Here is a 72089-nt window from a genome sequence, read left to right as displayed (position 1 = left end):
CAGATATTAATTGCCTCCAAACTGAGTTTCACTGTGATTTTCAGGTAAATTCAGTCAGAATTCCACAGGCAGTCAGCTAAAGGGGTGGATGAATCCGGGAACAGCTGGTTTCCTTGTGACTAAATCAAGCCTTATATCATTATGGATTCTTGCATTTTTTTGGCTTTTTTCTCTTTTGTCGTATTTATCATGGTTTGTAATGAATTTTCTGATGTGAGCTTTGGTTTTGAGGCTGGAATATTGAGTTCAGGCACAAGAGGAAGGTTCTTTTTCAATCAGGGCACAGCTGTTGGGTTGCTCCAATTCTGGCTTGCTGTCATTGTTTTGGGTGTCTCAGCTGATTTGTGGTTTCTTGAGTGCCAATTTCCTAAATGTTTTCTGGGTCTGAGTCGGTTTTGCCTACTTATTCCCAACTTTTGTATTCTGATGCAATACAAGCAAGATTTTGGAGAGTAGCCATTATGAAAGAAAAAAAAAAAAAACACAGCGCATTGCCCTTTCAGGATTAGAAATCTTCAGGCAACACGCCCAAGATGCGTTTCTGTGTTTTGGAAAAAGTCATGGAACCCTTCTGCTGAGGGGACAGATTTTAATTCACTCCAAATTGAGTGTGAGTGCGATTTTGAGGTGAATTCAATCAGAATTCCAAAGTCAGTCTGTGGAAGGTTGGGATGAATCTGGAAACAGCCAGTTTCCTTTTATCTGAATCCTGCCAAATATCCAAAAGAACTCTTGCATTTCTTTGGCTTTTTCACATTTCCCTGATTTATCATGGTTTGTAATGAATTTTCTGATGAGAGCTTTGGTTTTGAGGCTGCAATATAGAGTTCAGGGCACCGGAGGAATGGTCTTTTTCAAACAGGGCACAGCTGTTTGCGTGCTCTAATTCTGGCTTCCTGTCAGTGTTTTGGGTGCCTCAGCTGAAATTTGGTTTCTTGAGTTTCACTGGGATTGTCAGGTTAATTCAGTCAGAATTCCACAGGCAGTCAGCTTTAGTGGTGGATGAATCTGGGAACAGCCGGTTTCCTTGCAACTAAATCAAACCCAATATCATTATGGATTCTTGCATTTCTTTGGCTTTTTTCTCTTTTTTCTTATTTATCATGGTTTGTAATGAATTTTCTGATGTGAGCTTTGGTTTTGAGGCTGGCATATTGAGTTCAGGGCACAAGAGGATGGTTCTTTTTCAATCAGGGCACAGCTGTTGGCTAGCTCCACTTCTGGCTTGCTGTCATTGTTTTGAGTGCCTCAGCCGATTTGTGGTTTCTTGTGTGGCAATTTCCCAAATGTTTTCAGGGTCTGAGTTGGCTTTGCCTTCTTCCTTCCCAAATTTTGTATTCTGATGCAATGTAAAGAAGAGTTTGTACAGAATAGCCATTATGAAAGAAAAAATACAACAAATAGGTGTTTGAAGCTTAGAAATCTACAGGTAACATGACCAAGGTGAGTTTTTGTGTTTATGAAAATAAAATGGAACACTTTGGCTGAGGTGACAGATATTAATGGCCTCCAAACTGAGTTTCACTGTGATTTTCAGGTTAATTCAGTCAGAATTCCACAGGCAGTCAGCTGGAGGGGTGGATGAATCCGGGAACAGCTGGTTTCCTAGCAACTAAATCAAGCCTTTTATCATTATGGATTCTTGCATTTTTTTGGCTTTTTTCTCTTTTTTCTTATTTATCATGGTTTGTAATGAATTTTCTGATGTGAGCTTTGGTTTTGAGGCTGGCATATTGAGTTCAGGGCACAAGAGGAAGGTTCTTTTTCAATCAGGGCACAGCTGTTGGCTTGCTCCACTTCTGGCTTGCTGTCATTGTTTTGGGTGCCTCAGCTGATTTGTGGTTTCTTGTGTGGCAATTTCCTAAATGTTTTCGGGGTCTGAGTTGGTTTTGCCTTCTTCCTTCCCAAATTTTCTATTCTGATGCAATACAAGCAAGATTTTGGACAGAGTAGCCATTATGAAAGAAAAAAAAAAAAACACAGCAAATTTACCATTCAGGATTAGAAATCCATAGGCAACACAACCAAGATGAGATTCTGTGTTTTGGAAAATGACATGGAACGCTTCTGCTAAGGGGACAGATTCTAATTCCCTCCAAATGGAGTGTGAGAGCGATCTTGAGGTGAATTCAATCAGAATTCCAAAGTCAGTCTGTGGAAGGGGGGGATGAATCTGGAAACAGCCAGTTTCTTTGTGTCTAAATCCTGCCAAATATCACAAAGGACTCTTGCATTTCTTTGGCTTTTTTCTTTTTTTCTTATTTACCATGGTTTGTAATGAATTTTCTGATGTGAGCTTTGGTTTTGAGGCTGGCATATTGAGTTCAGGGCACAAGAGGAAGGTTCTTTTTCAATCAGGGCACAGCTGTTGGCTTGCTCCACTTCTGGCTTGCTGTCATTGTTTTGGGTGCCTCAGCTGATTTGTGGTTTCTTGTGTGGCAATTTCCTAAATGTTTTCGGGGTCTGAGTTGGTTTTGCCTTCTTCCTTCCCAATTTTTGTATTCTGATGCAATACAAGCAAAATTTTGGACAGAGTAGCCATTATGAAAGAAAAAAAAAACACAGCAAATTTACCATTCAGGATTAGAAATCCATAGGCAACACAACCAAGATGAGATTCTGTGTTTTGGAAAATGACATGGAACGCTTCTGCTGAGGTGACAGATTCTAATTCCCTCCAAATGGAGTGTGAGAGCGATCTTGAGGTGAATTCAATCAGAATTCCAAAGTCAGTCTGTGGAAGGGGGGGATGAATCTGGAAACAGGCAGTTTCTTTGTGTCTAAATCCTGCCAAATATCACAAAGGACTCTTGCATTTCTTTGGCTTTTTCACATTTCCCTTATTTATCATGGTTTGTAATGAATTTTCTGATGTGAGCTTTGGTTTTGAGGCTGGCATATTGAGTTCAGGGCACAAGAGGATGGTTCTTTTTCAATCAGGGCACAGCTGTTGGCTTGCTCCACTTCTGGCTTGCTGTCATTGTTTTGAGTGCCTCAGCCGATTTGTGGTTTCTTGTGTGGCAATTTCCTAAATGTTTTCGGGGTCTGAGTTGGTTTTGCCTTCTTCCTTCCCAAATTTTGTATTCTGATGCAATACAAGCAAGATTTTGGACAGAGTAGCCATTATGAAAGAAAAAAAAAACACAGCAAATTGACCTTTCAGGATTAGAAATCCATAGGCAACACAACCAAGATGAGATTCTGTGTTTTGGAAAATGACATGGAACGCTTCTGCTGAGGTGACAGATTCTAATTCCCTCCAAATGGAGTGTGAGAGCGATCTTGAGGTGAATTCAATCAGAATTCCAAAGTCAGTCTGTGGAAGGGGGGGATGAATCTGGAAACAGCCAGTTTCTTTGTGTCTAAATCCTGCCAAATATCACAAAGGACTCTTGCATTTCTTTGGCTTTTTCACATTTCCCTTATTTATCATGGTTTGTAATGAATTTTCTGATGTGAGCTTTGGTTTTGAGGCTGGCATATTGAGTTCAGGGCACAAGAGGAAGGTTCTTTTTCAATCAGGGCACAGCTGTTGGCTTGCTCCACTTCTGGTTTGTTGTCATTGTTTTGGGTGCCTCAGCTGATTTGTGGTTTCTTGTGTGGCAATTTCCTAAATGTTTTCTGGGTCTGAGTTGGTTTTGCCTTCTTCCTTCCCAAATTTTGTATTCTGATGCAATACAAGCAAGATTTTGGACAGAGTAGCCATTATGAAAGAAAAAAAAAAACACAGCAAATTTACCATTCAGGATTAGAAATCCATAGGCAACACAACCAAGATGAGATTCTGTGTTTTGGAAAATGACATGGAACGCTTCTGCTGAGGTGACAGATTCTAATTCCCTCCAAATGGAGTGTGAGAGCGATCTTGAGGTGAATTCAATCAGAATTCCAAAGTCAGTCTGTTTAAGCGTGGGATGAATCCTGAAACAGCCAGTTTCTTTGTGTCTAAATCCTGCCAAATATCACAAAGGACTCTTGCATTTCTTTGGCTTTTTTCTCTTTTTTCTTATTTATCATGGTTTGTAATGAATTTTCTGATGTGAGCTTTGGTTTTGAGGCTGGCATATTGAGTTCAGGGCACAAGAGGAAGGTTCTTTTTCAATCAGGGCACAGCTGTTGGCTTGCTCCACTTCTGGCTTGCTGTCATTGTTTTGGGTGCCTCAGCTGATTTGTGGTTTCTTGTGTGGCAATTTCCTAAATGTTTTCGGGATCTGAGTTGGTTTTGCCTTCTTCCTTCCCAATTTTTGTATTCTGATGCAATACAAGCAAGATTTTGGACAGAGTAGCCATTATGAAAGAAAAAAAAAAAAAACACAGCAAATTGACCTTTCAGGATTAGAAATCCCTAGGCAACACAACCAAGATGAGATTCTGTGTTTTGGAAAATGACATGGAACGCTTCTGCTGAGGGGACAGATTCTAATGCCCTCCAAATGGAGTGTGAGAGCGATTTTGAGGTGAATTCAATCAGAATTCCAAAGTCGGTCTGTGGAAGGGGGGGATGAATCTGGAAACAGCCAGTTTCTTTGTGTCTAAATCCTGCCAAATATCACAAAGGACTCTTGCATTTCTTTGGCTTTTTCACATTTCCCTTATTTATCATGGTTTGTAATGAATTTTCTGATGTGAGCTTTGGTTTTGAGGCTGGCATATTGAGTTCAGGGCACAAGAGGAAGGTTCTTTTTCAATCAGGGCACAGCTGTTGGCTTGCTCCACTTCTGGCTTGCTGTCATTGTTTTGGGTGCCTCAGCCGATTTGTGGTTTCTTGAGTGCCAATTTCCTAAATGTTTTCTGGGTCTGAGTCGGTTTTGCCTTCTTATTCCCAAATTTTGTATTCTGATGCAATACAAGCATGATTTTGGAGAGTAGCCATTTTGAAAGAAAAAAAAAAAAGCGCATTGCCCTTTCAGGATTAGAAATCTACAGGCAACACGACCAAGATGAGTTTCTGTGTTTTGGAAAATGACATAGAATGCTTCTGCTGAGGGGACAGATTGTAATTCCCTCCAAATGGAGTGTGAGAGCGATTTTGAGGTGAATTCAATCAGAATTCCAAAGTCAGTCTGTGGAAGGGGGGGATGAATCTGGAAACAGCCAGATTCCTTGTGTCTAAATCCAGCCAAATATCACAAAGTACTCTTGCATTTCTTTGGCTTTTTTCTCTTTTGTCTTATTTATCATGGTTTGTAATTAATTTTCTCATGTGAGCTTTGGTTTTGAGGCTGGCATATTGAGTTCCGGGCAGAAGAGGATGGTTCTTTTTCAATCAGGGCACAGCTGTTGGCTGGCTGCAGTTCTGGCTTGCTGTCCTTATTTTGAGTACCTGAGCAGATTTGTGGTTTCTTGTGTGGCAATTTCCCAAATGTTTTCTGGGTCTGAGTTGGCTTTGCCTTCTTCCTTCCCAAATTTTGTATTCTGATGCAATGCAAAGAAGAGTTTGTACAGAATAGCCATTATGAAATAAAAAAACAACAAATAGGCGTTTGAAGCTTAGAAATCTACAGGTAACATGACCAAGGTGAGTTTTTGTGTTTATGAAAATAAAATGGAACACTTTGGCTGAGGTGACAGATATTAATTGCCTCCAAACTGAGTTTCACTGTGATTTTCAGGTAAATTCAGTCAGAATTCCACAGGCAGTCAGCTGGAGGGGTGGATGAATCCGGGAACAGCCGGTTTCCTTGTGACTAAATCAAGCCTTATATCATTATGGATTCTTGCATTTTTTTGGCTTTTTTCTCTTTTGTCGTATTTATCATGGTTTGTAATGAATTTTCTGATGTGAGCTTTGGTTTTGAGGCTGGAATATTGAGTTCAGGCACAAGAGGAAGGTTCTTTTTCAATCAGGGCACAGCTGTTGGCTTGCTCCAATTCTGGCTTGCTGTCATTGTTTTGGGTGTCTCAGCTGATTTGTGGTTTCTTGAGTGCCAATTTCCTAAATGTTTTCTGGGTCTGAGTCGGTTTTGCCTACTTATTCCCAACTTTTGTATTCTGATGCAATACAAGCAAGATTTTGGAGAGTAGCCATTATGAAAGAAAAAAAAAAAAAAACACAGCGCATTGCCCTTTCAGGATTAGAAATCTTCAGGCAACACGCCCAAGATGAGTTTCTGTGTTTTGGAAAAAGTCATGGAACCCTTCTGCTGAGGGGACAGATTTTAATTCACTCCAAATTGAGTGTGAGTGCGATTTTGAGGTGAATTCAATCAGAATTCCAAAGTCAGTCTGTGGAAGGTTGGGATGAATCTGGAAACAGCCAGTTTCCTTTTATCTGAATCCAGCCAAATATCAAAAAGAACTCTTGCATTTCTTTGGCTTTTTCACATTTCCCTGATTTATCATGGTTTGTAATGAATTTTCTGATGAGAGCTTTGGTTTTGAGGCTGCAATATAGAGTTCAGGGCACCGGAGGAATGGTCTTTTTCAAACAGGGCACAGCTGTTTGCGTGTTCTAATTCTGGCTTCCTGTCAGTGTTTTGGGTGCCTCAGCTGAAATTTGGTTTCTTGAGTTTCACTGCGATTGTCAGGTTAATTCAGTCAGAATTCCACAGGCAGTCAGCTTTAGTGGTGGATGAATCTGGGAACAGTCGGTTTCCTTGCAACTAAATCAAACCCAATATCATTATGGATTCTTGCATTTCTTTGGATTTTTCTCTTTTTTCTTATTTATCATGATTTGTAATGAATTTTCTGATGTGAGCTTTGGTTTAGAGGCTTCAATATGCAGTTCAGGGAACCGGAGGAGGGTCTTTTTCAATCAGGGCACAGCTGTTGGCTTGCTCCACTTCTGGCTTGCTGTCATTGTTTTGAGTGCCTCAGCCGATTTGTGGTTTCTTGAGTGCCAATTTCCTAAATGTTTTCTGGGTCTGAGTCGGTTTTGCCTTCCCAAATTATTTCCAAATTTTGTATTTTGATGCAATACAAGCAAGATTTTGGAGAGTAGCCATTATGAAAGAAAAAAAAAAAAACACAGCGAATTGCCCTTTCAGGATTATAAATCTACAGGCTACACGACCAAGATGAGTTTCTGTGTTTTGGAAAATGACAAGGAATCGTTCTGCTGAGGGGACAGATTCTAATTCCCTCCAAATTGAGTGTGAGTGCGATTTTGAGGTGAATTCAATCAGAATTCCAAAGTCAGTCTGTGGAAGGGGGGGATGAATCTGGAAACAGCCAGTTTCCTTGTATCTGAATCCAGCCAAATATCAAAAAGGACTCTTGCATTTCTTTGGCTTTTTCACATTTCCCTGATTTATCATGGTTTGTAATGAATTTTCTGATGTGAGCTTGGTTTTGAGGCTGCAATATGGAGTTCAGGGTACTGGAGGACCTGTCTTTTTCAAAGAGGGTACAGTTGTTGGCTTGCTGCAATTCTGGCTTGCTGTCATTGTTTTGGGTTCCTCAGCCAATTTGTGGTTTCCTGTGTGGCAATTTCCTAAATGTTCTCTGGGTCTGAGTTGGCTTTGCCTCCTTCCTTCCCAAATTTTGTATTCTGATGCAATACAAGCGAGATTTTCGACAGAGTAGCCATTATGAAATAAAAAACACAACTAATAGGCGTTTGAAGCTTAGAAATCAACAGGTAACATGACCAAGGTGAGTTTTTGTGTTTTGGAAAATCAAATGGAACACTTTGGCTGAGGTGACAGATATTAATTGCCTCCAAACTGAGTTTCACTGCGATTTTCAGGTTAATTCATTCAGAATTCCACAGGCAGCAGCTGGAGGGGTGGATGAATCCGTGAACAGCTGGTTTCCTAGCGACTAAATCAAGCCCTATATCATCATGGATTCTTGCATTTCTCCGGATTTTTTCTCCTTTTTCTTATTTATCATGGTTTGTAATGAATTTTCTGATGTGAGCTTTGGTTTTGAGGCTGCAATATGGAGTTCAGGGTACAAGAGGAAGGTTCTTTTTCAATCAGGGCACAGCTGTTGGCTTGCTCCTATTCTGGCTTGCTGTCATTGTTTTGGGTGCCTCAGCTGATTTGTGGTTTCTTGTGTGGCAATTTCCTAAATGTTTTCTGGGTCTGAGTTGGCTTTGCCTTCTTCCTTCCCAAATTTTGTATTCTGATGCAATACAAGCAAGATTTTGGACAGAGTAGCCATTATGAAATAAAAAACACAACAAATAGGTGTTTGAAGCATACAAATCTACAGGTAACATGACCAAGTTGTTTTTGTGTTTTGGAAAATGAAATGGAACATTTTGGCTGAGGTGACAGATATTAATTGCCTCCAAACTCAGTTTCACTGCGATTTTCAGGTTAATTCAGTTAATTCAGTTAGGATTCCACAGGCTTGCATTTCTTCAGCTTTTTCACATTTCCCTTATTTATCATGGTTTGTATGAATTTTCTGATGTGAGCTTAGATTTGAGGCTGGCATATTGAGTTCAGGGCACAAGAGGAAGGTTCTTTTTCAATCAGGGCACAGCTGTTGGCTTGCTCCACTTCTGGCTTGCTGTCATTGTTTTGGGTGCCTCAGCTGATTTGTGGTTTCTTGTGTGGCAATTTCCTAAATGTTTTCTGGGTCTGAGTCGGTTTTGCCTTCTTCCTTCCCAAATTTTGTATTCTGATGCAATACAAGCAAGATTTTGGAGAGTAGCCATTATGAAAGAAAAAAAAAAAAAACACAGCAAATTGACCTTTCAGGATTAGAAATCCATAGGCAACACAACCAAGATGAGATTCTGTGTTTTGGAAAATGACATGGAACGCTTCTGCTGAGGGGACAGATTCTAATGCCCTCCAAATGGAGTGTGAGAGCGATTTTGAGGTGAATTCAATCAGAATTCCAAAGTCAGTCTGTGGAAGGGGGGGATGAATCTGGAAACAGCCAGTTTCTTTGTGTCTAAATCCTGCCAAATATCACAAAGGACTCTTGCATTTCTTTGGCTTTTTCACATTTCCCTTATTTATCATGGTTTGTAATGAATTTTCTGATGTGAGCTTTGGTTTTGAGGCTGGCATTTTGAGTTCAGGGCACCGGAGGAATGGTCTTTTTCAAACAGGGCACAGCTGTTGGTGTGCTCCAATTCTGGCTATTGTCTTTGTTTTGGATGCCTCAGCTGATATTTGGTTTCTTGAGTTTCACTGAGATTGTCAGGTTAATTCAGTCAGAATTCCACAGGCAGTCAGCTTTAGTGGTGGATGAATCTGGGAACAGCCGGTTTCCTTGCAACTAAATCAAACCCAATATCATTATGGTTTCTTGCATTTCTTTGGCTTTTTTCTCTTTTTTCTTATTTATCATGGTTTGTAATGAATTTTCTGATGTGAGCTTTGGTTTTGAGGCTGCAATATGGAGTTCAGGGCACAAGAGGATGGTTCGTTTTCAATCAGGGCATAGCTGTTGGGTTGCTCCACTTCTGGCTTGCTGTCATTGTTTTGAGTGCCTCAGCCGATTTGTGGTTTCTTGTGTGGCAATTTCCCAAATGTTTTCAGGGTCTGAGTTGGCTTTGCCTTCTTCCTTCCCAAATTTTGTATTCTGATGCAATGCAAAGAAGAGTTTGTACAGAATAGCCATTACGAAAGAAAAAACACAACTAATAGGCGTTTGAAATTTAGAAATCTACAAGTAACACTACCAAGGTGAGTTTTTGTGTTTTGGAAAATCAAATGGAACACTTTGGCTGAGGTGACAGATATTAATTGCCTCCAAACTGAGTTTCACTGTGATTTTCAGGTTAATTCAGTCAGAATTCCACAGGCAGTCAGCTGGAGGGGTAGATGAATCCAGGAACATCCGGTTTCCTAGCGACTAAATCAAGCCCTATATCATTATGGATTCTTGCATTTCTTTGGCTTTTTTCTCTTTTTTCTTATTTATCATGGCTTGTAATGAATTTTCTGATGTGAGCTTTGGTTTTGAGGCTGGCATATTGAGTTCAGGGCACAAGAGGAAGGTTCTTTTTCAATCAGGGCACAGCTGTTGGCTTGCTCCACTTCTGGCTTGCTGTCATTGTTTTGGGTGCCTCAGTGACTTTTGGCTTCTTGAGCGGCAATTTCCTAAATGTTTTCTGGGTCTGATTTGGTGTTGCCTTCTTCCTTCTGAAATTTTGTATTCTGATGCAATACAAACAAGAGTTTGGACAGAGTAGCCATTATGAAATAAAACACACTACAAATAGGATGTTGAAACTTAGACATCTACAGGTAAAACAACCAAGGTGAGTTTTTCTGTTTTGGAAAATCAAATGGAACACTTTGGCTGAGGTGACAGATATTAATTGCCTCCAAACTGAGTTTCACTGTGATTTTCAGGTTAATTCAGTCAGAATTCCACAGGCCGTCAGCTTGAGGGGCGAATGAATCCGGGAACAGCCGGTTTCCTTGCGACTAAATCAAGCCCAATATAATTAGGGATTCTTGCATTTCTTTGGCTTTTTTCTCATTTTTCTTATGTATCATGGATTGTAATGAATTTTCTGATGTGAGCTTTGGTTTTGAGGCTGGCATATTGAGTTCAGGGCACAAGAGGAAGGTTCTTTTTCAATCAGGGCACAGCTGTTGGCATGCTCCAATTCTGGCTTGCTGTCATTGTTTTGGGTGCCTCAGCTGACTTTTGGTTTCTTGAGTGAAAATTTCCTAAATGTTTTCTGGGTCAGAGTTGCTTTTGCCTTCTCCCTTTTGAAATTTTGCATTCTGACACAATACAAACAAGAGTTTGGGCACAGTAGCCATTATGAAATAAACAACACAACAAATTGCGTTTAAAGCTTAGAAATCTGCAGGTAGCATGACCAAGGTGAGTTTTTGTGTATTGGAAAATAAAGTGGAACACTTTGACTGAGGTGACAGATATTAATTGCCTCCAAACCGAGTTTCACTGCGATTTTCATGTTAATTCCGTCAGAAACCACAGACACTCAGCTGGGAGTTGTTGATGAATCTGCAACCAGCCAGCAATAAGAGAATAAATCAAGCCCAATATCACTAAGAACTCCTGCATTTCTTTGGCTTTTTTCTGATTTTTCTTATTTATCATGGTTTGTAATGAATTTTCTGATGTGAGCTTTGGTTTTGAGGCTGGCATATTGAGTTCAGGGCACAAGAGGAAGGTTCTTTTTCAATCAGGGCACAGCTGTTGGCGTGTTCTAATTCTGGCATCCTGACATTTTTTTGGGTGCCTCAGCTGATTTGTGATTTCTTGAGCGGCAATTTCCTAAATGTTTTCTGGGTCTGAGTTGGTTTTGCCTTCTTCCTTCCCAAATTTTGTATTCTGACACAATACAAACAAGAGTTTGGCCAGTGCAGCCATTATGAAATAAAAACCACTACACATAGGTGTTTGAAGCTTAGAAATCTACAGATAACACGACCAAGGTGAGTTTTTGTGTTATGGAAAATAAAATGGAACACTTTGGCTGAGGTGACAGATATTAATTGCCTCCAAACTGAGTTTCACTGCGATTTTCGGGTTAATTCAGTCAGAATTCCACAGGCAGTCAGCTGGAGGGGTGGATGAATCCGGGAACAGCCCGTTTCCTTGCGACTAAATCCAGCTCAATATCATTATGGATTCTTGCATTTCTTGGCTTTTTTCTCATTTTTCTTATGTATCGTGGTTTGTAATGAATTTCCTGATGTCAGCTTTGGTTTTGAGGCTGGAATATGGAGTTCAGGGTCCCGGAAGAATGGCCTTTTTCAATCAGGACTCAGCTGATTGCCTCCTCCAATTCTGGCTTGCTGTCATGGTTTTGGGTGCCTCAGCTGACTTTTGGTTTCTTGAGTGGCAATTTCCTAAATGTTTTCTGTGTCTGAGTTGGCTTTGCCTTCTACCTTCCCAAATTTTGTATGTGATGCAATACAAGGAAGATTTTGGACAGAGTAGCCATTATGAAATAAAAAACACAACAAATAGGCGTTTGAAGCTTGGAAATCTATAGGTAACATGACCAAAGTGAGTTTTTTTGTTTTGGAAAATAAAATGGAACACTTTGGCTGAGGTGACAGATATTAATTGTCTCCAAACCGAATTTCACTGCCATTTTGAGGTGAATTCAGTCAGAATCCCTATTCACTCAGCTGGGAGTTGTGGATGAATCTGGAAACAGCTGTTTACTTAGGAATAAATCAAGCCCAATATCACTAAGAAAACTTGCATTTCTTTGGCTTTTTTCTGATTTTTCCTATTTATCATGGTTTGAAAAGAATTTTTTGATGTGAGCTTTGGTTTTGTGGCTGGCATATTGAGTTTAGGGCACAAGAGGAAGGTTCTTTTTCAATCAGGGCACAGCTGTTGGCGTGCTACAATTCTGCTTGCTGTCATTGTTTTGGGTGCCTCAGCTGATATGTGGATTCTTTTTCTGCAGTTTCCTAAATGTTTTCTGGTTCTGATCGGATTTGCCTTCATATTCCCAAATTTTGTATTCTGACGCAATACAAGCAAGATTTTGGACAGAGTAGCCATTATGAAAGAAAAAAAAAACACAGTAAATTGCCCTTTCAGGATTAGAAATCTACAGGCTACACGACCAAGATGAGTTTCTGTGTTTTGGAAATTCACATGGAACACTTCTGCTGAGGGGACAGATACTAATTCCCTCCAAATTGAGTGTGAGTGCGATTTTGAGGTGAATTGAGTCAGAATTCCAAAGTCAGTCTGTGGAAGGGGGGGATGAATCCAGAAACAGCCTGTTTCCTTCTGTCTAAATCCAGCCAAATACCACAAAGGACTCTTGAATTTCTTTGGCTTTCTCAGATTTCCCTTATTTATCATTGTTTGTAATGATTATTTTTTGTGAGCTTTGGTTTTGAGGCTGGAATATGGAGTTCAGGGCACTGGATTAATGGTTTTGTTCAATCAGGGCACAGCTGTTGGCTTGCTCCAATTCTGGCTTGCTGTCATTGTTTTGGGTGCCTCAGCCGATTTGTGGTTTCTTGAGCGGTAATTTGCTAAATATTTTCTGGGTCTGAGTCGGTTTTACCTTCTTCCTTCCCAAATTTTGTATTCTGATGCAATACAAGCAAGATTTTGACAGAGTAGCCATTATGAAAGAGAAAATAACACAGCAAATTGCCCTTTCAGGATTAGAAATCTACAGGCAACTCGACCAAGATGAGTTTCTGTGTTTTGGAAAATGACATGATACCCTTCTGCTGAGGGGACAGATCCTAATTCCCTCCAAATTGAGTGTGAGTGCGATTTTGAGGTGAATTCAATCAGAATTCCAAAGTCTGTCTGTGGAAGGGGGTATGAATCTGGAAACAGCCAGTTTCCTTGTGTCTGAATCCAGCCAAATATCACAAAGGACTCCTGCATTTCTTTGGCTTTTTCACATTTCCCTTATTTATCATGGTTTGTAATGAATTTTCTGCTGTGAGCTTTGGTTTTGAGGCTGGAATATGGAGTTCAGGGCACAGGAGGAATGGTCTTTTTCAAACAGGGCACAGTTGTCGCCTTGCTCCCATTTTGCCTTGCTGTCATTGTTTTGGGTGCCTCAGCTGATTTTGGTTTCTTGAGCGGCAATTTCCTAAATGTTTTATGGGTCTGAGTTGGTTTTGGCTTCTTCCTTCCCAAATTTTGTATTCTGACGCAATACATACAAGAGTTTGGGCACGGTAGCCATTATGAAATAAAAAACACAACAAATAGGTGTTTGAAGCTTAGAAATCTACAGGTAACACGACCAAGGTGAGTTTTTGTGTTTTGGAAAATAAAATGGAAACTTTGGCTGAGGTGACAGATATTAATTGCCTCCAAACTGAGTTTCACTGTGATTTTCAGGTGAATTCAGTGAGAATTCCACAGGCAGTCAGCTGGAGGGGTGGATGAATCCGGGAACAGCCGGTTTCCTTGCAACTAAATCAAGCCCAATATCATTATGGATTCTTGCATTTCTTTGGCTTTTTTCTCATTTTTCTTATTTATCATGGTCTGTAATGAATTTTCTGATGTGAGCTTTGGTTTTGAGGCTTGAATATGGAGTTCAGGCACTGGATTAATGGTCTTTTTCAATCAGGGCACAGCTGTTGGCTTGCTCAAGTTCTGGATTGCTGTCATTTTTTTGGTGCCTCAGCTGACTTTAGGTTTCTTGAGCGGCAATTTCCTAAATGTTTTCTGAGTCTCAGTTGGATTTGCCTTCTTCCTTCCCAAATGTTGTATTCTGACACAATATAAACAAGAGTTTGGACAGAGTAGCCATTATGAAATAAACAACACAACAAATATGCATTTGAAGCTTAGAAATCTACAGGTAACACGACCAAGGTGAGTTTTTGTGTTTTTGAAAATCAAATGGAACACTTTGGCTGAGGTGACAGATAGTAATTGCCTCCAAACCGAGTTTCACTGCGATTTTCATGTTAATTCAGTCAGAAACCACAGACACTCAGCTGGGAGGTATGGATGAATCTGGAAACAGCCATTAACAAGGGAATGATTCAAGCCCAATATCACTAAGAACTCCTGAATTTCTTTGGATTTTTTAGGATTTTTCATATTTTTCATGGTTTGTAATGAATTTTCTGATGTGAACTTTGGTTTTGAACCTGCAAGATGGAGTTCAGGGCACCAGAGGAATGGTCTTTTTCAATCAGGTAACAGCTGTTGGCTTACTCCAATTCTGTCTTCCTTTCAAGGTTTTGGGTGCCTCAGTGTCCTTCAGTTTCTTGAGCGGCAATTTCCTAAATGTTTTCTGAATCTCAGTTGGTTTTGCCTTCTTCCTTCCCAAATTTTGTATTCTGACGCAATACAAACAAAATTTTGGGGAGAGCAGCCATTATGAAATAAAAAACACAACAAATAGGCTTGTGAAGCTTAGAAATCTACAGGTAACATGACCAAGGTGAGGTTTTGTGTTTTGCAAAATACAATGGAACACTTTGGCTGAGGTGACAAATATTAATTGCCTCCAAACTGAGTTTCACTGCGATTTTCAGGATAATACAGTCAGAATTCCACAGGCAGTCAGCTGAGGGTTGATGAATCCGGGAACAGCCGGTTTCCTTGCGACTAAATCAAGCCCAATATCATTGTGGATTCTTGCATTTCTTTGGCTTTTTTCTCATCTTTCTTATTTATCATGGTTTGTAATGAATTTTCGGATGTGAGCTTTGGTTTTGAGGCTGGCATTTTGAGTTCAGGGCACCGGAGGAATGGTCCTTTTCAAACAGGGCACAGCTGTTGGCCTGCTCCAATTCTGGCTTGCTGTCATTTTATTTTGGGTGCCTCAGCTTATTTGTGGTTTCTTGAGCGGCAATTTTCTGAATGTTTTCTGGGTCTGAGTTTCTTTTGCCTTCTTCCTTGTCAAATTTTGTATTCTGACGCAATACAAACAAGAGTTTCAGCAGAGTAGCCATTATGAAATAAAAAACACAACAAATAGGCGTTTGAAGCTTAGAAATCTACAGGTAACACGACCAAGGTGAGTTTTTGTGTTTTGGAAAATCAAATGGAACACTTTGGCTGAGGTGACAGATATTAATTGCCTCCAAAAAGAGTTTCAATGCGATTTTCAGGTTAATTCAGTCAGAATTCCACAGGCTGTCAGCTGGAGGGGTGGATGAATCCGGGAACAACCGGTTTCTTTGCGACTCAATCAAGCCCAATAGCATTATGGATTCTTGCATTTCTTTGGCTTTTTTCTTCGTTTTCATATTTATCATCGTTTATAATGAATTTTCTGATGTGAGTTTTGGTTTTGAGGCTGCAATATGGACTTCAGAGTAACGGAGGAATGGTCTTTTTCAAACAGGGCACAGCTGTTGGCCTGCTCCAATTCTGGTTTGCTGTCATTCTTTTGAGTGCCTCAGCCGATTTGTGGATTCTTGAGCGGCAATTTCCTACATGTTTTCTGGGTCTGAGTTGGTTTTGCCTTCTTCCTTCCCAAATTTTGTATTCTGACGCCATAGAAAGAAGAGTTTTGACAGAGTAGCCATTATGAAATAAAAAACACAACACATAGGCGTTTGAAGCTTAGAAATCTACAGGTAACACGACCAAGGGGAGTTTTTGTGTTTTGGAAAATCAAATGGAACACTTTGGCTGAGGTGACAGATATTAATTGCCTCCAAAAAGAGTTTCAATGCGATTTTCAGCTGAATTCAGTCAGAATTCCACAGGCTGTCAGCTGGAGGGGTGGATGAATCCGGGAACAACCGGTTTCCTTGCGACTAAATCAAGCCCAATATCATTATGGATTCTTGCATTTCTTTGGATTTTTCGCATTTTTCTTATTTATCATGGTTTGTAATGAATTTTGTGATGTCAGCTTTGGTTATGAGGCTGCAATATGGAGTTCAGGGCACCGGGGGAATGGTCTTTTTCAATCAGGGCACAGCTGTTAGTCTGCTCTAATTCTGGCTTGCTGTCATTGCTTTGAGTGCCTCAGCCGATTTGTGGTTTCTTGAGCCGCAATTTCCTACATGTTTTCTGGGTCTGAGCTGGTTTTGCCTTCCTCCTTCCCAAATTTTGTATTCTGACGCCATACAAACAAGAGTTTTTGCAGAGTAGCCATTTTGTAATGAAAAACATAGCATATAGGCGTTTGAAGCTTAGAAATCTACAGGTAACACGACCAAGGTGAGGTTATGTGTTTTGGATAATAAAATGGTCTGAGGTGACAGATATTAATTGCCTCCAAACTGAGTTTCACTGCGATTTTCAGGTGAATTCAGTCAGAATTCCACAGGCAGTCAGCTGCAGTGGTCGATGAATCCAGGAACAGCTGGTTTACTTGAGACTAAATCAAGCCCAATATCATTATGCATTCTTGGAATTCTTTGGCTTTTTTCTCATTTTCCTTATTTTTCATGGTTTGTAATGAATTTTCTGATGTGAGCTTTGGTTTTGAGGCTGCAATATGGAGTTCAGGGCACCGGAGGAATGGTCTTTTTCAAACACGGCACAGCTGTTGGCCTGCTCCAATTCTGCCTTGCTGTCATTGTTTTGAGTGCCTCAGCCGATTTGTGGTTTTTTGAGCGGCAATTTCTTAAATGTTTTCTGGGTCTGAGTTGGTTTTGCCTTCTTCCTTCCCAAATTTAGTATTCTGACGCAATACAAACAAGAGTTTGTTTAAAGTAGCCATTATGAAATAAAAAACACTACAAATAGGCGTTTTAAGCTTAGAAATCTACAGGTAACACGACCAAGGGGAGTTTTTGTGTTTTGGAAAATACAATGGAACACTTTGGCTAGGTGACAGATATTAATTGCCTCCAAACTGAGTTTCACTGCGATATTCAGGTTAATTCAGTCAGAATTCCACAGGCAGTCCGCTGAAGGGGTGGATGAATCCGGGAACAGCCGGTTTCCTTGCGACTAACTCAAGCCCAATATCATTATGGATTCTTGCATTTTTTGGCTTTTTTCTCTGTTTTCTTATTTATCATGGTTTGTAATGAATTTTCTGATGTGAGCTTTGGTTTGGAGGCTGGCATATTGAGTTCAGGGCACCAGAGGAATGGTCTTTTTCAAACAGGGCACAGCTGTTGGCCTGCTCCAATTCTGGCTAGCTGTCATTGTTTTAAGTACCTCAGCCGATTTGTAGCTTCTTGAGCGGAAATTTTAAATGTTTTCTGGACAGAGTAGCCATTATGAAATAAAAAATACAACTAATAGGCGTTTGAATCTTAGAAATCTACAGGTAACACGAGCAAGGTGAGCTTTTGTGTTTTGCATAATAAAATAGTCTGAGGTGACAGATATTAATTGCCCCCAAACTGAGTTTCACTGCGATTTTCAGGTTAATTCAGTCAGAATTCCACAGGCAGTCAGCTGGAGGGGTGGATGAATCCAGGAACAGCCGGTTTGCTTGCGACTAAATCAAGCCCAATATCATTATAGATTCTTGCATTTGTTTGGCTTTTTTCTCATTTTTCTTATTTATCATGGTTTGTAATGCATTTTCTGATGTCAGCTTTGGTTTTGAGGCTGCAATATGGAGTTCAGGGCACCGGGGCAATGGTCTTTTTCAAACATGGCACAGCTGTTGGCCTGCTCCAATTCTGGCTTGCTGTCATTGTTTTGAGTGCCTCAGCCGATTAGTGGTTTCTTGAGCGGCAATTTCCAAAATGTTTTCTGGGTCTGAGATGGTTTTGCCTTCTTCCTTCCCAAATGTTGTATTCTGACACAATACAAACAAGAGTTTGGGCAGAGTAGCTATTATGAAATAAAAAACACAACAAATAGGCTTTTGAAGCTTAGAAATCTACAGGTAACACGACCAAGGGGAGTTTTTGTGTTTTGGAAAATGCAATGGAACACTTTTGCTGAGGTGACAGTTATTTCCTGCCTCCAAACGGAGTTTCACTGCGATATTCAGGTTAATTCAGTCAGAATTCCACAGGCAGCTGGAGGGGTGGATGAATCCGGGAACAGCCGGTTTCCTTTGCGACTGAACCAAGCCCAATATCATTATGGATTCTTGCATTTCTTTGGCTTTTTTCTCATTTTTCTTATTTATCATGGTTTGTAATGAATTTTCTGATGTCAGCTTTGGTTTTGAGGCTGCAATATGGAGTTCAGGGCACCGGAGGAATAGTCTTTTTCAAACAGGGCACAGCTGTTGGCCTGCTCCAATTCTGGCTTGCTGTCATTGTTTTGAGTGCCTCAGCCGATTATTGGTCTTTTGAGCGGCAATTTACTACATGTTTTCTGGGCCTGAATTGGTTTTGCCTTCTTCCTTCCCAAATTTTGTATACTGACGCAATACAAACAAGAGTTTGGGCAGAGTAGCCATTATGAAATAAAAAACACAACAAATAGTCATTTGAAGCTTAGAAATCGACAGGTAACACGAGCAAGGTGAGTTTTTGTGTTTTGGAAAATAAAATGGAACACTTTGGCTGAGGTGACAGATATTAATTGCCTCCAAACGGAGTTTCACTGCGATTTTCAGGTGAATTCAGTCAGAATTCCACAGGCAGTCAGCTGGAGGGGTGGATGAATCTGGGAATAGCCGGTTTCCTTGCGATTGAATCAAGCCCAATATCATTATAGATTCTTGCATTTCTTTGGCTTTTTTCTTATTTTTCTTTTTTATCATGGTTTGTAATGAATTTTCTGATGTGAGCTTTATTTTGAGGCTGCAATATAGACTTCAGTGCAGAAGAGAATGGTTCTTTTTCAATCAGGGCACACCTCTTTGCTTGCTCCAATCTGATTTAATGTCATTGCTTTGGGTACCTCTGCTGTCTTTTGGTTTCTTGAGCGGCAATTTCCTAAATGATTTCTGGGTGTGAGTTGGTTTTGCCTTCTTCCTTCCCAAATGTTGTATTCTGATGCAATACAAACAAGAGTTTGGTTAAAGTAGCCATTATGAAATAAAAAACACAACAAATAGTCGTTTAAAGCTTAGAACTCTACAGGTAACACGACCAAGGTGAGTTTTTGTGTTTTGTAAAATCAAATGGAACACTTTGGCTGAGGTGACAGATATTAATTGCCTCCAATCTGAGTTTCACTGCGATTTTCAGCTGAATTCAGTCAGAATTCCACAGGCAGTCAGCTGCAGTGGTCGATGAATCCTGGAACAGCCGGTTTCCTTGAGACTAAATCAAGCCCAATATCATTATGCATTCTTGGAATTCTTTGGCTTTTTTCTCATTTTCCTTATTTTTCATGGGTTGTAATGAATTTCCTGATGTGAGCTTTGGATTTGAGGCTGCAATATGGAGTTCAGGGCACCGGAGGAATGGTCTTTTTCAAACAGGGCACAGCTTTTGGCCTGCTCCAATTCTGGCTTGCTGTTATTGTTTTCAGTGCCTCAGCTGACTTTTGGTTTCTTGAGCTGCAATTTCCTACATGTTTTCTGAGTCTGAGTTGGTTTTGCCTTTTTCCTTCCCAAATTTTGTATTCTGATGCAATACAAACAAGAGTTTCGGTAGAGTAGCCATTATGAAATAAAAAACAGAACAAACAAGCATTTCAAGGTTATACATGTACAGAAAACACGACCAAGGTGAGTTTTTGTGTTTTGGAAAATCAAATGGAACACTTTGACTGAGGTGACAGATATTAATTGCCTCCAAACTGAGTTTCACTGCGATTTTCAGGTTAATTCAGTCGAATTCCACAGGTAGCCAGATGGAGGGGTGGATGAATCTGGGAACAGCCGGTTTCCTTGCGACTGAATCAAGCCCAATATCATTATGGATTCTTGCATTTCTTTGGCTTTTTTCTCATTTTTCTTATTTATGATGGTTTGTAATGAATTTTCTGATGTGAGCTTTGGTTTTGAGTCTGCAAGATGGAGTTCAGGGCACCGGAGGAATGGCCATATTCAATCAGGGCACAGACCTTTGCTTGCTCCAATTCTGGCTTACTGTCATTGGTTTGGGTGCCTCAGCTGAGTTTGCTTTCTTGAGCGGCAAGTTCCTAAATGTTTTCTGGGTCTGAGTTGGTTTTGCCTTCTTCCTTCAAATGTTGCTTGTGACGCAATACAAACAAGAGTTTAGACAGAGTAGCCATTATGAAATAAAAAACACAACAAATAGGCGTTTGAAGCTTAGACATCTACTGGTAACATGACCAAGGTGAGTTTTTGTGTTTTGGAATATAAAATGGAACACTTTGGCTGTGGTGACAGATATTAATTGCCTCCAAACTGAGTTTCACTGTGATTTTCAGGTTAATGCAGTCAGAATTCCACAGGCAGTCAGCTGGAGGGGTGGATGAATCTGGGAACAACCGGTTTCCTTGCGACTAAATCAAACCTAATATCATTATGGAATCTTGCCTTTCTTTGGATTTATTCTCATTTTTCTTATTTATCATGGTGTGTAATGAATTTTCTGATGTGAGCTTTTTTTGAGTCTGGAAGATGGAGTTCAGGGCAGAAGAGGATGGTTCTTTTTCAATCAGGGCACAGCTCTTTGCTTGCTCCAATTCTGGTTTAATGTAATTGGTTTGGGTACCTCTGCTGACTTTTGGTTTCTTGAGCGGCAATTTCCTAAATGTTTTCTGGGTCTGAGTTGGTTTTGCCTTCTTCCTTGTCAAATTTTGTATTCTGATGCAATACAAAAAAGAGTTTGGTTAAAGTAGCCATTATGAAATAAAAACCACAACAAATATGCTTTTGAAGCTTAGAAATCTACAGGTAACTCGACCATGGTGAGTTTTTGTGTTTTGGAAAATCAAATGGAACACTTTGGCTGAGGTGACAGATATTAATTGCTTCCAAACTGAGTTTCACTGTGATTTTCAGGTTAATTCAGTCAGAATTCCACAGGTAGTCAGCTGGAGGGGGGGATGAATCTGGGAAGAGCTGATTTCCTTGAGACTAAATCAAGCCCAATATCATTATGGATTCTTGCATTTCTTTGGCTTTTTTCTCATTTTTCTTATGTATCATGGTTTGTAGTGAATTTTCTGATGTGAGCTTTGGTTTTGAGTCTGCAATATGGAGTTCAGGGCACAAGAGGAAGGTTCTTTTTCAAACAGGGCACAGCCATTTGCTTGCTCCAGTTCTGGCTTGCTGTCATTGTTTTGGGTGCCTCAGGTGATTTTTGGTGTGTTGAGTGGCAATTTCCTAAATGTTTTCTGTGTCTGAGAGGTTTTTTCCTTCTTCCTTCCCAAATTTTGTATTGTGACGCAATACAAACATGAGTTCAGACAGAGTACCGATTATGAAATAAAAAACACAACAAATAGGAGTTTGAAGCTTAGAAATCTACAGGTAACACGACCAAGGTGAGATTTTGTGTTTTGGAAAATCAAATGGAACACTTTGGCTGAGGTGACACATATTAATTGCCTCCAAACTGAGTTTCACTGCAATTTTCAGGTTAATTCTGTCAGAATTCCACAGGCAGTCAGCTGGAGGGGTGGATGAATCCGGGAAAGATGGTTTCCTTGCGACTAAATCAAGCCCAATATCATTGTGGATTCTTGCATTTCTTTGGCTTTTTTCTCATCTTTCTTATTTATCATGGTTTGTAATGAATTTTCGGATGTGAGCTTTGGTTTTGAGGATGGCATTTTGAGTTCAGGGCACCGGAGGAATGGTCCTTTTCAAACAGGGCACAGCTGTTGGCCTGCTCCAATTCTGGCTTGCTGTCATTTTATTTTGGGTGCCTCAGCTTATTTGTGGTTTCTTGAGCGGCAATTTTCTGAATGTTTTCTGGGTCTGAGTTTCTTTTGCCTTCTTCCTTGTCAAATTTTGTATTCTGACGCAATACAAACAAGAGTGTCAGCAGAGTAGCCATTATGAAATAAAAAACACAACAAATAGGCGTTTGAAGCTTAGAAATCTACAGGTAACACGACCAAGGTGAGTTTTTGTGTTTTGGAAAATCAAATGGAACACTTTGGCTGAGGTGACAGATATTAATTGCCTCCAAAAAGAGTTTCAATGCGATTTTCAGGTTAATTCAGTCAGAATTCCACAGGCTGTCAGCTGGAGGGGTGGATGAATCCGGGAACAACCGGTTTCTTTGCGACTCAATCAAGCCCAATAGCATTATGGATTCTTGCATTTCTTTGGCTTTTTTCTTCGTTTTCATATTTATCATCGTTTATAATGAATTTTCTGATGTGAGTTTTGGTTTTGAGGCTGCAATATGGACTTCAGAGTAACGGAGGAATGGTCTTTTTCAAACAGGGCACAGCTGTTGGCCTGCTCCAATTCTGGTTTGCTGTCATTCTTTTGAGTGCCTCAGCCGATTTGTGGATTCTTGAGCGGCAATTTCCTACATGTTTTCTGGGTCTGAGTTGGTTTTGCCTTCTTCCTTCCCAAATTTTGTATTCTGACGCCATAGAAAGAAGAGTTTGGGTAGAGTAGCCATTATGAAATAAAAAACACAACACATAGGCGTTTGAAGCTTAGAAATCTACAGGTAACACGACCAAGGGGAGTTTTTGTGTTTTGGAAAATCAAATGGAACACTTTGGCTGAGGTGACAGATATTAATTGCCTCCAAAAAGAGTTTCAATGCGATTTTCAGCTGAATTCAGTCAGAATTCCACAGGCTGTCAGCTGGAGGGGTGGATGAATCCGGGAACAACCGGTTTCCTTGCGACTAAATCAAGCCCAATATCATTATGGATTCTTGCATTTCTTTGGATTTTTCGCATTTTTCTTATTTATCATGGTTTGTAATGAATTTTGTGATGTCAGCTTTGGTTATGAGGCTGCAATATGGAGTTCAGGGCACCGGGGGAATGGTCTTTTTCAATCAGGGCACAGCTGTTAGTCTGCTCTAATTCTGGCTTGCTGTCATTGCTTTGAGTGCCTCAGCCGATTTGTGGTTTCTTGAGCCGCAATTTCCTACATGTTTTCTGGGTCTGAGTTGGTTTTGCCTTCCTCCTTCCCAAATTTTGTATTCTGACGCCATACAAACAAGAGTTTTTGCAGAGTAGCCATTTTGTAATGAAAAACATAGCATATAGGCGTTTGAAGCTTAGAAATCTACAGGTAACACGACCAAGGTGAGGTTATGTGTTTTGGATAATAAAATGGTCTGAGGTGACAGATATTAATTGCCTCCAAACTGAGTTTCACTGCGATTTTCAGGTGAATTCAGTCAGAATTCCACAGGCAGTCAGCTGCAGTGGTCGATGAATCCAGGAACAGCCGGTTTACTTGAGACTAAATCAAGCCCAATATCATTATGCATTCTTGGAATTCTTTGGCTTTTTTCTCATTTTCCTTATTTTTCATGGTTTGTAATGAATTTCCTGATGTGAGCTTTGGATTTGAGGCTGCAATATGGAGTTCAGGGCACCGGAGGAATGGTCTTTTTCAAACAGGGCACAGCTTTTGGCCTGCTCCAATTCTGGCTTGCTGTTATTGTTTTGAGTGCCTCAGCTGACTTTTGGTTTCTTGAGCTGCAATTTCCTACATGTTTTCTGAGTCTGAGTTGGTTTTGCCTTTTTCCTTCCCAAATTTTGTATTCTGACGCCATACAAACAAGAGTTTGGGGCGAGTAGCCAGTGTGAAATACAAAATACAACTAATAGTCTTTTGAACCTTAGAAATCTACAGGTAACACGACCAAGGTGAGTTTTTGTGTTTTGGAAAATCAAATGCAACACTTTGGTTCAGGTGACAGATATTAATTGCCTCCAAACTGAGTTTCACTGCGATTTTCAGGTAAATTCAGTCAGAATTCCACAGGCAGTCAGCTGGAGGGGTTGATGAATCCCGGAACAGCCGGTTTCCTTGCAACTCAATCAAGCCCAATATCATTATGGATTCTTGCATTTCTTTGGCTTTTTTCTCATTTTTCTTATGTATCATGGTTTGTAGTGAATTTTCTGATGTGAGCTTTGGTTTTGAGTCTGCAATATGAAGTTCAGGGCACCGGGGCAATGGTCTTTTTCAAACACGGCACAGCTGTTGGCCTGCTCCAATTCTGGCTTGCTGTCATCGTTTTGAGTGCCTCAGCCGATTAGTGGTTTCTTGAGCGGCAATTTCCAAAATGTTTTCTGGGTCTGAGTTGGTTTTGCCTTCTTCCTTCCCAAATGTTGTATTCTGACACAATACAAACAAGAGTTTGGGCAGAGTAGCTATTATGAAATAAAAAACACAACAAATAGGCTTTTGAAGCTTAGAAATCTACAGGTAACACGACCAAGGGGAGTTTTTGTGTTTTGGAAAATACAATGGAACACTTTGGCTAGGTGACAGATATTAATTGCCTCCAAACTGAGTTTCACTGCGATATTCAGGTTAATTCAGTCAGAATTCCACAGGCAGTCCGCTGAAGGGGTGGATGAATCCGGGAACAGCCGGTTTCCTTGCGACTAACTCAAGCCCAATATCATTATGGATTCTTGCATTTTTTGGCTTTTTTCTCTGTTTTCTTATTTATCATGGTTTGTAATGAATTTTCTGATGTGCGCTTTGGTTTGGAGGCTGGCATATTGAGTTCAGGGCACCAGAGGAATGGTCTTTTTCAAACAGGGCACAGCTGTTGGCCTGCTCCAATTCTGGCTAGCTGTCATTGTTTTAAGTACCTCAGCCGATTTGTAGCTTCTTGAGCGGAAATTTTAAATGTTTTCTGGACAGAGTAGCCATTATGAAATAAAAAATACAACTAATAGGCGTTTGAATCTTAGAAATCTACAGGTAACACGAGCAAGGTGAGTTTTTGTGTTTTGCATAATAAAATGGTCTGAGGTGACAGATATTAATTGCCCCCAAACTGAGTTTCACTGCGATTTTCAGGTTAATTCAGTCAGAATTCCACAGGCAGTCAGCTGGAGGGGTGGATGAATCCAGGAACAGCCGGTTTGCTTGCGACTAAATCAAGCCCAATATCATTATGGATTCTTGCATTTGTTTGGCTTTTTTCTCATTTTTCTTATTTATCATGGTTTGTAATGCATTTTCTGATGTCAGCTTTGGTTTTGAGGCTGCAATATGGAGTTCAGGGCACCGGGGCAATGGTCTTTTTCAAACATGGCACAGCTGTTGGCCTGCTCCAATTCTGGCTTGCTGTCATTGTTTTGAGTGCCTCAGCCGATTAGTGGTTTTTTGAGCGGCAATTTCCAAAATGTTTTCTGGGTCTGAGATGGTTTTGCCTTCTTCCTTCCCAAATGTTGTATTCTGACACAATACAAACAAGAGTTTGGGCAGAGTAGCTATTATGAAATAAAAAACACAACAAATAGGCTTTTGAAGCTTAGAAATCTACAGGTAACACGACCAAGGGGAGTTTTTGTGTTTTGGAAAATGCAATGGAACACTTTTGCTGAGGTGACAGTTATTTCCTGCCTCCAAACGGAGTTTCACTGCGATATTCAGGTTAATTCAGTCAGAATTCCACAGGCAGTCAGCTGGAGGGGTGGATGAATCCGGGAACAGCCGGTTTCCTTTGCGACTGAACCAAGCCCAATATCATTATGGATTCTTGCATTTCTTTGGCTTTTTTCTCATTTTTCTTATTTATCATGGTTTGTAATGAATTTTCTGATGTCAGCTTTGGTTTTGAGGCTGCAATATGGAGTTCAGGGCACCGGAGGAATAGTCTTTTTCAAACAGGGCACAGCTGTTGGCCTGCTCCAATTCTGGCTTGCTGTCATTGTTTTGAGTGCCTCAGCCGATTATTGGTCTTTTGCGCGGCAATTTACTACATGTTTTCTGGGCCTGAATTGGTTTTGCCTTCTTCCTTCCCAAATTTTGTATACTGACGCAATACAAACAAGAGTTTGGGCAGAGTAGCCATTATGAAATAAAAAACACAACAAATAGTCATTTGAAGCTTAGAAATCGACAGGTAACACGAGCAAGGTGAGTTTTTGTGTTTTGGAAAATAAAATGGAACACTTTGGCTGAGGTGACAGATATTAATTGCCTCCAAACTGAGTTTCACTGCGATTTTCAGGTGAATTCAGTCAGAATTCCACAGGCAGTCAGCTGGAGGGGTGGATGAATCTGGGAATAGCCGGTTTCCTTGCGATTGAATCAAGCCCAATATCATTATAGATTCTTGCATTTCTTTGGCTTTTTTCTTATTTTTCTTATTTATCATGGTTTGTAATGAATTTTCTGATGTGAGCTTTATTTTGAGGCTGCAATATAGACTTCAGTGCAGAAGAGAATGGTTCTTTTTCAATCAGGGCACACCTCTTTGCTTGCTCCAATCTGATTTAATGTCATTGCTTTGGGTACCTCTGCTGTCTTTTGGTTTCTTGAGCGGCAATTTCCTAAATGATTTCTGGGTGTGAGTTGGTTTTGCCTTCTTCCTTCCCAAATGTTGTATTCTGATGCAATACAAACAAGAGTTTGGTTAAAGTAGCCATTATGAAATAAAAAACACAACAAATAGTCGTTTAAAGCTTAGAACTCTACAGGTAACACGACCAAGGTGAGTTTTTGTGTTTTGTAAAATCAAATGGAACACTTTGGCTGAGGTGACAGATATTAATTGCCTCCAATCTGAGTTTCACTGCGATTTTCAGCTGAATTCAGTCAGAATTCCACAGGCAGTCAGCTGCAGTGGTCGATGAATCCTGGAACAGCCGGTTTCCTTGAGACTAAATCAAGCCCAATATCATTATGCATTCTTGGAATTCTTTGGCTTTTTTCTCATTTTCCTTATTTTTCATGGGTTGTAATGAATTTCCTGATGTGAGCTTTGGATTTGAGGCTGCAATATGGAGTTCAGGGCACCGGAGGAATGGTCTTTTTCAAACAGGGCACAGCTTTTGGCCTGCTCCAATTCTGGCTTGCTGTTATTGTTTTCAGTGCCTCAGCTGACTTTTGGTTTCTTGAGCTGCAATTTCCTACATGTTTTCTGAGTCTGAGTTGGTTTTGCCTTTTTCCTTCCCAAATTTTGTATTCTGACGCCATGCAAATAAGAGTTTGGGGCGAGTAGCCAGTGCGAAATACAAAACACAACAAATAGTCTTTTGAACCTTAGAAATCTACAGGTAACACGACCAAGGTGAGTTTTTGTGTTTTGGAAAATCAAATGGAACACTTTGGCTGAGGTGACAGATATTAATTGCCTCCAAACTGAGTTTCACTGCGATTTTCCGGTTAATTCAGTCATATTTCCACAGGCAGTCAGCTGGAGGGGTGGATGAATCTGGGAACAGCCAATTTCCTTGCGACTCAATGAAGCCCAATATCATTATGGATTCTTGCATTTCTTTGGCTTTTTTCTTCGTTTTCTTATTTATCATGGTTTGTAATGAATTTTCTGATGTGAGCTTTGGTTTTGAAGCTGCAATATGGAGTTCAGTGTAACAGAGGAATGGTCTTTTTCAAACAGGGCACAGCTGTTGGCCTGCTCCAATTCTGGCTTGCTGTCATTGTTTTGGGTGCCTCAGCCGATTATTGGTCTTTTGAGCGGCAATTTACTACATGTATTCTGGGCCTGAATTGGTTTTGCCTTCTTCCTTCCCAAATTTTGTATACTGACGCAATACAAACAAGAGTTTCGGCAGAGTAGCCATTATGAAATAAAAAACACAACAAATAGGCATTTGAAGCTTAGAAATCGACAGGTAACACGAGCAAGGTGAGTTTTTGTGTTTTGGAAAATAAAATGGAACACTTTGGCTGAGGTGACAGATATTAATTGCCTCCAAACTGAGTTTCACTGCGATATTCAGGTTAATTCAGTCAGAATTCCACAGGCAGTCCGCTGAAGGGGTGGATGAATCCGGGAACAGCCGGTTTCCTTGCGACTAACTCAAGCCCAATATCATTATGGATTCTTGCATTTTTTGGCTTTTTTCTCCGTTTTCTTATTTATCATGGTTTGTAATGAATTTTCTGATGTGAGCTTTGGTTTTGAGGCTGGCATATTGAGTTCAGGGCACCGGAGGAATGGTCTTTTTCAAAAAGGGCACAGCTGTTGGCCTGCTCCAATTCTGGCTTGCTGTCATTGTTTTAAGTACCTCAGCCGATTTGTGGTTTCTTGAGCGGAAATTTTAAATGTTTTCTGGACAGAGTAGCCATTATGAAATAAAAAATACAACAAATAGGCGTTTGAAGCTTAGAAATCTACAGGTAACAAGAGCAAGGTGAGTGTTTGTGTTTTAGATAATAAAATGGTCTGAGGTGACAGATATTAATTGCCCCCAAACTGAGTTTCACTGCGATTTTCAGGTTAATTCAGTCAGAATTCCACAGGCAGTCAGCTGGAGGGGTGGATGAATCCAGGAACAGCCGGTTTCCTTGCGACTAAATCAAGCCCAATATCATTATGGATTCTTGCATTTCTTTGGCTTTTTTCTCATTTTTCTTATTTATCATGGTTTGTAATGCATTTTCTGATGTCAGCTTTGGTTTTGAGGCTGCAATATAGAGTTCTGGGCACCGGGGCAATGGTCTTTTTCAAACAGGACACAGCTGTTGGCTTGTTGCAATTCTGGCTTGCTGTCATTGTTTTGCATGCCTCAGCTGATTTGGTTTCTTGAGCGGCAATTTCCAAAATGTTTTCTGGGTCTGAGTTGGTTTTGCCTTCTTCCTTCCCAAATGTTGTATTCTGACACAATACAAACAAGAGTTTGGGCAGAGTAGCTATTATGAAATAAAAAACACAACAAATAGGATTTTGAAGCTTAGAAATCTACAGGTAACACGACCAAGGGGAGTTTTTGTGTTTTGGAAAATACAATGGAACACTTTGGGTGAGGTGACAGTTATTTACTCCCTCCAAACGTAGTTTCACTGCGATATTCAGGTTAATTCAGTCAGAGTTCCACAGGCAGTCAGCTGGAGGGGTGGATGAATCCGGGAACAGCCGGTTTCCTTGTGACTGAACCAAACCCAATATCATTATGGATTCTTGCATTTCTTTGGCATTTTCTCATTTTTCTTATTTATCATGGTTTGTAATGAATTTTCTGATGTGAGCTTTGGTTTTGAGGCTGCAATATGGAGTTCAGGGCACCGGAGGAATAGTCTTTTTGAAACAGGGCACAGCTGTTGGCCTGCTCCAATTCTGGCTTGCTGTCATTGTTTTGAGTGCCTCAGCCGATTTGTGGTTTCTTGAGCGGCAATTTCCTAAATGTTTTCTGGGTCTGAGTTGGTTTTGCCTTCTTCCTTCCCAAATTTTGTATTCTGACGCAATACAAACAAGAGTTTGGGCAGAGTAGCCATTATGAAATAAAAAACACAACAAATAGGCGTTTGAAGCTCAGAAATCTACAGGTAACAGGACAAGATGAGGTTTTGTGTTTTGGCAAATAAAATGGAACACTTTGGCTGAGGTGACAGATATTAATGGCCTCCAAACTGAGTTTTACTGCGATTTTCAGGTTAATTCAGTCAGAATTCCACAGGCAGTCAGCTGGAGGGGTGGATGAATCTGGGAACAGCCAATTTCCTTGCGACTAAATCAAGCCCAATATCATTATGGATTCTAGCATTTCTTTGGCTTTTTTCTCATTTTTCTTATTTATCATGGTTTGCAATGAATTTTATGATGTGAGCTTTGGTTTTGAGGCTGCAATATGGAGTTCAGGGCACAAGAGGAAGGTTATTTTTCAAAAAGGGCACAGCTGTTGACTTGCTCCAATTCTGCCTTGCTGTCATTGTTTTGGGTGCCTTAGCTGACTTTTGGTTTCTTGAGCGGCAATTTCCTAAATGTTTTCTGTGTCTGAGAGGTTTTTGCCGTCTTCCTTCCCAAATTTTGTATTGTGACGCAATACAAACATGTGTTCAGACAGAGTACCGATTATGAAATAAAAAACACAACAAATAGGCGTTTGAAGGTTATGATTCTACAGGTATCATGACCAAGGTGAGTTTTTGAGTTTTGAAAAATCAAATGGAACACTTTGGCTGAGGTGACAGATATTAATTGCCTTCAAACTGAGTTTCACTGCATTTTTCAGGTTAATTCAGTCAGAATTCCACAGGCAGTCAGCTGTAGGGGTGGATGAATGCGGGAACATCCGGTTTCCTTGCGACTAAATCAAGTCCAATATCATTATGGATTCTTGCATTTCTTTGGCTTTTTTCTCATTTTTCTTATTTGTAATGGTTTGTAAAGCATTTTCTGATGTGAGCTTTGGTTTTGAGGCTGGCATATTGAGTTCAGGGCACAAGAGGATGGTTCTGTTTCAATCAGGGCACAGTTGTTGATTTTCTCCAATTCCGGCTTGCTGTCATTGTTTTGGATGCCTCAGAAGATTCGTGGTTTCTTGAGTGGCAATTTCATAAATGTTTTCTGTGTCTGAGTTGGATTTGCCTTCTTATTCCCAAATTTTGTATTCTGATGCAATGCAAAGAAGAGTTTGGGCAGAGTAGCCATTATGAAATAAACAAAACAACAAATAGGCATTTGAAGCTTGGAAATCTACAGGTAACAAGACCAAGGTGAGTTTTTGTGTTTTGGAAAATAAAATGGAACACTTTGGCTGAGGTGACAGATATTAATTGCCTCCAAACTGAGTTTAACTGCAATTTTCAGGTTAATTCAGTCAGAATTCCACACGCAGTCAGCTGGAGTGTTGGATGAATCCGGGAACAGCCGGTTTCCTTGCAACTAAATCCAGCTCAATATCATTATGGTTTCTTGCATTTCTTGGCTTTTTTCTCATTTTTCTTATGTATCGTGGTTTGTAATGAATTTCCTGATGTAAGCTTTGGTTTTGAGGCTGGAATATGGAGTTCAGGGTACCGGAAGAATGGCCTTTTTCAATCAGGACTCAGCTGATTGCCTGCTCCAATTCTGGCTTGCTGTCATGGTTTTGGGAGCCTCAGCTGACTTTTGGTTTCTTGAGTGGCAATTTCCTAAATGTTTTCTGGGTCTGAGTTGGCTTTGCCTTCTACCTTCCGAAATTTTGTATGTTGATGCAATACAAGCAAGATTTTGGACAGAGTAGCCATTATGAAATAAAAAACACAACAAATAGGCGTTTGACGCTTTGAAATCTATAGGAAACATGACCAAAGTGAGTTTTTTTGTTTTGGAAAATAAAATGGAACACTTTGGCTGAGGTGACAGATATTAATTGTCTCCAAACCGAATTTCACTGCCATTTTGAGGTGAATTCAGTCAGAATCCCTATTCACTCAGCTGGGAGTTGTGGATGAATCTGGAAACAGCTGTTTACTTAGGAATAAATCAAGCCCAATATCACTAAGAAAACTTGCATTTCTTTGGCTTTTTTCTGATTTTTCCAATTTATCATGGTTTGAAATGAATTTTCTGATGTGAGCTTTGGTTTTGTGGCTGGCATATTGAGTTTAGGGCACAAGAGGAAGGTTCTTTTTCAATCAGGGCACAGCTGTTGGCGTGCTCCAGTTCTGCTTGCTGTCATTGTTTTGGATTCCTTAGCTGATTTGTGGATTCTTTTTCTGCAGTTTCCTAAATGTTTTCTGGGTCTGAGTCGGATTTGCCTTCTTATTCCCAAATTTTGTATTCTGACGCAATACAAGCAAGATTTTGGACAGAGTAGCCACTATGAAAGAAAAAAAAAAAAACACAGTAAATTGCCCTTTCAGGATTAGAAGTCTACAGGCAACACGAGAAAGATGAGTTTTTGTGTTTTGGAAAATGACATGGAACACTTCTGCTGAGGGGACAGATACTAATTCCCTCCAAATTGAGTGTGAGTGCGATTTTGAGGTGAATTGAGTCAGAATTCCAAAGTCAGTCTGTGGAAGGGGGGGATGAATCCAGAAACAGCCTGTTTCCTTCTGTCTAAATCCAGCCAAATACCACAAAGGACTCTTGAATTACTTTGGCTTTCTCAGATTTCCCTTATTTATCATTGTTTGTAATGATTTTTTTTTTTGTGAGCTTTGGTTTTGAGGCTGGAATATGGAGTTCAGGGCACTGGATTAATGGTCTAGTTCAATCAGGGCACAGCTGTTGGCTTGCTCCAATTCTGGCTTGATTTCAAGGTTTTGGGTGCCTCAGCCCATTTGTGGTTTCTTGAGCGGCAATTTCCTACATGTTTTCTGGCTCTGAGTAGGTTTTGCCTTCTTCCTTCCCAAATTTTGTATTCTGGCGTAATACAAACAAGAGTTTGGACAGAGTAGCCATTATGAAATAAAAAACACAACAAATATGCGTTTGAAGCTTATATATGTACTGGTCACAAGACCAAGGTATGATTTTTTGTTTTCGAAATTAAAATTGAACACTCTGGCTGAGGTGACAGATATTAATTGCCTCCAAAACCGAGTTTCACTGCGATTTTCAGATTAATTCAGTTAATTCAGTTAGGATTCCACAGGCTTGCATTTCTTTGGCTTTTTCACATTTCCCTTATTTATCATGGTTTGTAATGAATTTTCTGATGTGAGCTTTGGTTTTGAGGCTGGAATATGGAGTTCAGGGTACTGGAGGAATGGTCTTTTTCAAACAGGGCACAGCTGTTGGCTTGCTCCAATTCTGGCTTGCTGTCATTGTTTTGGGTGCCTCAGCTCAATTTTGGTTTGTTGAGCGGCAATTTCCTAAATGTTTTCTTGGTCTGATTTGGTTTTGCCTTCCTCCTTCCCAAATTTTGTATTCTGACGCCATACAAACATGAGTTTGGGCAGAGTACCGATTATGAAATACAAAACACAACAAATGGGCATTTGAAGCTTAAAAATCTACAGGTTACATGACCAAGGTGAGTTTTTGTGTTTTGGAAAAAAAAATGTTACACTTTGGCTGAGGTGACAGATATTAATTGCCTCCAAACGGAGTTTCACTGTGATTTTCGGGTTCATTCTGTGAGAATTCCACAGGCAGTCAGCTTTAGGCGTGGATGAATCTGGGAACTGCTGGCTTCCTTGCGACTAAATCAAGCCCAATATCATTATGGATTCTTGCATTTCTTTGGCTTTTTTTCTGATTTTTCTTATTTATCATTGTTTGTAATGAATTTTCTGATGTGAGCTTTGGTTTTGAGGCTGCAATATGGAGTTCAGGGCACAAGAGGAAGGTTCTTTTTCAATCAGGGCACAGCTGTTGTCTTGCTGCAATTCTGCTTGCTGTCATTGTTTTGGGTGCCTCAGCTGATTTGTGGATTCTTGTGTTGCAGTTTCCTAAATGTTTTCTGGGTCTGAGTCGCATTTGCCTTCTTATTCCCAAATTTTGTATTCTGATGCAACATAAGCAAGATTTTGGACAGAGTAGCCATTATGAAAGAAAAAAAAAAAAAAGCGCATTGCCCTTTCAGGATTAGAAATCTATAGGCAACACGACCAAGATGAGTTTCTGTGTTTTGGAAAATGACATGGAACCCTTCTGCTGAGGGGACAGATTCTAATTCCCTCCAAATTGAGTGTGAGTGCGATTTTGAGGTGAATTCAATCAGAATTCAAAGGTCTGTCTGTGGAAGGGGGGGGATGAATCCGGAAACAGCCAGTTTCCTTCTGTCTAAATCCAGCCAAATACCACAAAGGACTCTTGAATTTCTTTGGCTTTCTCAGATTTCCCTTATTTATCATGGTTTCTAATGAATTTTCTGATGTGAGCTTTGGTTTTGAGGATGGAATATGGAGTTCAGGGCACTGGATTAATGGTCTTGTTCAATCAGGGCACAGCTGTTGGCTTGCTCCAATTCTGGCTTGCTTTCAAGGTTTTGGGTGCCTCAGCCGATTTGTGGTTTCTTGAGCGGCAGTTTCCTAAATGTTTTCTGGGTCTGAGTTGGTTTTCCCTTCTTCCTTCCCACATTTTGTATTCTGACGCAATACAAACAAGAGTTTTGACAGAGTAGCCATTATGAAATAAAAAAAAACAACAACAACAAATTAGCGTTTGAAGCTTATAAATCTAAGGGTAACATGACCAAGGTGAGTTTTTGTGATTTGGAAAATCAAATGGAACACTTTGGCTGAGGTGACTGATATTATGGCCTCCAAACTGAGTCTTACTGCGATTTTCAGGTTAATTCAGTCGGAATTCCACAGGCAGTCAGCTGGAGCTGTGGATGAATCTGGGAACAGCCGGTTTCCTTGCAACTAAATCAAGCCCACTATCATTATGGATTCTTGCATTTCTTTGGCTTTTTCTCCATTTTCTTATTTATCATGGTTTGTAATGAATTTTCTGATGTGAGCTTTGGTTTTGAGGCTGCAATATTGAGTTCAGGGCACAAGAGGGATGTTCTTTTTCAATCAGGGCACAGCTGTTGGCTTGCTCCAATTCTGGCTTGCTGTCATTGTTTTGGGTGCCTCAGCCGATTTGTGGTTTCTTGAGCGGCAATTTCCTTATTGTTTTCTGGGTCTGAGTCGGTTTTGCCTTCTTATTCCCATATTTTGTATTCTGATGCAATACAAGCAAGATTTGGACAGAGTAGCCATTATGAAAGAAAAAAAAAACACAGAAATTGCCCTTTCAGGATTAGAAATCTGCTGGCAACATGATCAAGATTAGTTTCTGTGTTTTGGAAAATGACATGGAACCCTTCTGCTGAGGGGACAGATTCTAATTCCCTCCAAATTGAGTGTGAGTGCAATTTTGAGGTGAAATCAATCAGAATTCCAAAGTCAGTCAGTGGAAGGGGGGGATGAATCTTTAAACAGCCAGTTTCCTTGTGTCTAAATCCAGCCAAATATCACTAAGAACTCGTGCATTTCTTTGGCTTTTGTCTCATTTTTCTGATTTATCATGGTTTCTAATGAATTTTCTGATGTGAGCTTTGGTTTTGAGGCTGGCATATTGAGTTCAGGGCACCGGATCAATGGTCTTTTTCAAACAGGACACAGCTGTTGGCTTGTTGCAATTCTGGCTTGCTGTCATTGTTTTGCGTGCCTCAGCTGTTTTTGGTTTCTTTAGTGGCAATTTCCTACATGTTTTCTGGGTCTGAGTTGGTTTTGCGTTCTTCCTTCCCAAATTTTGTATTCTGACGTAATACAAACAAGACTTTGGACAGAGTAGCCATTATGAAATAAAAAACACAACAAATATGCGTTTGAAGCTTATATATGTACAGGTAACACGAGCAAGGTAAGTTTTTGTGTTTTTTGAAAGTAAAATTGAACACTCTGGCTGAGGTGACAGATATTAATTGCCTCCAAAACCGAGTTTCACTGCGATTTTTTTGTTAATTCATTCAGAAACCAAAGACACTCAGTTGGGAGGTGTGGATGAATCTGGAAACAGCCGTTTACATGGCCATAATTCAAGCCCAATATCCCTAAGAACTCCTGCATTTCTTTGGCTTTTTTCTCATTTTTCTTATTTATCATGGTTTGTAATGAATTTTCCGATGTGAGCTTTGCTTTTGAGGCTGGCATATGGAGTTCAGGGCACAAGAGGAAGGTTCTTTTTCAATCAGGGCACAGCTGTTGGCTTGCTCCAATTCTGGCTTGCTGTCATTGTTGTGGGTTCCTCAGCTGACTTTTGGTTTCTTGAGTGGCAATTTCCTAAATTTTTTCTGGGTCTGACACGGTTTTTCCTTCTTATTCCCAAATTTTGTATTCTGACGCAATACAAACAAGAGTTTGGACAGACTAGCAATGATGAAATAAAAAACAAAACAAATAGGCATTTGAAGCTTAGAAATCTACAGGTAAGAAGACTAAGGTGAGTTTTTGAGTTTTGGAAAATAAAATGGAACAGTTTTGCTGAGGTGACAGATATTAATTGCCTCCAAACCGAGTTTCACTGCGATTTTCAGGTTAATTCATTCAGAAACCACAGACACTCAGCTGGGAGGTGTGGATGAATCTGGAAACAGCCGTTTACATGGCAATAAATCAAGCCCAATATTACTAAGAACTCCTGCATTTCTTTGGCTTTTTTCTCATTTTTCTTATTTATCATGGTTTGTAATGAATTTTCTGATGTGAGCTTTGGTTTTGAGGCTGGTATATTGAGCTCAGGGCACAAGAGGAAGGTTCTTTTTCAATCAGGGCACAGATGTTGGCTTGCTCCAATTCTGGCTTGCTGTCATTGTTGTAGGTTCCTCAACTGACTTTTGGATTCTTGAGTGGCAATTTCCTAAATGTTTTCTGGGTCTGAGTTGGTTTTGCCTTCTTCCTTGCCAAATTTTGTATTCTGACGCAATACAAACAAGAGCTTGGGCAGAGTAGCCATTATGAAATAAAAAACAAAACAAATAGGCATTTGAAGTTTTGAAATCTACAGGTAAGAAGACTAAGGTGAGTTTTTGAGTTTTGGAAGATAAAATGGAACACTTTGGCTGAGGTGACAGATATTAATTGCCTCCAAACCGAGTTTCACTGCGATATTCAGGTTAATTCAGTCAGAAACCACAGATACTCAGCTGGGAGGTGTGGATGAATCTGGAAACAGCCGTTTACATGGCAATAAATCAAGCCCAATATTACTAAGAACTCCTGCATTTCTTTGGCTTTTTTCTCATTTTTCTTATTTATCATGGTTTGTAATGAATTTTCTGATGTGAGCTTTGGTTTTGAGGCTGGTATATTGAGCTCAGGGCACAAGAGGAAGGTTCTTTTTCAATCAGGGCACAGCTGTTGGCTTGCTGCAATTCTGCTTGCTGTCATTGTTTTGGGTGCCTCAGCTGATTTGTGGATTCTTGTGTTGTAGTTTCCTAAATGTTTTCTAGGTCTGAGTCGGATTTGCCTTCTTATTCCCAAATTTTGTATTCTGATGCAACATAAGCAAGATTTGGACAGAGTAGCCATTATGAAAGAAAAAAAAACACAGCAAATTGCCCTTTCAGGATTAGAAATCTATAGGCAACACGACCAAGATGAGTTTCTGTGTTTTGGAAAATGACATGGAACCCTTCTGCTGAGGGGACAGATTCTAATTCCCTCCAAATTGAGTGTGAGTGCGATTTTGAGGTGAATTAAATCAGAATTCCAAAGTCTGTCTGTGGAAGGGGGGGATGAATCTTTAAACAACCAGTTTCTTTGTGTCTAAATCCAGCCAAATACCTCAAAGGACTCTTGAATTTCTTTGGCTTTCTCAGATTTCCCTTATTTATCATGGTTTGTAATGAATTTTCTGATGTGAGCTTTGGTTTGGAGGATGGAATATGGAGTTCAGGGCACTGGATTAATGGTCTTGTTCAATCAGGGCACAGCTGTTGGCTTGCTCCAATTCTGTCTTGCTTTCAAGGTTTTGGGTGCCTCAGCCGATTTGTGGTTTCTTGTGTGGCAATTTCCTAAATGTTTTCTGGGTCTGAGTTGGTTTTCCCTTCTTCCTTCCCACATTTTGTATTCTGACGCAATACAAACAAGAGTTTGGACAGAGTAGCCATCATGAAATAAAAAAAAAAAAAGCAATAAATTAGCGTTTGAAGCTTATGAATCTAAGGGTAACACGACCAAGGTGAGTTTTTGTGTTTTGGAAAATCAAATGGAACACTTTGGCTGAGGTGACTGATATTATTGCCTCCAAACTGAGTCTTACTGCGATTTTCAGGTTAATTCAGTCAGAATTCCACAGGCAGTCAGCTGGAGGGGTGGATGAATCCGGGAACAGCCGGTTTCCTTGCAACTAATTCAAGCCACTATGATTATGGATTCTTGCATTTCTTTGGCTTTTTTCTCTTTTTTCTTATTTATGATGATTTGTAATGAATTTTCTGATGTGAGCTTTGGTTTTGAGGCTGGCATATTGAGTTCAGGGCACAAGAGGAAGGTTCTTTTTCAATCAGGGCACAGCTGTTGGCTTTCTCCACTTCTGGCTTGCTGTCATTGTTTTGGGAACCTCAGCCGATTTGTGGTTTCTTGAGCGGCAATTTCCTTAATGTTTTCTGGGTCTGAGTCGGTTTTGCCTTCTTATTCCCATATTTTGTATTCTGATGCAATACAAGCAAGATTTGGACAGAGTAGCCATTATGAAAGAAAAAAAAAAAACACAGAAATTGCCCTTTCAGGATTAGAAATCTACTGGCAACGTGATCAAGATTAGTTTCTGTGTTTTGGAAAATGACATGGAACCCTTCTGCTGAGGGGACAGATTCTAATTCCCTCCAAATTGAGTGTGAGTGCAATTTTGAGGTGAAATCAATCAGAATTCCAAAGTCAGTCAGTGGAAGGGGGGGATGAATCTTTAAACAGCCAGTTTCCTTGTGTCTAAATCCAGCCAAATATCACTAAGAACTCGTGCATTTCCTTGGCTTTTGTCTCATTTTTCTGATTTATCATGGTTTGTAATGAATTTTCTGATGTGAGCTTTGGTTTTGAGGCTGGCATATTGAGTTCAGGGCACCGGATCAATGGTCTTTTTCAAACAGGACACAGCTGTTGGCTTGTTGCAATTCTGGCTTGCTGTCATTGTTTTGCGTGCCTCAGCTGTTTTTGGTTTCTTTAGCGGCAATTTCCTACATGTTTTCTGGGTCTGACTTGGTTTTGCCTTCTTCCTTTCCAAATTTTGTATTCTGACGTAATACAAACAAAAGTTTGGACAGAGTAGCCATTATGAAATAAAAAACACAACAAATATGCGTTTGAAGCTTATATATGTACAGGTAACACGAGCAAGGTAAGTTTTTGTGTTTATGAAAATAAAATTGAACACTCTGGCTGAGGTGACAGATATTAATTGCCTCCAAAACCGAGTTTCACTGCGATTTTTTTGTTAATTCCTTCAGAAACCAAAGACACTCAGTTGGGAGGTGTGGATGTATCTGGAAACAGCCGTTTACATGGCCATAATTCAAGCCCAATATCCCTAAGAACTCCTGCATTTCTTTGGCTTTTTTCTCATTTTTCTTATTTATCATGGTTTGTAATGAATTTTCTGATGTGAGCTTTGCTTTTGAGGCTGGCATATTGAGTTCAGGGCACAAGAGGAAGGTTCTCTTTCAATCAGGGCACTGCTGTTGGCTTTCTCCAATTCTGGCTTGCTGTCATTGTTGTGGGTTCCTCAGCTGACTTTTGGTTTCTTGAGTGGCAATTTCCTAAATGTTTTCTGGGTCTGACACGGTTTTTCCTTCTTATTCCCAAATTTTGTATTCTGACGCAATACAAACAAGAGTTTGGACAGAGTAGCAATGATGAAATAAAAAACACAACAAATAGGCATTTGAAGCTTGGAAATCTACAGGTAAGAAGACTAAGGTGAGTTTTTGAGTTTTGGAAAATAAAATGGAACACTTTGGCTGAGGTGACAGATATTAATTGCCTCCAAACCGAGTTTCACTGCGATTTTCAGGTTAATTCAGTCAGAAACCACAGACACTCAGCTGGGAGGTGTGGATGAATCTGGAAACAGCCGTTTACATGGCAATAAATCAAGCCCAATATTACTAAGAACTCCTGCATTTCTTTGGCTTTTTTCTCATTTTTCTGATTTATAATGGTTTGTAATGAATTTTCTGATGTGAGCTTTGGTTTTGAGGCTGCAGTATGGAGTTCAGGGCACCGGAGGAATGGTCTTTTTCAATCAGGGCACAGCTGTTGGCCTGCTCCAATTCTGGCTTGCTGTCATTGTTTTGGGTGCCTCCGCCGATTTGAGGTTTCTTGAGTGGCAATTTCCTAAACATTTTCTGAGTCTCAGTTGGTTTTGTCCTCTTCCTTCCCAAATTTTGTATTCTGACGCAACAGAAACAAGAGTTTGGACAGAATAGGCATTTTGAAATAAAAAAACACATCAAATAGGCTTTTGAAAGCTACAGGTAACACGACCAAGGTGAGATTTTGTTTTGGAAAATGAAATGGAACACTTTGGCTGTGGTGACAGATATTAACTGCCTCCGTTCAGGTTAATTCAGTCAATATTCCTCAGGCATCAGCTGGAGAGGTGGATGAATCTGGGAATATACGGTTTCCTTGCGACTAAATCAAGCCCAATATCATTATGAATTCTTGAATTTCTTTGGCCTTTTTCTCATTTTTCTTAATTTTAATGGTTTGTAATGAATTTTCTGATGTGAGCTTTGGTTTTGAGGCTGGCATATGGAGTTCAGGGCACAAGAGGAAGGTTCTTATTCAATCAGGTCACAGCTGTTGGGTTGCTCCAATTCTGGCTTGCTGTCATTGTTTTGGGTGCCTCCGCCGATTTGAAGTTTCTTGAGCATCAATATCCTAAATGTTTTCTTGGTCTGAGTTGGTTTTCCTTCTTCCTTCCCAAATTTTGTATTCTGACACAATACAAACAAGAGTTTGGACACAGTAGCCATTAGGAAATAAAAAACACAACAAATAGGCTTTTGAAGCTACAGGTAACACGACCAAGGTGAGATTTTGTGTTTTGGAAAATCAAATGGAACAAGTTGGCTGTGGTGACAGATATTAACTGCCTCCGTTCAGTTTAATTCAGTCAGAATTCCACAGGCAGTCAGCTGGAGGGGTGGATGAATCCGGGAATAGCTGGTTTCCTTGCAACTAAATGAAGCCCAATATCATTATGGATTCTTGCATTTCTTTGGCTTTATTCTGATATTTCTTATTTATCATGGTTTGTAATGAATTTTCTGATGTGAGCTTTGGTTTTGAGGCTGCAATATGGAGTTCAGGGCACCGGAGGAATGGTCTTTTTCAATCAGGGCACAGCTGCTGGCTTGCTCCAATTCTGGCTTGCTGTCATTGTTTTGGGTGCCTCCGCCGATTTGAGGTTTCTTGAGTGGCAATTTCCTAAACGTTTTCTGAGTCTCAGTTGTTTTTGTCCTCTTCCTTCCCAAATTTTGTATTCTGACGTAATACAAGCAAGATTTTGGACAGAATAGACATTATGAAATAAAAAACACATCAAATAGGCTTTTGAAAGCTACAGGTAACACGACCAAGGTGAGATTTTGTGTTTTGGAAAAAGATATGGAACACTTTTGCTGAGGTGACAGATATTAATTGCCTCCAAACCGAGTTTCACAGCGAATTTCATTTTAATTCAGTCAGAAACCACAGACACTCAGCTGGGAGGGATAGAAGAATCTGGAAACAGCCATTAACAAGGGAATAAATCAAGCCCAATATCACTAAGAACTCCTGCATTTCTTTGGATTTTTTCTGATTTTTCTTATTTATCATGGTTTGTAATGAATTTTCTGATCTGAGGTTTGGTTTTGAGGTTGCAATATCGAGTTCAGGACACCGGAGGAATGGTCTTTTTCAATCAGGGCACAGCTGTTGGCTTGCTCCAATTCTGTCTTGCTTTCAAGGTTTTGGCTTCCTCAGCGGCCCTTTGTTTCTTGAGCGGCAATTTCCTAAATGTTTTCTGGGTCTGAGTTGGTTTTGCCTTCTTCCTTCCCAAATTTTGTAATCTGACGCAATAGAAACAAAAGTTTGGGCAGAGTAGCCATTATGAAATAAAAAACACAACAAATAGGCGTTTGAAGCTTAGAAATCTACAGGTAACACAACCAAGGTGAGTTTTTGTGTTTTGGAAAATCAAATGGAACACTTTGGCTGAGGTGACAGATATTAATTGCCTCCAAATTGAGTTTCACTGCGATTTTCAGGTTAATTCAGTCAGAATTCCACAAGCTGTCAGCTGGAGTGGTGGATGAATCCGGGAACAGCCGGTTTCCTTGCGACTAAATCCAGCCCAATATCATTATGGATTCTTGCATTTCTTTGGCTTTTTTCTCATTTTTCTTATTTATCATGGTTTGTAATGAATTTTCTGATGTGTTCTTTGGTTTTGAGGCTGCAATATGGAGTTCAGGGAACCTGAGGAATGGTCTTTTTCAATCAGGGCACAGCTGTTGCCTTGCTCCAATTCTGGCTTGCTGCCATTTATTTGGGTGCCTCAGCTGACTTTCGGTTTCTTGAGTGGCAATTTCCTAAAGGTTTTCTGGGTCTGAGTTGGTTTTGCCTTCTTCCTTCCCAAATTTTGTAATCTGACGCAATAGAAACAAAAGTTTGGGCAGAGTAGCCATTATGAAATAAAAAACACAACAAATAGGCGTTTGAAGCTTAGAAATCTACAGGTAACACAACCAAGGTGAGTTTTTGTGTTTTGGAAAATCAAATGGAACACTTTGGCTGAGGTGACAGATATTAATTGCCTCCAAACAGAGTTTCACTGCGATTTTCAGGTTAATTCAGTCAGAATTCCACAAGCTGTCAGCTGGAGTGGTGGATGAATCCGGGAACAGCCGGTTTCCTTGCGACTAAATCCAGCCCAATATCATTATGAATTCTTGCATTTCTTTGGCTTTTTTCTCATTTTTCTTATTTATCATGGTTTGTAATGAATTTTCTGATGTGATCTTTGGTTTTGAGGCTGCAATATGGAGTTCAGGGCACCAGAGAAATGGTCTTTTTCAAACAGGTCACAGCTGTTGGCCTGCTCCAATTCTGGCTTGCTGCCATTTATTTGGGTGCCTCAGCTGACTTTCGGTTTCTTGAGTGGCAATTTCCTAAATGTTTTCTGGGTCTGAGTTGGTTTTGCCTTCTTCCTTCCCAAATTTTGTAATCTGACGCAATAGAAACAAAAGTTTGGGCAGAGTAGCCATTATGAAATAAAAAACACAACAAATAGGCGTTTGAAGCTTAGAAATCTACAGGTAACACAACCAAGGTGAGTTTTTGTGTTTTGGAAAATCAAATGGAACACTTTGGCTGAGGTGACAGATATTAATTGCCTCCAAATTGAGTTTCACTGCGATTTTCAGGTTAATTCAGTCAGAATTCAACAAGCTGTCAGCTGGAGGGGTGGATGAATCCGGGAACAGCCGGTTTCCTTGCGACTAAATCCAGCCCAATATCATTATGGATTCTTGCATTTCTTTGGCTTTTTTCTCATTTTTCTTATTTATCATGGTTTGTAATGAATTTTCTGATGTCAGCTTTGGTTTTGAGGCTGCAATATGGAGTTCAGGGAACCTGAGGAATGGTCTTTTTCAATCAGGGCACAGCTGTTGCCTTGCTCCAATTCTGGCTTGCTGCCATTTATTTGGGTGCCTCAGCTGACTTTCGGTTTCTTGAGTGGCAATTTCCTAAAGGTTTTCTGGGTCTGAGTTGGTTTTGCCTTCTTCCTTCCCAAATTTTGTAATCTGACGCAATAGAAACAAAAGTTTTGACAGAGTAGCCATTATGAAATAAAAAACACAACAAATAGGCGTTTGAAGCTTAGAAATCTACAGGTAACACAACCAAGGTGAGTTTTTGTGTTTTGGAAAATCAAATGGAACACTTTGGCTGAGGTGACAGATATTAATTGCCTCCAAACAGAGTTTCACTGCGATTTTCAGGTTAATTCAGTCAGAATTCCACAAGCTGTCAGCTGGAGTGGTGGATGAATCCGGGAACAGCCGGTTTCCTTGCGACTAAATCCAGCCCAATATCATTATGCATTCTTGCATTTCTTTGGCTTTTTTCTCATTTTTCTTATTTATCATGGTTTGTAATGAATTTTCTGATGTGATCTTTGGTTTTGAGGCTGCAATATGGAGTTCAGGGCACCGGAGGAATGGTCTTTTTCAAACAGGTCACAGCTGTTGGCCTGTTCCAATTCTGGCTTGCTGCCATTTATTTGGGTGCCTCAGCTGACTTTCGGTTTCTTGAGTGGCAATTTGCGAAATGTTTTCTGGGTCTGAGTTGGTTTTGCCGTCTTCCTTCCCAAATTTTCTTTTCTGATGGCATACAAACAAGACTTTGGACAGAGTAGACATTATGAAATAAAAAACACATCAAATAGGCTTTTGAAAGCTACAGGTAACACGACCAAGGTGAGATTTTGTGTTTTGTAAAAAGACATGGAACACTTTTGCTGAGGTGACAGATATTAATTGCCTCCAAACCGAGTTTCACAGCGAATTTCATTTTAATTCAGTCAGAAACCACAGACACTCAGCTGGGAGGTGTAGAAGAATCTGGAAACAGCCATTAACAAGGGAATAAATCAAGCCCGATATCACTAAGAACTCCTGCATTTCTTTGGATTTTTTCTGATTTTTTTTTTATAATGGTTTGTAATGAATTTTCTGATCTGAGGTTTGGTTTTGAGGTTGCAATATCGAGTTCAGGACACCGGAGGAATGGTCTTTTTCAATCAGGGCACAGCTGTTGGCTTGCTCCAATTCTATCTTGCTTTCAAAGATTTGGGTTCCTCAGCGGCCCTTTGTTGCTTGAGCGGCAATTTCCTAAATGTTTTCTGGGTCTGAGTTGGTTTTGCTTTATTCCTTCCCAATATTTGTATTCTGCCCAAATACAAACAAGAGTTTGGGCAGAGTAGCCATTATGAAACAAAAAAAACAACAAATAGGCGTTTGAAGCTTAGAAATCTACAGGTAACACGACCGAGGTGAGTTTTTGTGTTTTAGAAAATAAAGTGGAACACTTTAGCTGAGGTGACAGTTATTAATTGCTTCCAAACTGAGTTTCACTGCGATTTTCAGGTTAATTCAGTCATAATTCCACAGGCAGTCAGCTGCAGGGTTGGATGAATCCGGGAACAGCCGGTTTCCTTGCAAACAAATCAAGCCCAATATCATTCTGGATTCTTGCATTTTTGGGTATTTTCTCATTTTTCTTATGTATGAAGGTTTGTAATGAATTTTCTGATGTGAGCTTTGGTTTTGAGGCTGCAATATGGAGATCAGGGCACCGGAGGAATGGTCTTTTTCAATCAGGGCACAGCTGCTGGCTTGCTCCAATTCTGGCTTGCTGTCATTGTTTTGGGTGCCTCCGTCAATTTGAGGTTTCTTGAGTGGCAATTTCCTAAACGTTTTCTGAGTCTCAGATGGTTTTGTCCTCTTACTTCCCAAATTTTGTATTGTGACGCAATACAAACAAGAGTTTGGACAGAATAGACATTATGAAATAAAAAACACATCAAATAGGCTTTTGAAAGCTACAGGTAACGCGACCAAGGTGAGATTTTGTGTTTTGTAAAAAGACATGGAACACTTTTGCTGAGGTGACAGATATTAATTGCCTCCAAACCGAGTTTCACAGCGAATTTCATTTTAATTCAGCAGAAACCACAGACACTCAGTTGGGAGGTATAGAAGAATCTGGAAACAGCCATTAACAAGGGAATAAATCAAGCCCAATATCACTAAGAACTCCTGCATTTCTTTGGATTTTTTGATTTTTCTTATTTATCATGATTTGTAATGAATTTTCTGATCTGAGGTTTGGTTTTGAGGTTGCAATATCGAGTTCAGGACACCGGAGGAATGGTCTTTTTCAATCAGGGCACAGCTGTTGGCTTGCTCCAATTCTATCTTGCTTTCAAAGATTTGGGTTCCTCAGCGGCCCTTTGTTGCTTGAGCGGCAATTTCCTAAATGTTTTCTGGGTCTGAGTTGGTTTTGCCTTCTTCCTTCCCAAATTTTGTAATCTGACGCAATAGAAACAAAAGTTTGGGCAGAGTAGCCATTATGAAATAAAAAACACAACAAATAGGCGTTTGAAGCTTAGAAATCTACAGGTAACACAACCAAGGTGAGTTTTTGTGTTTTGGAAAATCAAATGGAACACTTTGGCTGAGGTGACAGATATTAATTGCCTCCAAACTGAGTTTCACTGGGATTTTCAGGTTAATTCAGTGAGAATTCCACAGGCAGTCAGCTGGAGGGGTGGATGAATCCGGGAACAGCCCATTTCCTTGCGACTGAATCAAGCCCAATGTCATTATGGATTCTTGCATTTCTTTGGCTTTTTTCTCATTTTTCTTATTTATCATGGTTTGTAATGAATTTTCTGATGTGAGCTTTGGTTTTGAGGCTGCAATATGGAGTTCAGGGCACCAGAGGTATGGTCTTTTTCAAACAGGGCACAGCTGTTGTGCTGCTCCAATTCTGGCTTGCTGTCATTGTTTTGAGTGCCTCAGCCGATTTGTGGTTTCTTGAGCGGCAATTTCCTAAAGGTTTTCTGGGTCTGAGTTGGTTTTGCCTTCTTCCTTCCCAAATTTGTATTCTGACGCAATACAAACAAGAGTTTCAGCAGAGTAGCCATTAGGAAATAAAAAACACAACAAATAGGTTTTGAAGCTTAGAAATCCAGAGGTAACATGACCAAGGTGAGTTTTTGTGTTTTGGAAAATCAAATGGAACAGTTTGGCTGAGGTGACATATATTAATTGCCTCCAAACTGAGTTTCACTGCGATTTTCCGGTTAATTCAGTCAGAATTCCACAGGCAGTCAGCTGGAGGGGTGGATGAATCTGGGAACAGCCGGTTTCCTTGAAACTAAATCCATTCCAACATCATTATGGATTCTTGCATTTCTTTGGCTTTTGTCTCATTTTTCTGATTTATCATGGTTTGTAATGAATTTTCTGATGTGAGCTTCGGTTTTGAGGCTGGCATATGGAGTTCAGGGCACAAGAGGAAGGTTCTTATTCAATCAGGGCACAGGTGCTGGGTTACTCCAATTCTGGCTTACTGTCATTGTTTTGGTTGCCTCCGCCGATTTGAGGTTTCTTGAGCATCAATTTCCTAAATGTTTTGTTCGTCTGAGTTGGTTTTCCTTCTTCCTTCCAAAATTTTGTATTCTGACCCAATACAAAAAAGAGTTTGGACAGACTTGCCATTTTGCCATAAAAAAAAAAAACACAATAAATAGGCATTTGAAGCTTAGAAATCCACAGGTAATACGACCAAGGTGAGTTTTTGTGTTTTGGAAAATAAAATGGGACACTTTGGCTGAGGTGACAGATATTAATTGCCTCCAAACTGAGTTTCCCTGTGATTTTCCGGATAATTCCGTCAGAATTCCACAGGCAGTCAGCTGGAGGGGTGGATGAATCTGGGAATAGCCAGTTTCCTTTTGACTAAATCAAGCCCAATATCATTATGGATTCTTGCGTTTCTTTGGCTTTTTTCTCATTTTTCTTATGTATCATGGTTTGTAATGAGTTTTCTGATGTGAGCTTTGGTTTTAAGCTGGCATATTCAGTTCAGGGCACCAGAGGAAGGTTGATTTTCAATCAGGGCACAGCTGTTGGCCTGCTCCAATTCTGGCTTGCTGTCATTGTTTTGGGTGCCTCAGCCGATTTGTGGATTCTGAGCAGCAATTTCCTAAATGTTTTCGGGGTCTGAGTTGGTTTTCCCCTCTTCCTTCTCAAATTTTGTATTCTGACGCCATACAAACAACAGTTTGGGCAGAGTAGCCATTATGAAATAAAAAACACAACAAATAGGCGTTTGAAGCTTAGAAATCTACAGGTAACATGACCAAGGTGAGTTTTTGTGTTTTGGAAAATAAAATGGAACACTTTGGCTGAGGTGACAGATAGTAATTGCCTCCAAACTGAGTTTCACTGCGATTTTCAGGTTAATTCAGTCATAATTCCACAGGCAGTCAGCTGCAGGGTTGGATGAATCCGGGAACAGCCGGTTTCCTTGTGACTAATAAGGCCAAATGTCATTATGGATTCTTGCATTTCTTTGGCTTTTTTCTCTGATTTCCTATTTATCATGGTTTGTAATGAATTTTCTGATGTGAGCTTTGGTTTTGAGGCTGCAATATGGAGTTCAGGGAGCAAGAGAAAGGTTCTGTTTCAAACAGGGCACAGCTATTGGCCTGCCCCAATTCTGGCTTGCTGTCATTGTTTTGGGTGCCTCAGCCGATATGTAGTTTGTGAGTGGCAATTTCCTAAATGTTTTCTGGGTCTGAGTTGGTTTTGCCTTCTTCCTTCCCAAATTTTGTATGCTGACGCCATACAAATAAGAGTTTCGGCAGAGTAGGCATTATGAAATAGAAAAACTCAACAAAAGGGGTTTGAAGCTTAGAAATCTACAGGTAACACGACCAAGGTGAGATTTGTGTTTTGCAAAATCAAATGGAACACTTTGCCTGAGGTGATAGATATTAATTGCCTCCAAACTGAGTTTCCCTGCGATTTTCAGGATAATTCAGTCAGAATTCCACAGGAAGTCAGCTGGAGGGGTGGATGATTCCTGGAACAGCCGGTTTCCTAGCGACTAAATCAAGCCCAATATCATTATGGATTCTTGCTTTTCTTTTGCTTTTTTCTCCTTTTTCTTATTTATCATGGTTTGTAATGAATGTTCTGATGTGAGCTTTGGTTCTGAGGCTGGCATATTGAGTTCTGGGCAGAAGAGGAAGGTTCTTTTTCAAACAGGGCACAGCTGTTGGCTTGCTCCAATTCTGGCTTGCTGTCATTGTTTTGCATGCCTCAGCTGACTTGGTTTCTTGAATGGCAATTTCCTAAATGTTTTCTGGGTCTGAGTTGGTTTTGCCTTCTTCCTTCCCAAATTTTGTATTCTGACGCCAAACAAACAAGAGTTTGGGCAGAGTAGCCATTATGAAATGAAAAACACAACAAATAGGCATTTGAAGCTTAGAAATCGACAGGTAACACGACCAAGGTGATTTTTTGTGTTTTGGAAAATAAAATGGAACACTTTGGCTGAGGTGACAGATATTAATTGCCTCCAAACTGAGTTTCACTGTGATTTTCAGGTTAATTCAGTCAGAATTCCACAGGCTGTCAGCTGGAGGGGTGGATTTATCTGGGAACAGCCGGTTTCCTAGCGACTAAATCAAGCCCTATATCATTATGGATTCTTGCATTTCTTTGGCTTTTTTCTCCTTTTTCTTATTTATCATGGTTTGTAATGAATTTTCTGATGTGAGCTTTGGTTTTGAGGCTGCAATATGGAGTTCAGGGCACAAGAGGAAGGTTCTGTTTCAAACAGGGCACAGCTATTGGCCTGCCCCAATTCTGGCTTGCTTTCATTGTTTTGGGATCCTCAGCTGATTTGTGGTTTCTTGAGTGGCAATTTGCGAAATGTTTTCTGGGTCTGAGTTGGTTTTGCCTTCTTCCTTCCCAAATTTTGTATTCTGACGCCATACAAACAAGAGTTTGGGTAGAATAGCCATTATGAAATAAAAAACACAAGAAATACGCGTTTGAAGCTTAGAAATCTACAGGTAACACGACCAAGGTGAGTTTTTGTGTTTTGCAAAATAAAATGGAACACTTTGGCTGAGGTGACAGATATTAATTGTCTCCTATATGAGTTTCACTGCTATTTTGAGGTTAATTCAGTCAGAATTCCATAGGCAGTCAGCTGGATGGGTGGATGAATCCGGGAACAGCCGGTTTCCTTGCGACTATATCAAACCCGATATCATTACAGATTCTTGCATTTCTTTGGCTTTTTTCTCATTTTTCTTATTTATCATGGTTTGTAATGAATTTTCTGATGTGAGCTTTGGTTCTGAGGCTGGCATATTGAGTTCAGGGTAAAAGAGGAAGGTTCTTTTTCAAACAGGGTACCGCTGTTGGCTTGCTCCAATTATGGCTTGCTGTCATTGTTTTGGATGCCTCAGCTGATTTCTGGTTTCTTGAGTGGCAATTTCCTAAATGTTTTCTGGGTCTGAGTTCGTTTTGCCTTCTTCCTTCCCAAATTTTGTTCTGACGCCATACAAACAAGAGTTTGGGCAGAGTAGCTATTATGAAATAAAAAACACAACAAATAGGCATTTGAAGCTTAGAAATCTACAGGTAACATGACCAAGGTGAGTTTTTGTGTTTTGGAAAATAAAATGGAACACTTTGGCTGAGGTGACAGATATTAATTGCCTCCAAACTGAGTTTCACTGCGATTTTCAGGTTAATTCAGTCAGAATTCCACAGGCAGTCAGCTGGAGCAGAGGATGAATCCAGCTACAGCCGGTTTCCTTGTGACTAATAAGGCCAAATGTCATTATGGATTCTTGCATTTCTTTGGCTTTTTTCTCTGATTTCCTATTTATCATGGTTTGTAATGAATTTTCTGATGTGAGCTTTGGTTTTATGGCTGCAATATGGAGTTCAGAGCACCGGGGGAATGGTCTTTTTCAAACAGGGCACAGCAGTTGGCCTGCTCCAATTCTGGCTTGCTGTCATTGTTTTGGGTGCCTCAGCCGATATGTGGTTTGTGAGCGGCAATTTGCTAAATGTTTTCTGGGTCTGAGTTGGTTTTGCCTTCTTCCTACCCAAATTTTGTATTCTGACGCCATAGAAACAAGAGTTTCGGCAGAGTAGCCATTATGAAATAGAAAAACACAACAAATAGGCATTTGAAGCTTAGAAATCTACAGGTAACACGACCAAGGTGAGATTTGTGTTTTGGAAAATAAAATGGAACACTTTGGCTGAGGTGACAGATAGTAATTGCCTCCAAAGTGAGTTTCACTGCGATTTTCAGGTTAATTCAGTCAGAATTCCACAGGCAGTCAGCTGGAGCAGAGGATGAATCCAGCTACAGCCGGTTTCCTTGCGACTGAATCAAGCCCAATATCATTATGGATTCTTGCTTTTCTTTTCTTTTTTCTCCTTTTTCTTATTTATCATGGTTTGTAATGAATTTTCTGATGTGAGCTTTGGTTCTGAGGCTGGCATATTGAGTTCAGGGCAGAAGAGGAAGGTTCTTTTTCAAACAGGGCACAGCTGTTGGCTTGCTCTAATTCTGGCTTGCTGTCATTGCTTTGGGTGCCTCAGCTAACTTTTGGTTTCTTGAGCGGCAATTTCCTGAATATTTTCTGGGTCTGAGTTGGTTTTGCTTTCTTCCTTCTGAAATTTTGTATTCTGACGCCAAACAAACAAGAGCTTGGGCAGAGTAGCCATTATGAAATAAAAAACACAACAAATAGGCGTTTGAAGCTTAGAAATCTACAGGTAACATGACCAAGGTGATTTTTTGTGTTTTGGAAAATAAAATGGAACACTTTGGCTGAGGTGACAGGTATTAATTGTCTCCTATATGAGTTTCACTGCTATTTTGAGGTTAATTCAGTCAGAATTCCACAGGCAGTCAACTGGAGGGGTGAATGAATCCGCGAACAGCCGGCTTCCATGTGACTAAATCAAGCCCAATAACATTACGGATTCTTGCATTTCTTTGGCTTTTTTCTCCTTTTTCTTATTTATCATGGTTTGTAATGAATTTTCTGATGTGAGCTTTGGTTCTGAGGCTGGCATATTGAGTTCAGGGTAAAAGAGGAAGGTTCTTTTTCAAACAGGGTACAGCTGTTGGCTTGCTCCAATTCTGGCTTGCTGTCATTGTTGTGGGTGCCTCAGCTGACTTGGTTTCTTGAGTGGCAATTTCCTAAATGTTTTCAGGGTCTGAGTTGGTTTTGCCTTCTTCCTTCCCAAATTTTGTATTCTGACGCCATATAAACAAGAGTTTGTATGATGCAATACAAGCAAGATTTTGGACAGAGTAGCCATTATGAAAGAAAAAAAAAAAACACAGCAAATTGACCTTTCAGGATTAGAAATCCATAGGCAACACAACCAAGATGAGATTCTGTGTTTTGGAAAATGACATGGAACGCTTCTGCTGAGGTGACAGATTCTAATTCCCTCCAAATGGAGTGTGAGAGCGATTTTGAGGTGAATTCAATCAGAATTCCAAAGTCAGTCTGTGGAAGGGAGGGAAGAATCTGGAAACAGGCAGTTTCTTTGTGTCTAAATCCTGCCAAATATCACAAAGGACTCTTGCATTTCTTTGGCTTTTTCACATTTCCCTTATTTATCATGGTTTGTAATGAATTTTCTGATGTGAGCTTTGGTTTTGAGGCTGGCATATTGAGTTCAGGGCACAAGAGGAAGGTTCTTTTTCAATCAGGGCACAGCTGTTGGCTTGCTCCACTTCTGGCTTGCTGTCATTGTTTTGGGTGCCTTAGCAGATTTGTGGTTTCTTGTGTGGCAATTTCCTAAATGTTTTCGGGGTCTGAGTTGGTTTTGTCTTCTTCCTTCCCAAATTTTGTATTCTGATGCAATACAAGCAAGATTTTGGACAGAGTAGCCATTATGAAAGAAAAAAAAAAAAAACACAGCAAATTGACCTTTCAGGATTAGAAATCCATAGGCAACACAACCAAGATGAGATTCTGTGTTTTGGAAAATGACATGGAACGCTTCTGCTGAGGGGACAGATTCTAATTCCCTCCAAATGGAGTGTGAGAGCGATTTTGAGGTGAATTCAATCAGAATTCCAAAGTCAGTCTGTGGAAGGGGGGGATGAATCTGGAAACAGCCAGTTTCTTTGTGTCTAAATCCTGCCAAATATCACAAAGGACTCTTGCATTTCTTTGGCTTTTTCACATTTCCCTTATTTATCATGGTTTGTAATGAATTTTCTGATGTGAGCTTTGGTTTTGAGGCTGGCATATTGAGTTCAGGGCACAAGAGGAAGGTTCTTTTTCAATCAGGGCACACCTGTTGGCTTGCTCCACTTCTGGCTTGCTGTCATTGTTTTGGGTGCCTCAGCCGATTTGTGGTTTCTTGAGTGCCAATTTCCTAAATGTTTTCTGGGTCTGAGTCGGTTTTGCCTTCTTATTCCCAAATTTTGTATTCTGATGCAATACAAGCAAGATTTTGGAGAGTAGCCATTATGAAAGAAAGAAAAAAAAAAAAAAAAACACAGCGCATTGCCCTTTCAGGATTAGAAATCTACAGGCAACTCGACCAAGATGAGTTTCTGTGTTTTGGAAAATGACATAGAACGCTTCTGCTTAGGGGACAGATTCTAATTCCCTCCCAAATGATTGTGAGTGCGATTTTGAGGTGAATTCAATCAGAATTCCAAAGTCAGTCTGTGGAAGGGGGGGATGAATCTGGAAACATCCAGTTTCCTTGTGTCTAAATCCAGCCAAATATCACAAAGTACTCTTGCATTTCTTTGGCTTTTTTCTCTTTTTTCTTATTTATCATGGTTTGTAATGAATTTTCTGATGTGAGCTTTGTTTTTGAGGCTGGCATATTGAGTTCAGGGCAGAAGAGGATGGTTCTTTTTCAATCAGGGCACAGCTGTTGGCTGGCTGCAGTTCTGGCTTGCTGTCCTTATTTTGAGTACCTCAGCCGATTTGTGGTTTCTTGTGTGGCAATTTCCCAAATGTTTTCTGGGTCTGAGTTGGCTTTGCCTTCTTCCTTCCCAAATTTTGTATTCTGATGCAATGCAAAGAAGAGTTTGTACAGAAAAGCCATTATGAAATAAAAAACACAACAAATAGGCGTTTGAAGCTTAGAAATCTACAGGTAACATGACCAAGGTGAGTTTTTGTGTTTTGGAAAATCAAATGGAACACTTTGGCTGAGGTGACAGATATTAATTGCCTCCAAACTGAGTTTCACTGTGATTTTCAGGTTAATTCAGTCAGAATTCCACAGGCAGTCAGCTGGAGGGGTGGATGAATCCGGGAAGAGCCGGTTTCCTTGCGACTAAATCAAGCCTTATATCATTATGGATTCTTGCATTTTTTTGGCTTTTTTCTCTTTTTTCTTATTTATCATGGTTTGTAATGAATTTTCTGATGTGAGCTTTGGTTTTGAGGCTGGCATATTGAGTTCAGGCACAAGAGGAAGGTTCTTTTTCAATCAGGGCACAGCTGTTGGCTTGCTCCAATTCTGCCTTGCTGTCATTGTTTTGGGTGTCTCAGCTGATTTGTGGTTTCTTGAGTGCCAATTTCCTAAATGTTTTCTGGGTCTGAGTTGGTTTTGCCTACTTATTCCCAAATTTTGTATTCTGATGCAATACAAGCAAGATTTTGGAGAATAGCCATTATGAAAGAAAAAAAAAAAAAACACAGCGCATTGCCCTTTCAGGATTAGAAATCTACAGGCTACACGACCAAGATGAGTTTCTGTGTTTTGGAAAATGACATGTAACCCTTCTGCTGAGGGCACAGATTCTAATTCCCTCCAAATTGAGTGTGAGTGCGATTTTGAGGTGAATTCAATCAGAATTCCAAAGTCAGTCTGTGGAAGGGGGGGATGAATCTGGAAACAGCCAGTTTCCTTGTATCTGAATCCAGCCAAATATCAAAAAGGACTCTTGCATTTCTATGGCTTTTTCACATTTCCCTGATTTATCATGGTTTGTAATGAATTTTCTGATGTGAGCTTGGTTTTGAGGCTGCAATATGGAGTTCAGGGTACTGGAGGACCTGTCTTTTTCAAAGAGGGTACAGTTGTTGGCTTGCTGCAATTCTGGCTTGCTGTCATTGTTTTGGGTACCTCAGCCAATTTGTGGTTTCCTGTGTGTCAATTTCCTAAATGTTCTCTGGGTCTGAGTTGGCTTTGCCTTCTTCCTTCCCAAATTTTGTATTCTGATGCAATACAAGCGAGATTTTCGACAGAGTAGCCATTATGAAATAAAAAACACAACAAATAGGTGTTTGAAGCATACAAATCTACAGGTAACATGACCAAGCTGTTTTTGTGTTTTGGAAAATGAAATGGAACATTTTGGCTGAGGTGACAGATATTAATTGCCTCCAAACTCAGTTTCACTGCGATTTTCAGGTTAATTCAGTTAATTCAGTTAGGATTCCACAGGCTTGCATTTCTTCAGCTTTTTCACATTTCCCTTATTTATCATGGTTTGTATGAATTTTCTGATGTGAGCTTTGGTTTTGAGGCTGGCATATTGAGTTCAGGGCACAAGAGGAAGGTTCTTTTTCAATCAGGGCACAGCTGTTGGCTTGCTCCACTTCTGGCTTGCTGTCATTGTTTTGGGTGCCTCAGCTGATTTGCGGTTTCTTGTGTGGCAATTTCCTAAATGTTTTCTGGGTCTGAGTTGGTTTTGCCTTCTTCCTTCCCAATTTTTGTATTCTGATGCAATACAAGCAAGATTTTGGACAGAGTAGCCATTATGAAAGAAAAAAAAAACACAGCAAATTGACCTTTCAGGATTAGAAATCCATAGGCAACACAACCAAGATGAGATTCTGTGTTTTGGAAAATGACATGGAACGCTTCTGCTGAGGGGACAGATTCTAATTCCCTCCAAATGGAGTGTGAGAGCGATTTTGAGGTGAATTCAATCAGAATTCCAAAGTCAGTCTGTGGAAGGGGGGGATGAATCTGGAAACAGCCAGTTTCTTTGTGTCTAAATCCTGCCAAATATCACAAAGGACTCTTGCATTTCTTTGGCTTTTTCACATTTCCCTTATTTATCATGGTTTGTAATGAATTTTCTGATGTGAGCTTTGGTTTTGAGGCTGGCATTTTGAGTTCAGGGCACAGGAGGAATGGTCTTTTTCAAACAGGGCACAGCTGTTGGCCTGCTCCAATTCTGGCTATTGTCTTTGTTTTGGGTGCCTCAGCTGAAATTTGGTTTCTTGAGTTTCACTGCGATTGTCAGGTTAATTCAGTCAGAATTCCACAGGCAGTCAGCAGGAGTGGTGGATGAATCTGGGAACAGCAGGTTTCCTTGCAACTAAATCAAACCCAATATCATTATGGATTCTTGCATTTCTTTGGATTTTTTCTCTTTTTTCTTATTTATCATGGTTTGTAATGAATTTTCTGATGTGAGCTTTGGATTTGAGGCTGCAATATGGAGTTCAGGGCACAAGAGGATGGTTCTTTTTCAATCAGGGCACAGCTGTTGGCTTGCTCCACTTCTGGCTTGCTGTCATTGTTTTGAGTGCCTCAGCCGATTTGTGGTTTCTTGTGTGGCAATTTCCCAAATGTTTTCAGGGTCTGAGTTGGCTTTGCCTTCTTCCTTCCCAAATTTTGTATTCTGATGCAATGCAAAGAAGAGTTTGGACAGAGTAGCCATTACGAAAGAAAAAACACAACTAATAGGCGTTTGAAGCTTAGAAATCTACAAGTAACACTACCAAGGTGAGTTTTTGTGTTTTGGAAAATCAAATGGAACACTTTGGCTGAGGTGACAGATATTAATTGCCTCCAAACTGAGTTTCACTATGATTTTCAGGTTAATTCAGTCAGAATTCCACAGGCAGTCAGCTAGAGGGGTAGATGAATCCAGGAACAGCCGGTTTCCTAGCGACTAAATCAAGCCCTATATCATTATGGATTCTTGCATTTCTTTGGCTTTTTTCTCTTTTTTCTTATTTATCATGGTTTTAATGAATTTTCTGATGTGAGCTTTGGTTTTGAGGCTGGCATATTGAGTTCAGGGCACAAGAGGAAGGTTCTTTTTCAATCAGGGCACAGCTGTTGGCTTGCTCCTCTTCTGGCTTGCTGTCATTGTTTTGGGTGCCTCAGTGACTTTTGGCTTCTTGAGCGGCAATTTCCTAAATGTTTTCTGGGTCTGATTTGGTGTTGCCTTCTTCCTTCTGAAATTTTGTATTCTGACACAATACAAACAAGAGTTTGGGCACAGTAGCCATTATGAAATAAACAACACAACAAATTGCGTTTGAAGCTTAGCAATCTGCAGGTAGCATGACCAAGGTGAGTTTTTGTGTATTGGAAAATAAAATGGAACACTTTGGCTGAGGTGACAGATATTAATTGCCTCCAAACCGAGTTTCACTGCGATTTTCATGTTAATTCAGTCAGAAACCACAGACACTCAGCTGGGAGTTGTTGATGAATCTGCAACCAGCCAGCAATAAGAGAATAAATCAAGCCCAATATCACTAAGAACTCCTGCATTTCTTTGGATTTTTTCTGATTTTTCTTATTTATCATGGTCTGTAATGAATTTTCTGATGTGAGCTTTGGTTTTGAGGCTGGCATATTGAGTTCAGGGCACAAGAGGAAGGTTCTTTTTCAATCAGGGCACAGCTGTTGGCATGTTCCAATTCTGGCATCCTGACATTTTTTTGGGTGCCTCAGCTGATTTGTGATTTCTTGAGTGGCAATTTCCTAAATGTTTTCTGGGTCTGAGTTGGTTTTGCCTTCTTCCTTCCCAAATTTTGTATTCTGACACAATACAAACAAGAGTTTGGCCAGAGCAGCCATTATGAAATGAAAAACACTACACATAGGTGTTTGAAGCTTAGAAATCTACAGATAACACGACCAAGGTGAGTTTTTGTGTTATGGAAAATAAAATGGAACACTTTGGCTGAGGTGACAGATATTAATTGCCTCCAATCTGAGTTTCACTGCGATTTTCAGGTGAATTCAGTCAGAATTCCACAGGTAGTCAGCTGGAGGGGTGGATGAATCCGGGAACAGCCCGTTTCCTTGCGCCTAAATCCAGCTCAATATCATTATGGATTCTTGCATTTCTTGGCTTTTTTCTCATTTTTCTTATGTATCGTGGTTTGTAATGAATTTCCTGATGTCAGCTTTGGTTTTGAGGCTGGAATATGGAGTTCAGGGTCCCGGAAGAATGACCTTTTTCAATCAGGACTCAGCTGATTGCCTCCTCCAATTCTGGCTTGCTGTCATGGTTTTGGGTGCCTCAGCTGACTTTTGGTTTCTTGAGTGGCAATTTCCTAAATGTTTTCTGTGTCTGAGTTGGCTTTGCCTTCTACCTTCCCAAATTTTGTATGTGATGCAATACAAGGAAGATTTTGGACAGAGTAGCCATTATGAAATAAAAAACACAACAAATAGGCGTTTGAAGCTTGGAAATCTATAGGTAACATGACCAAAGTGAGTTTTTTTGTTTTGGAAAATAAAATGGAACACTTTGGCTGAGGTGACAGATATTAATTGTCTCCAAACCGAATTTCACTGCCATTTTGAGGTGAATTCAGTCAGAATCCCTATTCACTCAGCTGGGAGTTGTGGATGAATCTGGAAACAGCTGTTTACTTAGGAATAAATCAAGCCCAATATCACTAAGAAAACTTGCATTTCTTTGGCTTTTTTCTGATTTTTCCTATTTATCATGGTTTGAACAGAATTTTTTGATGTGAGCTTTGGTTTTGTGGCTGGCATATTGAGTTTAGGGCACAAGAGGAAGGTTCTTTTTCAATCAGGGCACAGCTGTTGCCGTGCTCCAATTCTGCTTGCTGTCATTGTTTTGGGTGCCTCAGCTGATTTGTGGATTCTTTTTCTGCAGTTTCCTAAATGTTTTCTGGTTCTGAGTCGGATTTGCCTTCTTATTCCCAAATTTTGTATTCTGACGCAATACAAGCAAGATTTTGGACAGAGTAGCGATTATGAAAGAAAAAAAAAACACAGTAAATTGCCCTTTCAGGATTAGAAATCTACAGGCAACACGACCAAGATGAGTTTCTGTGTTTTGGAAATTCACATGGAACACTTCTGCTGAGGGGACAGATACTAATTCCCTCCAAATTGAGTGTGAGTGCGATTTTGAGGTGAATTGAGTCAGAATTCCAAAGTCAGTCTGTGGAAGGGGGGGATGAATCCAGAAACAGCCTCTTTCCTTCTGTCTAAATCCAGCCAAATACCACAAAGGACTCTTGAATTACTTTGGCTTTCTCAGATTTCCCTTATTTATCATTTTTTGTAATGATTATTTTTTGTGAGCTTTGGTTTTGAGGCTGGAATATGGAGTTCAGGGCACTGGATTAATGGTTTTGTTCAATCAGGGCACAGCTGTTGGCTTGCTCCACTTCTGGCTTGCTGTCATTGTTTTGGGTGCCTCAGCCGATTTGTGGTTTCTTGAGCGGTAATTTGCTAAATATTTTCTGGGTCTGAGTCGGTTTTACCTTCTTCCTTCCCAAATTTTGTATTCTGATGCAATACAAGCAAGATTTTGACAGAGTAGCCATTATGAAAGAAAAAATAACACAGCAAATTGCCCTTTCAGGATTAGAAATCTACAGGCAACTCGACCAAGATGAGTTTCTGTGTTTTGGAAAATGACATGATACCCTTCTGCTGAGGGGACAGATCCTAATTCCCTCCAAATTGAGTGTGAGTGCGATTTTGAGGTGAATTCAATCAGAATTCCAAAGTCTGTCTGTGGAAGGGGGTATGAATCTGGGAACAGCCAGTTTCCTTGTGTCTGAATCCAACCAAATTTCACAAAGGACTCCTGCATTTCTTTGGCTTTTTCACATTTCCCTTATTTATCATGGTTTGTAATGAATTTTCTGCTGTGAGCTTTGGTTTTGAGGCTGGAATATGGAGTTCAGGGCACAGGAGGAATGGTCTTTTTCAAACAGGGCACAGTTGTCGCCTTGCTCCCATTTTGCCTTGCTGTCATTGTTTTGGGTGCCTCAGCTGACTTTTGGTTTCTTGAGCGGCAATTTCCTAAATGTTTTATGGGTCTGAGTTGGTTTTGGCTTCTTCCTTCCCAAATTTTGTATTCTGCCACAATACAAACAAGAGTTTGGGCACGGTAGCCATTATGAAATAAAAAACACAACAAATAGGTGTTTGAAGCTTAGAAATCTACAGGTAACACGACCAAGGTGAGTTTTTGTGTTTTGGAAAATAAAATGGAAACTTTGGCTGAGGTGACAGATATTAATTGCCTCCAAACTGAGTTTCACTGCAATTTTCAGGTGAATTCAGTCAGAATTCCACAGGCAGTCAGCTGGAGGGGTGGATGAATCCGGGAACAGCCGGTTTCCTTGCAACTAAATCAAGCCCAATATCATTATGGATTCTTGCATTTCTTTGGCTTTTTTCTCATTTTTCTTATTTATCATGGTCTGTAATGAATTTTCTGATGTGAGCTTTGGTTTTGAGGCTTGAATATGGAGTTCAGGCACTGGATTAATGGTCTTTTTCAATCAGGGCACAGCTGTTGGCTTGCTCAAGTTCTGGATTGCTGTCATTTTTTTGGTGCCTCAGCTGACTTTAGGTTTCTTGAGCGGCAATTTCCTAAATGTTTTCTGAGTCTCAGTTGGATTTGCCTTCTTCCTTCCCAAATTTTGTATTCTGACGCAATATAAACAAGAGTTTGGACAGAGTAGCCATTATGAAATAAACAACACAACAAATATGCATTTGAAGCTTAGAAATCTACAGGTAACACGACCAAGGTGAGTTTTTGTGTTTTGGAAAATCAAATGGAACACTTTGGCTGAGGTGACAGATAGTAATTGCCTCCAAACCGAGTTTCACTGCGATTTTCATGTTAATTCAGTCAGAAACCACAGACACTCAGCTGGGAGGTATGGATGAATCTGGAAACAGCCATTAAGAAGGGAATGATTCAAGCCCAATATCACTAAGAACTCCTGAATTTCTTTGGATTTTTTAGGATTTTTCTTATTTTTCATGGTTTGTAATAAATTTTCTGATGTGAGCTTTGGTTTTGAACCTGCAAGATGGAGTTCAGGGCACCGGAGGAATGGTCTTTTTCAATCAGGTAACAGCTGTTGGCTTACTCCAATTCTGTCTTCCTTTCAAGGTTTTGGGTGCCTCAGTGTCCTTCAGTTTCTTGAGCGGCAATTTCCTAAATGTTTTCTGAATCTCAGTTGGTTTTGCCTTCTTCCTTCCCAAATTTTGTATTCTGACGCAATACAAACAAGAATTTGGACAGAGTAGCCATTTTGAAATAAACAACACAGCAAATAGGCATTTGAAGCTTAGAAATCTACAGGTAACATGACCAAGGTGAGGTTTTGTGTTTTGGAAAATCAAATGAAACACTTTCGCTGAGGTGACAGATATTAATTGCCTCCAAACTGAGCTTCACTGCGATTTTCAGGTTAATTCAGTCAGAATTCCACAGGCAGTCAGCTGGAGTGGTGGATGAATCCGGGAACAGCCGGTTTCCTTGTGTCTAAATCCAGCCAAATATCACAAAGGACTCTTGCATTTCTTTGTTTTTTTCACATTTCCCTTATTTATCCTGGTTTGTAATGAATTTTCTGATGTGAGCTTTGCTTTTGAGGCGGCAATATGGAGTTCAGGGCACCGGAAGAATGGTCTTTTTCAAACAGGGCAGAGCTGTTGGCTTGCTCCACTTCTGGCTTGCTGTCATTGTTTTGGGTGTCTCAGCTGACTTTTGGTTTCTTGAACGGCATTTTCCTAAATGATTATTGGGTCTGAGTTGATTTTGCCTTCTTTCTTCCCAAATTTTGTATTCTGATGCAATACAAACAAGAGTTTGTTTACAGTAGCCATTATGAAATAAGCAACAAAACAAATAGGCGTTTGAAGCTTATACATCTACAGGTAACACGACCAAGGTGAGTTTTTGTGTTTTGGAAAATACAATGGAACACTTTGGCTGAGGTGACAGATATTAATTGCCTCCAAACTGAGTTTCACTGTGATTTTCAGGTTAATTCAGTCAGAAATCCACAGGCAGTCAGCTGGAGGGGTGGATGAATCCGGGAACAGCCGGTTTCCTTATGACTAAATCAAGCCCAATATCATTATGGACTCTTGCAATTCTTTGGCTTTTTTCTCATTTTTCTTATTTATCATGGTTTGTAATGAATTTTCTGATGTGATCTTTGGTTTTGAGACTGCAATATGGAGTTCAGGGCACTGGATTAATGGTCTTTTTCAATCAGGGCACAGCTGTTGGCTTGCTCAAGTTCTGGCTTGCTTTCATTGTTTTTGGTGCCTCAGCTGACTTTTGGTTTCTTGAGCGGAAATTCGGTAAATGTTTTCTGAGTCTCAGTTGGTTTTGCCTGCTTTCTTCCCAAATTTTGTATTCTGACACAATACAAACAAGAGTTTGGACAGAGTAGCCATTATGAAATAAAAAACACAACAAATAGGCGTTTGAAGCTTAGAAATCTACAGGCAACATGACCAAGGTGAGATTTTGTGTTTTGGAAAATAAAATGGAACACTTTGGCTGTGGTGACAGATATTAACTGCCTCCATTCAGCTTAATTCAGTCAGAATTCCACAGTCAGTCAGCTGGATGGGTGGATGAATCCGGTAATAGCCGGTTTCCTTGTGACTAAATAAAGTCCAATATCATTATGGATTCTTGCATTTCTTTGGCTTTTTTCTCATTTTTCTTATTTATCATGGTTTGTAATGAATTTTCTGATGTGAGCTTTGGTTTTTAGGCTGGCATATTGAGTTGAGGTCACAAAAGGAAGGAACTTTTTCAATCAGGGCACAGCTGTTGGGTTGCTCCAATTCTGGCTTGCTGTCATTGGTTTGGGTGCCTCAGCCGAGTTGTGGTTTCTTGAGTGGCAATTTCCTAAATGTTTTCTGGGTCTCAGTTGGTTTTGCCTTCTTCCTTCCCAAATTTTCTATTCTGACGCAATACAAACAAGAGTTTGGACAGAGTAGCCATTATGAAATTAAAAACACAACAAATAGGCATTTGAAGCTACAGGTAACACGACCAAGGTGAGATTTTGTGTTTTGGAAAATCAAATGGAACACTTTGGCTGAGGTGACAGATAGTAATTGCCTCCAAACTGAGTTTCACTGCAATTTTCAGGTAAATTCAGTCGGAATTCCACAGGCAGTCAGCTGGAGGGGTGGATGCATCCGGGAACATCTGGTTTCCTTGTGACTAAATCAAGGCCAATATCATTATGGATTCTTGCATTGCTTTGGATTTTTCTCATTTTTCTTTTGTATCATGGTTTGTAATGAATTTTCTGATGTGAGCTTTGGTTTTGAGGCTGGCATATTGAGTTCAGGGCACAAGAGGATGGTTCTATTTCAAACAGGGCACAGCTGTTGGCTTGCTCCAATTCTAGCTTGCTGTCATTGTTTTGGGTGCCTCAGCTGATTTTGGTTTCTTGAGCGGCAATTTCCTAAATGTTTTCGGGGTCTGAGTTGGTTTTGCCTTCTTCCTTCCCAAATTTTGTATTCTGAGGCAATACAAACAAGAGTTTTGACAGAGTAGCCATTATGAAATAAAAAACACAACAAATAGGCGTTTGAAGCTTATACATCTACAGGTAACAAGACCAAGTGAGTTTTTGTGTTTTGGAAAATAAAGTGGAGCACTGTGGCTGAGGTGACAGATAGTAATTGCCTCCAAACTGATTGTTACTGCGATTTTCAGGTTAATTCAGTCAGAATTCCACAGGCAGTCAGCTGGAGGGGGGGATGAATCTTGGACGAGCCGATTTCCTTGCGACTAAATCAAGCCCAATATCATTATGGATTCTTGCATTTCTTTGGCTTTTTCTCATTTTTCTTATTTATCATGGTTTGTAATGAATTTTCTGATGTGAGCTTTGGTTTTAAGCTGGCATATTGAGTTCAGGGCACAAGAGGAGGGTTGTTTTTCAATCAGGGCACAGCTGTTGGGTTGCTCCAATTCTGGCTTGCTGTCATTGTTTTGGGTGCCTCAGCTGATTTGTGGATTCTTGAGTGGCAATTTCCTAAATGTTTTCTGGGTCTGAGTTACTTTTGCCTTCTTATTCCTAAATTTTGTATTCTGATGCAATACAAGCAAGATTTTGACAGAGTAGCCATTATGAAAGAAAAAAAAAACAAAGGAAATTGGCCTTTCAGGATTAGAACTGTACAGGCAACACAATCAAGATGAGTTTCTTTGTTTTGGATAGTGACATGGACCCCTTCTGCTGAGGGGACAGATACTAATTTCCTCCAAATTGAGTGTGAGTGCAATTTTGAGGTGAATTCAATCAGAATTCCAAAGTCAGTCTCTTTAAGGGTGGGATGAATCCTGAAACAGCCAGTTTCCTTGTGTCTAAATCCAGCCAAATATCACAAAGGACTCTTGCATTTCTTTGGCTTTTTCACATTTCCCTTATTTATCATGGTTTGTTATGAATTTTCTGATGTGAGCTTTGGTTTTGAGGCTGCAAAATGGATTTCAGGGTACAAGAGAATGGTTCTTTTTCAATCAGGGCACAGCTGTTGGCTTGCTCCAATTCTGTCTTGCTGTCATTGTTCTGCATGCCTCAGCTTACTTTTGGTTCCTTGAGCAGTAATTTCCTAAATATTTTCTGGGTCTGAGTTGGTTTTGCCTTCTTCCTTCCCAAATTTTGTATTCTGATGCAATACAAACAAGAGTTTGGACAGAGTAGCTATTATGAAATAAAAAGTGCAACAAATAGGCGTTTGAAGCTCAGAAATCTACAGGTAACACGACCAAGGTGAGTTTTTGTGTTTTGGAAAAGAAAATGGAACACTTTGGCTGAGGTGACAGATATTAATTGCCTCCAAACTGAGTTTCCCTGCGATTTTCAGGTTAATTCCATCAGAATTCCACAGGCATTCAGCTGCAGGGGTGGATGAATCCAGGAACAGCCGGTTTCCTTGCGACTAAATCAAGCCCAATATCATTATGGATTCTTGCATTTCTTTGGCTTTTTCTCATTTCTCTTATGTATCATGGTTTGCAATAAATTTTCTGATGTGAGCTCTGGTTTTAAGGCTGGCATATTGGGTTCAGGGAACAAGAGGATGCTTCTTTTCAATCAGGGCACAGCTGTTGTCCTCCTCCAATTCTGGCTTGCTGTCAATGTTTTGAGTGCTTCAGCAAATTTGTGGATTCTAGTGTGTCAATTTACTAGATGTTTTTTGGGTCTGTGTTGGTTTTGCCTTCTTCCTTCCCAAATTTTGTATTCTGATGCAATACAAACAAGAGTTTGGACAGAGTAGGTATTATGAAATAAAAAACACAACAAATAGGCGTTTGAAGCTTAGAAATCTACAGGTAACACGACCAAGGTGAGTTTTTGTGTTTTGGAAAATCAAATGGAACACTTTGGCTGAGGTGACAGATATTAATTTCCTCCAAACTGAGTTTCACTGTGATTTTCAGGTTAATTCAGTCAGAATACCACAGGCAGTCAGCTGCAGGGGTGGATGAATCCTGGAACAGCCTGTTTCCTTCGAGTGAATCAAGCCCAATATCATTATGGATTCTTGCATTTTTTGGCTTTTTTCTCCGTTTTCTTATTTATCATGGTTTGTAATGAATTTTCTGATGTGAGCTTTGGTTTTGAAGCTGCAATATGGAGTTCAGGATCCGGGGGAATGGTCTTTTTCCTTTTTTTTTTTTTTTCTTGACAGGCAGAGTGGACAGTGAGAGAGAGAGACAGGGAGAAATTTCTTCCTTTGCCGTTGGTTCACCCTCCAATGGCCGCCGCGGCCAGTGTGCTGCGGCGGGCGCACCGCGCTGATCCGATTGCAGGAACCAGGAGCCAGGTGCTTTTCCTGGTCTCCCATGGGGTGCAGTGCCCCAGCACTTGGGCCATCCTCCACTGCACTCCCTGGCCACAGCAGAGGGCTGGCCTGGAAGAGGGGCAACCGGGACAGAATCCGCACCCAGACCGGGACTAGAACCTGGTGTGCTGGGGCCGCTAGGTGGAGGATTAGCTTAATGAGCCGCGGAGCCGGCTGGGAATGCTCTTTTTCAAACAGGGCACAGCTCTTGGCCTGCTCCAATTCTGGCTTGCTGTCATTGTTTTGGGAGCCTCAGACGATTTGTGGTTTCTTGAGTGGCAATATCCTAAATGTTTTCTTGGTCGGAGTTGGTTTTGCCTTCTTCCTTCCCAAATTTTGTATTCTGCCACAATACAAACAAGAGTTTGGGCAGAGTAGCCATTTTGTAATGAAAAACACAGCAAATAGGCGTTTGAAGCTTAGAAATCTACAGGTAACACGACCAAGGTGAGTTTTTGTGTTTTGGAAAATCAAATGGAACACTTTGCATGAGGAGACAGATATTAATTGCCTCCAAACTGAGTTTCACTGCGATTTTCAGGTGAATTCAGTCAGAATTCCACAGGCAATCAGCAGGAGCGGTGGATGAATCCGGGAATAGCCGGTTTCCTGGCGACTAAATCCAGCCCAATATCATTATGGATTCTTGCATTTCTTTCGCTTTTTTCTCATTTTTCTTATTTATCATGGTTTGTAATGAATTTTTTCATGTGAGCTTTGGTTTTGAGGCTGGCATATTGAGTTCAGGTCACCAGAGGAAGGTTCTTTTTCAATCAGGGCACAGCTGTTGGCATGCTCCAATTCTGGCTTGCTGTCATTGTTTTGGGTGCCTCAGCTCTCTTTTCGTTTCTTGAGTGGCAATTTACTAAATGTTTTCTGGATCTTAGTTGGTTTTGCCTTCTTCCTTCCCAAATATTGTATTCTGACACGATACAACCAATAGTTTGGACAGAGTTGCCATTATGAATTAAAAAACATTACAAATAGGCCTTTGAAGCTTAGAAATCTACAGGTAACATAACCAAGGTGAGTTTTTATGTTTTGGAAAATCAAATGGAATACTTTGGCTGAGGTCACAGATATATATTGCCTCCAAAGTGAGTTTCACTGTGATTTTCTGGTTAATTCAGTCAGAATTCCACAGGCAGTCAGCAGGAGTGGTGGATGAATCTGGGAACAGCCGGTTTCCTTGCGACTAAATCAAGCCCAATATCATTATGGATTCTTGCATTTCTTTGGCTTTTTTCTCATTTTACTTATTTATCATGGTTTGTAATGAATTTTCTGATGTGAGCTTTGGTTTTGAGGCTGGCATATGGAGTTCAGGGTACCGGAGGAATACTCTTTTTCAAACAGGGCATAGCTGTTGGCCTGCTCCAAATCTGGCTTGCTGTCATTACTTTGGGTGCCTCAGCTGAATTTTGGTTTCTTGAGCGGCAATTTCCTAAATGTTTGCTGGGTCTGAGTTGGTTTTGCCTTCTTCCTTCCCAAATTTTCTTTTCTGATGGCATGCAAACAAGAGTTTCGGCAGAGTAGCCATTATGAAATAAAAAACACTACAAATATGCGTTTAAAGCTTAGAAATCTACAGGTAACACGACCAAGGTGAGTTTTTGTGTTTTAGAAAATCAAATGGAACACATTGGCTGAGGTTACAGATAGTAATTGCCTCCAAACTGAGTTTCACTGCGATTTTCAGGTGAATTCCGTCAGAATTCCACAGGCAGTCCGCTGGAGGGGTGGATGAATCCGGGAACAGCCGGTTTCCTTGTGACGAAATCAAGCTGAATATCATTATGGATTCTTGCATTTCTTTGGCTTTTTTCTCCTTTTTCTTATTTATCATGGTTTGTGATGAATTTTCTGATGTGAGCTTTGGTTTTGAGGCTGGCATATGGAGTTCAGGGCACAAGAGGAATGGTCTTTTTCAAACAGGGCACAGCTGTTGGCCTGCTCCAATTCTTGCTTCCCGTCATTGTTTTGGGTGCCGCGGCTGACTTCAGGTGAATTCAGTCACAATTCCACAGGCAGTCAGCTGTAGGGGTGGATGAATCTGGGCACAGCCGGTATCCTTGCGAATAAATCCAGCCCAATATCATTATGGGTTTTCTGGGTCTGAGTTGGTTTTGCTGTCTGCCTTCCCAAATTATCTTTTCTGATGCCATACAAACAAGAGTTTGGGCAGAGTAGCCATTATGAAATAAAAACCACAAGAAATAGGATTTTGAAGCTTAGAAATCTACAGGTAGCACGACCATGATGAGTTTTTGTGTTTTGGAACATAAAATGGAACGCTTTGGCTGAGGTGACAGATATTAATTGCTACCAAACTGAGTTTCACTGCGATTTTCAGGTTAATTCAGTCAGAATTCCACAGGCAGTCAGCTGGAGGGGTGGATGAATCTGGGAACAGCTGGTTTCCATGCGAATAAAACAAGCCTAATATCATTATGGATTCTTGCATTTCTTTGGCTTTTTTCTCATTTTTTATTTATCAAGGTTGGTAATGAATTTTCTGATGTGAGATTTGGTTTTGAGGCTGCAATATGCAGTTCAGGGCACCGGAGGAATGGCCTTTTTCAAACAGGGCACAGCTGTTGGCCTGCTCGAATTCTGGCTTGCTGTCATTATTTTAAGTGCCTCAGCTGACTTTTGGTTTCTTGAGCAGCAATTTCCTGCATGTTTTCAGGGTCTGAGTTGGTTTTGCCTTCTTCCTTCCCAAATTTTGTATTCTGACGCCATACAAACAAGAGTTTGGGCAGAGCAGCCATTTTGTAATGAAAAACACAGCAAATAGGCATTTGAAGCTTAGAAATCTACAGGTAACATGACCAAGGTGAGGTTTTGTGTTTTGGAAAATCAAATGGAACACGTTGGCTGAGGTGACAGATATAAATTGCCTCCAAACTGAGTTTCACTGCGATTTTCAGGTGAATTCAGTCACAATTCCACAGGCAGTCAGCTGGAGGGGTGGATGAACTGGGAACAGCCGGTATCCTTGCGAATAAATCCAGCCCAATATCATTATGGATTCTTGCATTTCTTTGTCTTTTTTCTCATTTGTCTTATTTATCATGGTTTGTAATGAATTTTCTGATGTCAGCTTTGGTTTTGAAGCTGCAATATGGAGTTCAGGGCACCGGAGGAATGGCCTTTTTCCATCAGGGCACAGCTGTTGGCTTGCTCCAATTCTGGCTTGCTGTCATTATTTTGGGAGCCTCAGCTGACTTTTGGTTTCTTGAGTGGAAATTTCCTAAATGTTTTCTGGGTCTGAGTTGGTTTTGCCTTCTTCCTTCCCAAATGTTGTATTCTGACGCCATACAAACAAGAGTTTGGACAGAGTAGCCATTATGGAATGAAAAACACAACCAATAGGCGTTTGAAGCTTAGAAATCTACAGGTAACACGACCAAGGTGAGTTTTTGTGTTTTGGAAAGTCAAATGGAACACTTTGGCTAGGTGACACATATTAATTGCCTCCAAACTGAGTTTCACTGCGATATTCAGGTTAATTCAGTCAGAATTCCACAGGGAGTCACCTGGAGGGGTAGATGAATCCGGGAACAGCCGGTTTCCTTGCGACTAAATCAAGCCCAATATCATTATGGATTCTTGCATTTCTTTGGCTCTTATTTTTCTTATTTATCATGGTTTGTAATGAATTTTCTGATGTGCGCTTTGGTTTTTAGGCTGGCATATGGAGTTCAGGGCACAAGAGGAATGGCATTTTCAATCAGGGCATAAGTGTTGGCTTGCTCCAATTCTGGCTTGCTGTCATTGTTTTGGGTGCCTCAGCCGATTTGTGGTTTCTTGAGCGGCATTTTCCTAAATGTTTTCTGGGTCTGAGTTGGTTTTTCCTTCTTGCTTCCCAAATGTTGTATTCTGATGCAATATAAACAAGAGTTTGGTCAAAGTAGCCATTATGAAATAAAAAACACAACAAACAAGCATTTCAAGGTTATACATGTACAGAAAACACGACCAAGGTGAGTTTTTGTGTTTTGGAAAATCAAATGGAACACTTTGACTGAGGTGACAGATATTAATTGCCTCCAAACTGAGTTTCACTGCGATGTTCAGGTTAATTCAGTCGAATTCCACAGGTAGCCAGATGGAGGGGTGGATGAATCTGGGAACAGCCGGTTTCCTTGCGACTGAATCAAGCCCAATATCATTATGGATTCTTGCATTTCTTTGGCTTTTTTCTCATTTTTCTTATTTATCATGGTTTGTAATGAATTTTCTGATGTGAGCTTTGGTTTTGAGTCTGCAAGATGGAGTTCAGGGCACCGGAGGAATGGCCATATTCAATCAGGGCACAGACCTTTGCTTGCTCCAATTCTGGCTTACTGTCATTGGTTTGGGTGCCTCAGCTGAGTTTGCTTTCTTGAGCGGCAAGTTCCTAAATGTTTTCTGGGTCTGAGTTGGTTTTGCCTTCTTCCTTCAAATGTTGCTTCTGACGCAATACAAACAAGAGTTTAGACAGAGTAGCCATTATGAAATAAAAAACACAACAAATAGTCATTTGAAGCTTAGACATCTACTGGTAACATGACCAAGGTGAGTTTTTGTGTTTTGGAATATAAAATGGAACACTTTGGCTGTGGTGACAGATATTAATTGCCTCCAAACTGAGTTTCACTGTGATTTTCAGGTTAATTCAGTCAGAATTCCACAGGCAGTCAGCTGGAGGGGTGGATGAATCTGGGAACAACCGGTTTCCTTGCGCCTAATCAAACCTAATATCATTATGGAATCTTGCATTTCTTTGGATTTATTCTCATTTTTCTTATTTATCATGGTGTGTAATGAATTTTCTGATGTGAGCTTTGGTTTTGAGTCTGGAAGATGGAGTTCAGGGCAGAAGAGGATGGTTCTTTTTAAATCAGGGCACAGCTCTTTGCTTGCTCCAGTTCTGGTTTAATGTAATTGGTTTGGGTACCTCAGCTGACTTTGGTTTCTTGAGCGGCAATTTCCTAAATGTTTTCTGGGTCTGAGTTGGTTTTGCCTTCTTCCTTCCCAAATTTTGTATTCTGACGGCATACAAACAAGAGTTTGGACAGAGTAGCCATTATGAAATAAAAACCACAACAAATAGGCTTTTGAAGCTTAGAAATCGACAGGTAACACGACCATGGTGAGTTTTTGTGTTTTGGAAAATCAAATGGAACACTTTGGCTGAGGTGACAGATATTAATTGCTTCAAAACTGAGTTTCACTGTGATTTTCAGGTTAATTCAGTCAGAATTCCACAGGTAGTCAGCTGGAGGGGGGGATGAATCTGGGAAGAGCTGATTTCCTTGCGACTAAATCAAGCCCAATATCATTATGGATTCTTGCATATCTTTGGCTTTTTCTCATTTCTCTTATGTATCATGGTTTGTAATAAATTTTCTGATGTGAGCTTTGGTTTTGAGTCTGCAATATGGAGTTCAGGGCACAAGAGGAAGGTTCTTTTTCAAACAGGGCACAGCCATTTGCTTGCTCCAGTTCTGGCTTGCTGTCATTGTTTTGGGTGCCTCAGCTGATTTTTGGTGTGTTGAGTGGCAATTTCCTAAATGTTTTCTGGGTCAGAGTTGGTTTTGCCTTCTTCCTTCCCAAATTTTGTATTCTGACGCCATACAAACAAGAGGTTGGACAGAGTAGCCATTATGAAATAAAAAAAAAACACAAGAAATAGGAGTTTGAAGCTTAGAAATCTACAGGTAACACGACCAAGGTGAGATTTTGTGTTTTGGAAAATCAAATGGAACACTTTGGCTGAGGTGACACATACTAATTGCCTCCAAACTGAGTTTCACTGCGATTTTCAGGTTAATTCTGTCAGAATTCCACAGGCAGTCAGCTGGAGGGGTGGATGAATACGGGAAAGATGGTTTCCTTGCGACTAAATCAAGCCCAATATCATTGTGGATTCTTGCATTTCTTTGGCTTTTTTCTCATCTTTCTTATTTATCATGGTTTGTAATAAATTTTCGGATGTGAGCTTTGGTTTTGAGGCTGGCATTTTGAGTTCAGGGTAACAGAGGAATGGTCTTTTTCAAACAGGGCACAGCTGCTGGCCTGCTCCAATTCTGGCTTGCTGTCATTTTTTTGGGTGCCTCAGCCGATTATTGGTCTTTTGAGCGACAATTTACTACATGTTTTCTGGGCCTGAATTGGTTTTACCTTCTTCCTTCCCAAATTTTGTATTCTGACCCAATACAAAAAAGAGTTTCGGCAGAGTAGCCATTATGAAATAAAAAACACAACAAATAGTCATTTGAAGCTTAGAAATCGACAGGTAACACGAGCAAGGTGAGTTTTTGTGTTTTCGAAAATAAAATGGAACACTTTGGCTGAGGTGACAGATATTAATTGCCTCCAAATTGAGTTTCACTGCAATTTTCAGGTGAATTCAGTCAGAATTCCACAGGCAGTCAGCTGGAGGGGTGGATGAATCTGGGAATAGCCGGTTTCCTTGCGATTGAATCAAGCCCAATATCATTATAGATTCTTGCATTTCTTTGGCTTTTTTCTTATTTTTCTTATTTATCATGGTTTGTAATGAATTTTCTGATGTGAGCTTTATTTTGAGGCTGCAATATAGACTTCAGTGCAGAAGAGAATGGTTCTTTTTCAATCAGGGCACACCTCTTTGCTTGCTCCAATCTGATTTAATGTCATTGCTTTGGGTACCTCTGCTGACTTTTGGTTTCTTGAGCGCCAATTTCCTAAATGATTTCTGGGTGTGAGTTGGTTTTGCCTTCTTCCTTCCCAAATGTTGTATTCTGATGCAATACAAACAAGAGTTTGGTTAAAGTAGCCATTATGAAATAAAAAACACAACAAATAGTCGTTTGAAGCTTAGAACTCTACAGGTAACACGACCAAGGTGAGTTTTTGTGTTTTGGAAAAGAAAATGGAACACTTTGGCTGAGGTGACAGATATTAATTGCCTCCAATCTGAGTTTCACTGTGATTTTCAGGTTAATTCAGTCGGAATACCACAGGCAGTCAGCTGCAGGGGTGGATGAATCCTGGAACAGCCTGTTTCCTTCGAGTGAATCAAGCCCAATATCATTATGGATTCTTGCATTTTTTGGCTTTTTTCTCCGTTTTCTTATTTATCATGGTTTGTAATGAATTTTCTGATGTGAGCTTTGGTTTTGAGGCTGGCATATTGAGTTCAGGGCACCGGAGGAATG

This window comes from Oryctolagus cuniculus, chromosome 18, assembly GCF_051225735.1.
Source record: "Oryctolagus cuniculus isolate XC-2025 breed Fujian yellow rabbit chromosome 18, ASM5122573v1, whole genome shotgun sequence".
In the NCBI taxonomy this organism is placed as follows: domain Eukaryota; kingdom Metazoa; phylum Chordata; class Mammalia; order Lagomorpha; family Leporidae; genus Oryctolagus; species Oryctolagus cuniculus.
Note: the sequence above shows the minus strand (reverse complement) of the source record.